Genomic DNA, 72,089 nt, shown 5'->3' on the forward strand with positions numbered 1-72,089 from the left:
CCCTTAAGACATCATAATTGATTGGCTCTTCACTCCTAAGACCTTGAAAAGTCTTTAATGGCTTCATTGAGTCCTTTGGTCTTCCAAATGCACCTGCACCAACTTGAATTCTCCTTCAATGCTTGATTGCCCGTTCACTTGGAATTGAATTGATTTTATAATTAAGAGATCACTTGAATTGTAGGTAAACCCCTTCAAATGATAGGGTAGGCTTCCTTTTATACCTAATATATGTCTTGAAAGTATTTTATCCTGATGGCTTTAAAATAAAGTACTTTCTCTTCTATCTGGTATTGGTGGAGCAGAGGTTGCACTGCATCATCCTAGGATACATATTTCCGCAGATACAACACAAGTTAAATGTATCCCAGGTCGATGCAAAGCAACCTCTACTCTAGAGATCACCAGAAAATAAAGAAAGAACTTTAATTTAATGCCATCAAGATAAAAGTTTTTAATCAAGACAGATAAAATTTGATTTTGATTGTCATCATTTACTTTGCCAAATTCTTCACATGTAACTCCTGAATCAATTTCCTACTAACAAGAATTTTATTATGTCTCCAATATAGGTAAATGGAAGGCTTCAAATAGAAAACTTGTACATGCAACTAAATCCATTGACTAATCAGAAGAACAAAATTAAGAAACAGTTTGATCATCTGAGAGATGTTGTAGACTTGCAACTCACCAGCTACTTAGTTTTTGTGGGTAAGAAATTTTTTTGTTTTGGTTATGGTTGTGGTGTTTATAGGGAGACATTTACAAATTTATATCTATTTTCACTATTTAATGGTTTATGGGTTTGTAATGGTAATTTAATGTTCTTTCATATTTTTGTATATATTCTTTATAATAGCCTATTATATTGATTTGTTCTATTATGCATAATGGTGTGGGTCAAACGGCTTTGTCGTCGGTGCATGAAATCATTGAGTGAGTGCTACTTTTAAAAATTACATGAAACATTTTTAATTTATTTGATTCAGTGTTATTTGGAAAAAACGATTATCAATGATGTTTCCTTTCTCCAAGAATTGTCTAGGATCTTTCCGTCAGATAATATGTAACATCGAATGACTAAATCTTTTCATTACAAGTGCTTATTTTATTTAATTATTATCTGAGCATGAATTAAAATATATATTTGTATGGAAGTAGAACATGCAAGCTGAAGAGTCATGTGCAAGCAAATTTCCTAAAAGAAAGAAAGCGAGCATTATCTTGAATGACATGGAAATAAGCTCATCAGCTGCCTAGAAGAGAGAAATTAGAGAATGGCGGAAAGTGTTTAAGGGTGATAAATAGATAGAGAGTATGCAATACAAACAAACAATGTTTGGAGTGTCTGATGTGACATCTCTAGTTTATGTCTGGAGGGACTAACTAGTTTTGGAGTTCCTGTGAAACCTATTGGGCCACGCTTTGGAGGAAATCAATGTGTTCATGCAAGGATCACCTTTTTTCTATTATGAGAATGATGCTTTTGCACTGAGGGATATTTGGAAGTCAGTATCCAAAAATTTCTATAGTGTGGAACCAGAGTTGGCAAACTCAGAGTAATTTTCAGCTTTCAAAAGACCAAGAGGTTATGTACACAATCTCCCAATAGAAGGGTGATTTCAAGAATTACCTCTCCCCCCCATGACTATTCAGGAAGCACTTCCTTAGACAAAGGACTATTGGCATCCATGGGATCAAAGAAAAAAATTGAAGCATGGACTCTAGACGATGTGGTGGTGTCCTTCATGAAGAACTCTGCACTATAATTGAAAATTCATGAGGGAAACTAGAAGATAGTGAAGAGAAATGCAATCTTGAAAAGTGGGAAGAATGGATCTTGGTCTGGGTGGGGCCAAGTTAGGTGGCTCCTCTAGAGGTTGACAAGATAGAAATCATATTAGGATTTGAAAAAGATCACACTTGTGGAACTTTGTGTGCGAGTGATCAATTGCGGTGTTTGGGTAATGCATTCCAAATAGATACAGTTACATTCCAAATGGGTAATGTCTTGATTAAAGACTTTTATCCTGATGGCATGCAACTATATCTATTTGGAATGCATTACCCAAACACTGCAATCGATCACTCGCACACAAAGTTCCATGAGTGTGATCTTTTTCAAATCCTAATATGATTTCTATCTCGTCAACCTCTAGAGGACCAACCTGACTTGGCCCCACCCAAACCAAGATCCATTCTTCCCACTTTTCAAGATTGTATTTCTCATCACTATCTTGCAGTTTCCCTCATGAATTTTTAATTATAGTGTAGAGTTCTTCACGAAGGATGCCACCACATCGTCTAGAGTCTATGCTTCAATTTTTTTCTTTGATCTCATGGAGGCCAATAGTCCTTTGTTTGAGGAAGTGCTTCCTGAATAGTCATGGGGGGGAGAGGTAATGCTTGAAATCACCCTTCTATTGGGAGATTGTGTACATAACCTCTTGGTCTTCTAAAAGCTGACAATTATACCTCGAGTCCGCCAACTCTGGTTCCACACTATAGAAATTTTTAGATATTGACTTCCAAATATTCTTCGGTGAAAAAGCATCATTCTCATAATAGAAAAAAGTTTCTCCTTGCATGAACACATTGATTTCCTCCAAAGTGTGGCCCAATAGGTTTCGTAGGAACTCCAAAACTAGTTAGTCCCTCCAGATATAAATTAGAGATGTCACATTAGACACTCCAGACATTGTTTGTTTGTATTGCATACTCTCTATCTATTTATCACCCTTTAACACTTTCCTCTGCTTTTCTCCAATTGATCTCTTCTAGGCAGTTGATGAGCTTGTTTCCATGTCATTCAAGATAATGCCTGCTCACTTTCTTTTAGGAAATTTGCTTGCACATAACTCTAACGCTTGTATGTTTTGCTTCCGTATAGATATAAATTTTAATTCATGCTCAGATAATAATTAAATAAAATAAGCATTTGTAAAGAAAAAATTTAGTCATTTGATGTTACATATTATCTGATAGAAAGATCCTAGACAATTCTTGGAGAAAGGAAACATCATTAATAATCATTTTTTGCAAATAACACTGAATCAAATAAATTAAAAATGTTTAATGCAATTTTTAAAAATAAAACTCGTTCAATGCTTTCATTCACTAACAGCAAAGCCGTTTGACCCACTTCATCTCTTGCTATCAGAATTTCGATGACAGCTAATGGAACGTTCGACAAGGATGTTGTATATCTGACATCATTGCCATGTCAGATGGTCATCGAGGAGCAATCATAACATCCATTGGAAATCCACTGGTATAGCCACCATCAGGGGAGTTCATAACAACGTCGGGCGACTAACGCAAATGGCATCATCGAAAAGCCTGATGATGAGTTTTCGATAGTAAAGTTTGTCGGAAGCTCGACATTTGGTTGTCACAAATTTGATAATTATCCATTGGAAATTAGGCCCAAATGTACTACTGAAGATATCTCGTGATTTGTTTCCTTCCCCTAGAGGAAAATGAATAGAATAGGGTCCTATGTTGTATGCCTATATGGCAATTTTGAACATATGTTTTGTATTATGAATATGTGACATTCTATCTCCATATGGCTTTTGGCAAGCTCCTATTTGACTTTATTGGATACCATGTTGTATGCCTATATGGAAAATTTGAACATATGTTTTGTATTACGAATATGTGACATTCTATGTCCATATGGCTTTTGGCAAGCCCCTATTTGACTTTATTAGATATCATGTTGTATGCCTTTATAGCAATTTTGAATATATGTTTTGTTTTATGAATATGTGAAATTCTAAGTCCATTTAGCCTTTGGCAAGCCTATTTGTTTGTATTGGATATATTTGATAGTTTTAACGGTATACAATGTTGCATGGATTTGTAGCTTTTTTATTAATGCAAATTATTTATCATGGTTATCCATAATCATAGTACAAATGATTAAATGAATAATTGCACAAAGTTTATAGTTACTTAAGCTTTGAACCTAAATATGTGTTTGTAATCCAAGACACAAGCTTATGGAGATCAACACAAATTCAATAGTTATAGTCAAAATAAGACTATATAAAGGAAACATGGAAAGAACCAAAATTAGACAATGTAAGACCCCATTGTGCCAATACCCATTCTAAAAAAATTGCATAACCCATAAACTTATATTCATCTAATGCATGCACTTAGGCGATTTCGCTGGTAAGGTGTGGCCCGCAATGATCGGGCAAGTTGGAGAGCAAAAAGAAGGCATTAATAGCGTAAACCTAACCACCCCAATGAGTACGAGCTGATGGTTTGGTGCTGTGACAAGCAGGTTGAAAGATGGGGCATTGTACAACTTTTCATTGAACTCATCTGACGCTTTTTGTCGCAATCAAGAAAGTGTCTCCATGAGCAGGTGGATCCGAGTCTACCGAAACCGAGAGAGGATTTTTTAGAGTGTCATAACATGACCCCGTAGGATCAGATAGCTTGTTCTTATGATAATGGGTGCCAAGAGACGCGATGCCAAATATTGACAACTTTGAGCAACTTGATCACTTAGGTGATTTCGCTGGTAGGGTGTGGCCCGCAATGATCGAGGGAGTTGGAGAGAAAATAGAAGGCATTCCTAGCGTAAACCTGACCACACCGATGCATACAAGATGATGGTTTGATATCACGATGAGCAGATTGAAAGATGGGGCATTGTACAACTTTTCATTGAACTCATCTGATGCTTTTTCTTGCAACTGAGAAACTGTCTCCACGAGCAAGTGGATCTGAGTCTACCAAAATTGAGAGAGGGTTTTTTAGAGTGCCATAATGTGACCCCGTAGGATCAGATGGCTCATTCTTATGATTAATGGGTGCCGAGAAACATGATGCCAAATATTGACAACTTTGAGCAACTTGAGCGCTTAGGCGATTTCACTGGTAGGGTGTGGCCCACAATGATCAGGCGAGTTGGAGAGAAAAAATAAGGTATTCCTAGCATAAAAACAGCCACCCCAATGCGTATGAGCTAGCGATTCAGTGCCGCGACGAGCAGATTGAAAGATGGGGCATTGTGCAACTTTTCATTGAACTCATCTGACGCTTTTTGTTGCAACCAAGAAAGTGTCACCACGAGGAACCTAGATCCAAGTCTAAAAAAATAAGAGAGTCTTTTTTAGAGTGCCATAACACAACCCCGTAGGATCAGATGACTCATTCTTATGATTAATGGGCACCAAGAAACGTGATGCCGAATATTGACAACTTTGAGCAACTTGAGCACTTAGGCAATTCCACTGGTAGCGTGTGGCCCACAATGATCAAGCGAGTTGGAGAGAAAAAAGAAGGAATTCCTAGTGTAAATCTAGCCACCCCGACACGTACGAGCTGACGGTTCAGTGTCGCGATGAGTGGATTGAAAGATGGGGCATTGTGCAACTTTTCATTGAACTCATTTGACGCTTTTTGTTGCAATAGAGAAAGTGTTGCCATGAGAAACTAGATTTGAGTCTACCAAAACTGAGAGAGGATTTTTTAGAATACCATAACATGACCTTGCAAGATTAGATGGCTTGTTCTTATGATTAACGGGCACCGAGAAACACGATGCTGAATATTGACAACTTTGAGCAACTTGAGCACTTAGGTGATTTCGTTGGTAGGGTGTGGCCTGCAACAATCAAGTGAGTTGGAGAGAAAAAAGAAGGCATTCCTAGTGTAAACTTGACCACCATGATGCGTATGAGCTGACGGTTTGGTGTCGTAACGAATGGATTGAAAGATGGGGCATTGTGCAACTTTTTATTGAACTCATCTGACGCTTTTTGTCGCAACTGAGAAAGTGTTGCCATGAGCAACTAGATCCGAGTCTACCAAAATCGAGAGAGGATTTTTTAGAGTGTCATAACATGACCCCACAAGATCAGATGAATCATTCTTATGTTAGTATCATCTACCAACCAAAAAAATCTGCGAACTAAAGACTTACATTGATTACCTAGACCAATTGTACCATTTCACCACTGAACAATTGATTTTACATCTTTCAAGTTTGCATTCCCTTTTTACTTTCACTCTTCTCATGCTAAAGCTCTTTTAATGCATGCTCCAACACCATCATGCTCCCCTTTTCCATGCCCACCCTCAAAGAAACTCCACATATGTTGAATAGCAATCAACTTATGCATCCTACTCAACCAATAAAACATCCAAGAGTTCTTAAATTGCGATTCATAATTATCTGACCATATCATATGTTGACAGTATGATATGCCTCAGCTAGCCAAATCATCATAGAATATCTGAAAACAACCTTGCACAAGCTCTGTAGAGTGTGAGTGGTCATCACTGATGTAAAAATGATATTCCCTCAATATCTTCCTATCCTCTTTCATACTATCATGTGCATGAATGAATGCTATATGCACAAATATAGCAACTTGTGTGGAGTTGTAATATTATGATTGCACCTCATTCTATGGTTGCAGTGTGTAGTTCTATGCAAAGTCAACAATTGAAATGATTGTATGAAGTGGAAATGTGTCCTTGCATAACTTAAATTGTGAGTCCAACCAATGAGCTTGATGGTTATGCCTTGCATACTCATACACTATATTCTCATGAAAGATGCCCATAAACTAATACACCAAAATCTTCTCACTAGCCAATTCACACCTTTTTGCTTCTTTTCCATCTTTTAGCATGTAGGCCATTGTCTTATATTTTCCAAATTCTACTAATTCATTACCAATTTCTTGTCCAATATCCATATGTTGACAAATTTGTAAATGTCACAATCCACGACAATCAACACATGTGCCATCCAGGCAACACTTATTGTAATATACTTGACCATCTACTCTTTCACATAAGATGCTAGATATGAATTCCCTTGAAGATGTTGGTAGACCATTTATGTTGCATTCCTACAAAACATTGTTAGCATGAAAATCTATACATGTGTTGATAAACATCATAATGGTTAGAAAACTCAATATGTACTCTACAACAACAAGTTGTGCATGTGTGATTTATTTTGACATAAAAAGGCTTTACCATTTCAAAGAATATTTGACTAATTTTTATTTGACAATACATACGTTGAAACTTGGCAAAAAATTGTGTTTGAGTCATATCCAAAAAATATTTTGGATGTGGATCACGGATTTTACTACCAATCCTCCTTCTTACAACATCTCTTTGATTTGGAGAGACCCTTGTGTTATTCTTCCAAAAATATTCAATTAGGGATCTCCAGGCTTCAATAATTGCTTTATATTTCCATGGTAATCTACTGGAAAATGCCCATAACTCATTGTTATATGGATCATCCGTTCTTTGTCACCTTCCCATAGATCTCATTAGAGTTTTTCTACTTATCTTCAATTGTTTACTTGTCTTTCTAAGGAGGTGAGCTTTCTTAGTTTGAGTGCTTACAATTGTTGATGTAATGACATGTCATGTGGCATTACTATCTATTGCATGTGAGTTAGAACCAATAGTATCATATGCATTCATCAGATTCTTCACAATAGATTTGTCGCTTGATTCAATTGATGTTCTTAGCCCAAGAATATTCATTATGGGCCTAAATTTTAGATTTCACATCATTTCAACAAATAGTTGACATCTTCCTGTCTCATTTAAAGGCTCAAAAAATATCTTCCATATCCGGTTAGCATGTCTTTGATAAGTACGCTTTGGAATCTTATCAACCATTGGTTTCAAAACATTAGTATCAATATCAATCAAATACTTAGGCTTTCTATGCAAAACTCTAGGAGGTGCTCTCAAACTTTGAGTTACCTCAAGATTAGGAATGTCAACAACATTAGGGATAGGTGGCATACCTTCAACCGGAGATGAAAATGATGACACACCTTGAAATTGAGGTGTACAAGATGGTGTGGCTCCAATACTTGATGTCAGTCATGAAGTACTTGCAATGTCAAATGTCATAGAGGGAGTGCATTCAATATGAGATGTTGTAGACACCAACGGTGTGCCAATAAGCAATGGTGTGCCTTTAACTTGAAATGTAAGAGATGAGGCACCTTCAACTTAAATTGTGGTAGACATGCTCTAAACCTCGGGATTCAATTGTCTCATTGCACGAAGGTTTTGCATCTGTTGCCTTTGTGTGGCCAATTTTATCTCTCTCTTAGATTGGATGGATATTTCATGTTCCTCTTCAATTGGCACCTCTTCTTCTATGGTATTAAATTTCCTTTGTTCACAAAATTTCTTCATTCCTTCTCTTTTTTTTGCATTCTTAGCTTCACGCTCTTCTGGTGTTACATTTTTTGGTCGTTTCCTCGACATGATGATGATTTCTACATGTACATGCACATAAAAGAGAATAAAGTGAAATTATGCATCTATGATTGTCCTAATTATGCATATGTTAAAATGGATATATGAAATTGAAATTATTTCATGTATTCCTTTTTAAAATTATTTCATAAGAGCTTCAAAAGGATGTATGAAATTGCAAATTTTGTTTTAAACCACTAAACAAATAATTTTCTTATGAACTTCCTTCAAATGCATTGTTAAATCTAATGTAAATCTAATAGGATTATAATCAATTTTGACTCACACTTTTATTCTAACATTTAAACAAAATAACACTTAATAAGTATTTGAATTCTAAAAACAAGAAAATATTACCTCAATTATTTATATTTGATAAAAAAAACTATGTTCTTCCTCTTTGACGTTGCCAAATGAAAAAAAAGGTGGTGGAGAGCTAATGGAATGTATAAAATAACCTTGCATAAAATGTCAACACCATGCAAAATAATTTTTTTGTTTGATCATGCGCAGAAAGAAGACAAAATGAGAGAATGTGGGCTTGGATCATGGGTCAAGGGTCTCATATAACTGTTTTTTAGTGCAGCTCATTTGGCTACCACAAAATATGGCGCTAGCCAAATGACTTCCATTGAAATTTTTTAACCTTTGATAAATTTCTACTCTATACCCTATAACTGTTTTTTAGTGCAACTCATTTGGCTAGCGCCAAATATGGTGCTAGCCAAATGACTTCCATTGAAATTTTTTAACCTGTGATAAATTTCTACTCTATACCCTATATTTTGATAGCCACAACCATAAAAATTAAACCATATGACCCTTTAGGATACAATATGGTGTCGTTATGGGTCGTATGGTGTCGTAAGGGGTCATATGGTGTCCTATGACCCCTTAGGACACCATATGACCCCTTAGGACACAATATGGTGTCGTTATGGGTCGTATGGACACCTAAGGCATCATATGGTGTCCTATGGAGCCATAGGACACCATATGACCCCTTAGGTGTCTTTAGGGATCATATTGTGTCTTAACGGGTCATATAGTGTGTTATGACCCCTTAAGACACCATATGACCCCTTAGGACACAATATGGTGTCGTTAGGTGTCGTATGGTGTCGTGAGAGGTCATGTGGTATCCTATGACCCCTTAGGACACCATATGACCCCTTAGGACACAATATGGTGTCTTTATGGGTCGTATGGATACCTAAGGGGTGTGTTGTTAGGGATCATATTGTGTCTTAACAGGTCATATGGTGTGTTATGACCCCTTAAGACACCATATGACCCCTTAGGTCACAATATGGTGTCGTTAGGTGTCATATGGTGTCATAAGGGGTCATATGGTATCCTATGACCCCTTAGGACACAATATGGTGTCTTTATGGGTCACATGGTGTCATAAGGGGTCATATGGTGTCCTATGATCCCTTAGGACACCATATGATCCCTTAGGATACAATACGGTGTCATTATGGGTTGTATGGTGTACTAAGGGGTCATATGGTGTCCTAAGGGGTCATAGGACACCATATAACCCCTTATGACACAACATGACCCCTAACAACACCTAAGGGGTCATATGGTCTCCTATGACCCATTAAGAAACCATATGGTGTTGTTATGGGTTGTATGGTATCCTTAGGGGTCATATGGTGTCGTATGACCACTTAGGAGAAAATATGGTGTCATTATGGTTGCTATGGTAACCTAAGAGGCCATATGGTGTCCTATGACCCCTTAAGACACCATATGACCTCTTAGGACACAATACGATGTTGTTATGGGTCGTATGGTGTCCTAAGGGGGTCAAATGGTGTCTTGTGACCCCTTAGGACACAATATGGTGTCGTTATGGGTCGTATGGTGTCCTAAGGGGTCATATGGTGTCCTATGACCCCTTAGGACACCATATGGTGTTGTTATGGGTCGTATGGACACCTAAGGGGTCATATGGTGTCCTATGGGGCCATAGGACACCATATGAGCCCTTAGGTGTCGTTAGAGATCATATTGTGTCTTAACATGTCATATGGTGTGTTATGACCCCTTAAGATACCATATGACCCCTTAGGACACAATATGGTGTCGTTATGGGTCATATGATGTCGTAAGGGGTCATATGGTATCTTATGACCCCTTAGGACACCATATGACCCCTTAGGACACAATATGACCCCTTAGGACACAATATGGTGTTGTTATGGGTCATATGGATACCTAAGGGTTCATATGGTGTCCTATGACCCCTTAGGACACCATATGACCCCTTAGGTGATGTTAGGGATCATATTGTGTCTTAATGAGTCATATGGTGTGGTATGACCCCTTAAGACACCATATGACCCCTTAGGACACCTTATGTTGTCATTATGGGTCGTATGGTGTCCTAAGGGGTCATATGGTGTCCTAAGGGATCATGACACACCATAAGACCATAATGACCCCATATGGTGTACTAGGGGCTCATATGGTGTCCTAAGGGGTCATAGGACACCATACAAACCATACTGACACCATATGGTGTACTAAGGGGTCAGATGATGTCCTAAGGGGTCATAGGACATCATATAGCCCCTTAGGACACAATATGATCCCTAACAACACCTAAGGGGTCATATGGTTTCCTATGACCCATTAAGACACCATATGGTGTCGCTATGGGTTGTATGGTGTCCTGAAGGGTCATATGGTGTCCTATGACCACTTAGGACAAAATATGGTGTCATTATGGGTCCTATGGTAACCTAAGAGGTAATATGGTGTCCTATGACCCCTTAGGACACCATATGACCCCTTAGGTGTCATTAGGGGTCATATTGTGTCCTAAGGGGTCATATGGTATCCTATGACCCCTTAGGACCTAGAGAGAGGAGGGAGTGAGGAAGAAACTAAGCGAAAGAGGCGAGAGAGGGAATTAGATGGGTGTAAGGATGAAGAGGGAGATAGCTCGAGGGATAGGAGAATAAGGGAATTGTGAGAGCTGGAGAGAGGAGGGACAAAGAAGATTATGTATCTATTCCACATTTGGTGCACGCCAAATAGGGAGAGTTCCAAATGTGTACATAGAAACCCCCATCTCACCTCTCCCTTCTTTATCTCCCTTTCCTCACAGTTCCATTTCTCTCTATGAACTAGATCTCATATTATCTCTCTCCCCTTACCTCTTCTCGGGCTCTTCATTCTTATAGATACATACTCTTCTTTGTCCCTCACCTCCCTAGCTCTCACAATTCCCTTATTCTCCTATCCCTCGAGCTATCTCCCTCTTCATCCTTATTTGGCGCATGCCAAATGTGGAATATGGACCACATTCGGTGCGCACCAAATGGAATATCCATTCATCACATTTGGTGCATGCCAAATAGGGTGAGCGCCATATTTGGCATGCGCCAAATGGCCCGCTTTGGGAAACACCAAACCTATGATTTGGATTTGCCTTGGGCATCCAACCCAAAGGTTTGGACAACCATTTCAAGCTAGAGATGTGTTTTTATTAGAACATTGAAAATTTTGACATATTTTTGGTCATGCTCTCCATCAGGTTTGCACATGTTTCAATGAAGTTTAAAAAAAATACCGTGGTAAACTTGAGCCCCCTCTTAGCTATCCAACAATGTAATTTATTTCAAATTTTGATTTCGTTAAGTCTTTCATCTATAATTTCTTTTGTTAGTGTGTCCATTTTTTGTCAAAAACCAACATGCACTATTTTGGGTATAGATTTTTACACATTCATCAGATTTTGAAAAAAAAATCATTTTTAGAAACACGACTCCATTCTACACATTTTTTTAAAAAAAGTTTTGATTTTTTATTTGTTTTCAATTATTTTAGGGGGGAGCATGCTCAAATTTCTATTTTTTAGGATGTGTCCTTTTCAAAAATTAGTAAAAAATCATATATTCATTAAAAAATTAGCTAAAAATTCTAGCATATAAACTACAAGGTGTTAGCTAATTTCTTACTGAAGTGATTTTAACATTTTAGGGGGGCCACAACAGATGCTATGTTATATTTTTTGCATAAAAACAGGACCACTTTTTGTGCCCCCCCTTTTTGAAGCCATTAATCTCTACCATTTTCAAAAAAAATTAGTAGTTTAGAAAGTAGACTCGAAGCACTCTGACTCCTATTCTTGTTGCATCTTCAAATTTGGAGTGTAACTATCTTCAATTTGTCATTGAAGTTCAGATTTTGCTAAAAAATAAATTAAAAAAATAGTGGCATCTTAAGACCCCCTTTTGGTACCACAACTTGGTGCATATAGCCGACACACTATCAACCATAACACCTCCTTAATCTTGATCTCTGGCTCTAAAACTTGGATGGAATTATCTTCATGTGTAGCCTTCTCTTGCCACAAGCTAAAAAAGATTCCATGATAGAATGTGGTACAAAACGATGTGCCAAAGCTTATATATTGAATGGTGTAACCATAAATGAAAGGGTATGCTTTGTACCAATGTATGAGAGGTTTTATCAAGTGTGCATTTTTTGTAATGCATATATGCCTGGTTGTTTGTAGTAAATTAGGGGAGAACTCTAATTGTAGTAAATTAGGAGAGAATTCTAATTGTAGTTAGGTATTTATATTTGCTACATTTGTTGACATGAATGAATGTTTGGTGCATGTGTGATAGCACCTAATGAATTACAAATGATTTGTAATAATCACTCTTTCAATGCATAACAGTTGTTGTAGTTTTGTTTCATGGATGATTAAGCATGCTCGTTATTGAAATGTAATCTTTGGTTTACAAGTCAAAACTAGTCCAATTAATGTTGTGTTCATTTTTTCATTTTCTCTTTGTTATTATGAATTTGTTACCCAATGAATTAGGCATCAATATTTATTGGTTTAAGATCAAACATATTAATACAAACAATATTTGTATTATGGTTAGCAATGGGTTTAGAGTAGGTTTTGCATGTTGTTTATGGTTTACTAGTATAAACTAGGGAAACATTTTGAGGGAACCAAAATTATATATCATTGGATAACCAAAATATGCATTCCTACACCTTGTCATTTAATAACAAATGACAAATGAAAAATATCTTAAGGTATTATAATTCATTATATTTAGAAGTGCATGTAGAAGGTGTATTATCAATTGTATAGAGGTCCTTTCTTTATTAGTAACATATGAAAAAAATTGGGGTCATATGTACAGTTGATTATGCTTATTTTATTCATTATTATACTTTAATCAATGCAAAAATCATATTGAGATCTTTAGGAACACCTTGTATTGTTTAAGTTGAGCCTAAAGAGTAGGAGAGATTACCCATTCTTTAAGTTGGTCTTTAACCATACCAAGTATGTTGGTGATGCTCTATTTTCCTTTTTGAAGACAAAATCCATGGCCTTTAAGATGGAGAAAAATTATAGGATTTATGTGAGTAATTTGAAGATCTATCAAATCCTTTGTGGGAAAACATTCCACACCCAAGAGATTCAAAGTTTGTGTTAATGCTTTAAAAAGTGTTACACAATACAACATCTCTCATTGAGTTTCATTAACACTTTTTTAAGTATTAACACAAGCTTTGAATTTTTAAGTGGGGATAATTAAGCTTCCCCCACTCAATGCCACCTTGCAAAGAACATTTCAAGTGTTTGGGGATAATATTCAATTAGAAAAAAATGTTTGCCCTCATATGGGATGTCCAAGTTCCCCATCCAATGATGCTCATAATCAAATAAAACAATAATTAACTATTGAAATAAAAAATAAAATATGTAAGCATAGGATTGCAAAATTAGTATTATCATTCCTAACCATTATAGAGAAAAATCAAAATATAGGCATACTTTGTGTCAGTGAAAAAAAAAGAGTGAGCTTTGTTTCACCTCACTCTTGGAATCACATGTTGAATTTCTTTGTCTTTTCACTTTTCATTTGTTGTTGCTCATTTGATTGGATTTGATCTATTCAAGTATTTAAGTTTATTAAAGAGAAGAGTAAAGCGATCCATGACATCATATGCATGTATGATTGTTCTTGTACCCTTTTTCATTTGCATAGATCCTTCTCTTGTTTCAGATTTTGAATTTATTTATTCCCTATCATTTGGAAAACAAAATCTTGTTGCATGTGATATGACCCTCAACTTGAAGGATTAAGAAAATAGTGGATATGTTTCTTCATGCTATAATATTGAGGGGAGGTTTTGTTTTGTTTTAAGACAAAAATGTTGCAATGTCGATTCATATGAAATGTTTATATTTTAGTCAAATACTTCAATCAAATGACAATATTTTGTAAAATTTTGATTTGCAAAATTGTTAAATTTATTAATTCGACATAGAATTTAAATATATGTATTTAAAATATTTATATTAGTTTACTTTGATAACTTTAATCAATAAATGTATTTAAAATATTTATACTAATTTATTTTGATAACTTTAATCAATAAAAGAAAATCTAATCATGTTATCTATAATCATATTTTTAACATTAGGGAAGTTCTTAGATCGTGGTTAATGAAGATCGTGCTTTAAGTAACTATTATAATAGTAGCATCGACTATTATCTAATCTTAAGAAAGATAAATCCTTGCGACATTTTAACTCCAAAACATTAGTATGTTATACTTTGCTATCATCTATCCATCATCTAGAATACACATTTGATTGTATTTATTAATTAATTGAAAATCAGAATACAATAAATTTTCTATTTTGAATTAATTAATAAATGCATCAAATGTACATTAGGAATCAGGATTACATAGCCCTTTCCCTTTCCTTTACTATTAGCTCGTGGAGAGACACATTTTAAAATAAAAAATATATCATTTCTCGTGGCCCGAGGGTTTAGCAGGAAGATGAACAATCGATGGTTCTGGTCATTTCTAAGCTCACACAGCTCTCAGCATTCACAATCCGGCCAACACCCATTGTATACAATTAGGTAGCTTCAGAGTGTAAGAAATCAATACCAACTTTCAACAAATAATAATCAATACAACAACCCTAAGAACCACAAGCTACTTGGGCTCTATGCTGCCGGACACCTGATAAGCTCCACTATATTCAAACGAGTTTTTATGATCCTCTTCCCCTTGCCCAGCCAGAACCATGGAAATGCATTCCTCATCTTCACTATAAAAGTTACCAGGCCCTTTTACGCCAATAGGACCGCTTTGTAGACTGTGTCTAATGGACTGATAGGGGTCTTGAATTTCTACGATGGATTCCAGATCCTTCACCACTTCCCTCATGGTGGGTCTCTCGGTACCCAATTCCTGAAGGCAGTTCAAGGCCAAACCTAAGAACTCCCCAACCCTGTAAGATTGTCCTGTTTTAATACAGGGTCCATTAACTCCTCTTTCAAGCATACTATGCCTCCACTTTCCAAGGCCTCCTTCACCAGTCGAACTATGTATTTCCCTCCTTCAATGGGGAGGCGTGCTGTAATCAACTCTAGTAAAACATTACCAAAACTGTACACATCGCTTTTCTCACTGAGCTGCCGGGTCATGGAGTATTCTGGATCCAAGTATCCCTGCACCAATATAATAACACCATGTATCAGTGATAGCCTTCAAATTGGTTATCTGACTGATGCTATTTTGGATGTTTTGTCCCTCTTGTGTAGATAATTTTTTTCTACTTTTCTGTTTTTGTTGTATGGACCCTAGAGACAGAGTTGAGTGCTTGTCCTGTTTACTTTCATAGCTTTATTGACGAATTTTGGTCATTTGAGAATGTTAATATAATTGATTCTTTGAAGATGATGAAATATGTATTGTCTTTTCACCCTATTGTAATCACATGCCATGCAAGGGAGGCTTTTATTGTTCAGCTTTTCTATTTATATTCTTCTCATCTATTTCAATTTGATCAACTCTATTCATTTGAGGAAACTGCTACATTTCCTTTTCTTTACTGACTGATCAATAGTTAATTCATAATTTGAATACATGCATACCAGTGTTCCTTTGACTTGAGTTGAGACGTGGCTTTTACCTCCAGCATCCACACCTCCATCGGCAACCAACTTGGACAGACCAAAATCTGCAACCTTGGCATTCAGATTCTCATCCAGCAATATGTTACAGGACTTGACATCTCCGTGTATAATTGGTGGATTGGTAAGCTCATGCCGATAGTTCAATCCCTTGGCAGAACCCAGTGCTATTTGTAGCCTTCTTGCCCGATCCAGTTTAGATTCACCTGACATTGAAATAATGGATTTTAACACCGTCTTCAAAAAATTTAGACTAGAAACACAAATCTAAAATACATTTTCCTGTGGACCAGATCCTCATATAACTAAATCTTGATCTAGAAAAGCAACATATAAGTGGTGATCTTGTTCTTTTGTGGCGTGTTGTCATATGTTTTGATCTTCCCTATTTGGGGTGGTGGTTTGTTTTATTGTTTTGCCTCTTGGATGTTCCTTGCTGATCTTGATTGATTTTGGTTGTGTTTTCTTTTGTTAAAGGTTTGACCACTCTGATTGATAACTCTGATCAAAAGTATTTACCATAATCAAAATTATAAAAATTGATTATAAGAGCACACAGAATTATTATGATCCTTGTATAAAACCCTCATAGAATCATGCTCTGATAATCAAGCACACAAGAACTGTCAACTCCTATAGCAGGTTACCTTGACATCCTGTGTATTGAGTCTTGACTATCGAGTGGTGCAGAGCCTTCCATTAGAAAGGTAGATGGAGTTAGAAGTGTGAGCATGCGAATGGGAAATTCAGTTCAGTTTACTTACAATCAATCCACAAAAGGACATTTCATTACAAACTTACAAAGAGAACTGAGTTAACCGACAGCTATTTCAATTGATTACAAAGTTGAAAAGTAAAAACTTAGTTATAGCAGGGAAAATGAAGAGCTACATTGTTTCTATAATTTTGAATGGGGGATGTTTGGAATGGTTGTGGAACTACTGGGTAATAGGAATGGTTGTGGAACTACTGGGTAATAGGATTATATAAATACATACTTGTAAAGCTTGAGAGCAATTTTATAGATTTCTGATTTTCTATAAGAATGTCAACTCAGTCATTGGTTGTATAGATGCTCCGTTGCAAGACTGTTATGAACAATTGATTTTTGTACATGGCTTTCATACTACACTATATACTGCTATTAAAGTAAAACACCCCCTTTCTGATTATAGAGAGGAAGATGAGATTTTACCAATGAGATTTTGTCTAAGAGTTCCATTGGGGATATACTCGTATACTAGCATCTGTTCTTCTTGCTCAGTGCAAAAACCAATCAGTTCCACCAAGTTTTTATGGTGAACCCTGAACAGGAGCTCAATCTCATTTTTGAACTCGGTGCCACCTTGTAATGACCCCTGCTGAGCCCTTTTGATCGCCACCATTTCACCTTCTGGCAACAATGTCTTATATACCTGCAGAAAATGCAGGAATGATGAGGCTTGTATCCAGCAAAATTGTTCAAAATCATGCATCACCAAACCGTGCTCAGAATCTCTTAAAATTTAAACCTATTTCAAATCATAATCGAAACACTCGTTGAAATCGCCCAGATGTTAGAGCTGTGTATCTACAGACCTTTCCATATCCTCCTGACCCAACTCCATTACTTTCACAGAAATTACTTGTCGCTATCTTTATTTCAGCAAAAGAAAACCATCTGGCGCCTTTCAGTTTAGGGATGTTTCCATTATCCATGCTACTCGCTCCCTATGAGGCTGCAACAATTAAAATAAAAGTTGATTATGAAACCAGTTGACCAAACACTTTCTACACTTGGGTATAATCACAAATAATTTTAATCCTTCTTGGCTTCAATTCTCAAATTTGAGAATGAAAGTCAGTAATTCTTTTCTGAATTTGGGTGGAAATGGTTAGGATTCAATCCAAAAGCAAAAGCATTTTAGAAACTCTCCAGTGGGGATTAGAGGTCAATCTAGGACTAATTGCAGGAGTATCCATCTAAACAAAGGGGTGTTTACTGAAGAAGATTAAGAAAAATGGTGGACAATACTATACCGAAGGGTTTGTGCATCTCAATGGCCTTCTCTGCTCTTTTATTTTGCCTCAGTGCATAAAATCCTATGACAATAACTGCAAGAGCCAAAATAACTGCTCCAACAGCTATTCCGGCAATTACAGCTGAACTTAGACCTGTGCTAGATTCTTCAGACCCTGCTATCAATCAACCAAGCAATTTGGTCATTTAACAGTTTACAGTCTTTTGTTATGGTCCACTATAAATAGGACCTAAGAATTTATAACCAGATTACAATTCAATGGTTTTCTTACCAACGCTGTATGGACTTGCTATAAATAAAAAGGGTCTGAATCCGTCTGGACCTACATAAATTTGATTGCTGAGATTGAAAGTAATCCGACTAACCTCTGACCGAGTAAAGAACATACAATCTGCTGGGAAAAACTTCACTGGCACAATCAGATACTCGGTGCCATCAAAATAGAGGCAACAACGATAGATTGCATCTACACCCAAGTCGGACTTAAGATCGTCCTCCAAGTCTTTGAATCTATGTGTATCTGTCAGATCTGAAAATGAGGGAGCCCTAAATATCATTTCACCCTCATAAGGTTGTTGGCAGTTGCATGTCTTGGGATTGTGCTTCAGTTCCCCAGACCATTTTTCGTCCCCACATTCTCCCATAACTGTTTCATAGCTTTTCTCTTGCTCCGTGTTTTGGCATGATTCAGAGCTTAGAAGACTAGATCCTGAGCTACAAACTGGGTTTCCTGCAATCCTGTAAATTTTACATAGAGATAATCAGCATCACAAAACTTTTTGTTTTCATCATTTGAAATCAAGTTAAACTTTTCTCGTCTTCCAATTGAAACAATGAAATGCGAGGATGCTAATCAAAATACTACTCACCATATAGATGTATTGCCCTGGACATCAGCTTGAGTTATACTGTTATTTCTAAGGTCTACCCATTGCACTTCATTTGAACCACTGATGTCAATTTTTACTGTTCCATTCAGCTGGTTGTTTTTCATTCGTACTGTTTCAAGTGCTGGCAGATTAAAAATTGATGAAGAAATTTGTCCAGATAAGCTGCAATTATCCATGACAATGAAACAACCAAGAAATTGTTGGACCATTCATCTAGATTTTCGCTTCTAACTCAAATGAAATTGGAGCTTTGAATGACTTACATGGTGGTCAACTTTTCTATGCTGGTTAGCCAAGAAGGAACTGTGGATGAATTGAAAGAATTGTTGCTCAAGTCTCTGGGAATTCAAATGAATTAGAGATGTTGCAAATAGTACAACTACTTAAACACAAATGTTAACTCATGATACCACGGTGATAGATCATGTTAACTCCCTCTAGTATGTTGACCTTAATACCTCTGCCTGGAAGAAAACGTTTGAGAAATTATGGAAGTCCCCCATCCCCCCTAAAATTAAATGCTTCAGGTGGCAACTAATGTTGGATAGACTGCCTATTAGGAATAACTTTGCTACCTTCGACCTATGCTCTGTATGTAGGAAGCTTGAGACTATGTGGCACATCTTTTTTGATTGCATTTTTGCCAGAGAGGTCTGGCTGATGTTTGGAATCTCCATTACTGAACATGTTTGTACTCTTGATATTATTACTGGATTCATTCATGGCCTCAAGAAGGATGCTAACCTATTCTGGCAAATTCTTTCTTCTTTCATACTTTGGTTTATTTGGAAACTTAGAAATGAGGAAAAATTTCAAGGTACTGATAGGACTCTTACTGGGTTTTTTAAGAAACTCACACGTTATAAAATTGTTGTGTAGGTATGCTTTTTGATGAATGTTGAGAGGGAGAAGCTGTTGCATTTCCTCAGGGATGGCCAGATAACCATGTTCATATATGAGATGAAGGATGGCTTTGAATGGGCTAGAATTGCAGAGAACCAGACTACATTCGATGAGGCTCTAAAGAAGCCGATCAAGGAACTTAGGGACAATAGAGGTCCCTACTTTGATAAGTCTGAGATGTTTACCCAGGTCCTAGAGCAGAAGAAGGTGGTGTGGATGGAAGGCCCACAAGGATGGACAACATGGTTGGAAAACCAGGATGAGATTCTACAATAGGTGTTTAGTAGCTCTTTAGTTGATGTTTATGGATCACTGTATATACTCTTTCTCGTAACTTTGTTTTGGTAGGAGGATGTCTATGTTCAATCGGATAATCTCTTTGGTTGATGGTTGAGGCTCTTCCTCCCATGCTCATTTTTGTATAAACTCTCCTTATTTTGGTCTCTCGATATTTAATATATAAAAAAAAATGTTTGAATTTGTATCAACCACTTACATGTATTGGAGTCTAGTTAGGGTAGATAAATCTGGTATAGCACCATTTATTTTATTATTTGGTAGATTCCTAAAAACACAAAATAGTGATCCATTTTAGTATCTTTTTAATTATTAATACATTAGGACAAGGATCAATCCCCTCTTTTGTTTAACACAAAAAAATTAATGTAAATGAAGAAAACTGAGTAAAACTCTCTTATATGTAAATATAAAGAACTTACAATACAAAAAATTGAGAGGGATGGAAAAATTTGTTATGAATCACATAAACCACATCAAAATTCAGTCACAATCAGTGAAGAGGTATAGGAAAAGTTGCTTACAGTTCTTCAAAGCTTACTAGGTGGCTAATGTTGGAGGGAATTGAACTTGTTATCTGGTTTCTATCAAGCCTCCTTTTTCCCAACAATATCGCCTAAAAAACACAAATTAAACGGGTATCCATACATTTATGTTTTGGTCTGTGAATCAGTTATGAAAACTATAAACAGGGCATAGCAAGAAAACAGAGTTAGAATGTCAACACTCACACGACCAACAAGGTATTTACGAGTCCCAAAGTAGTGGGGATTTCTCCTTCAAGCTCATTACTATCCAATAGTCTGTAGATGATAATAAACACTAATTAACACAATGAATATCTACATCACATATTGAAGATCATCACATATGAGGAAACGATACTTTTCACTCACATATGTTGCAAATTCATATTCTCGCTGAAGAGTTCAGGTGGAATGGTGCCTAAGAGATTGTTTTGATTGAAATGGCTACAAAAACCACAAACAATACTTCAATATTTCTTTCCTATGACATTAAAACTCATATAAAAAAAAATGTTGAATCTTATAATATTACTTACAAGTGTTGTGCATTAACAAGTTTGTCTAATCCAGATTGAGTAGCATTGGGGATTGGAAGAATCCCAATAAGTTGATTGTTTGCAAGGTCAAGCCATTCCAGATTGGTCAACTTACCAAGAGTTGGAGGAATTGGGCCTGTAAACTTATTCGAATTCAAAGCCCTAACAAAAAGAAATATTATTGTAGACACCTAAAAGTAATTTTTAATTACTTTTAATTCCTCACATAATTAATTAATTAATTATGTTAATTCAAATTCTCCTCAATATTAATTAAATATAATTAATATTGTCACTATAGTATGTGACTGATTTATTTAATAAATCAATCATTTTCTTTATTCTTCTAAAAGATTAAATCCTCACAAATCTTCCTCTTAGCTAATTAATTTCAATTAATTAGTTAACCTACACGATTCTTACAAATCATCTTTTTAATTCATCATTAACCTAACAAATTCTTCTAGAAACTCCCTAAACTCACTTAACCTTATTTTTCTAATTTTTAATTCTCTCCACTCATTCTCTCTCCTAGTCAAATCTTCCTACAAATTCTAATCCCACTTAACATTTCCTCTAATCCCCTTCCTAATGAGTTGCTAGTGGCTAATTATCATGATTAGCCACAAAGTCAACCCCTTGTCCCTTCCATCCAACCACCAGCTTTTAATGCTCTTTTCCTAGGTGAATGTGAGATTTTCAAAATCTCACAATCCTCTAGGCATCTCCTCTCCTAAGGAATTTTTAATTCCTTCTTATTCCTCTAATCTCCATGATCATCCCTTTTTGGAGAATTTTTAATTCTTCCTCTCCATTCTTCAAAGAATGTCACATCCCTTGCTCCTCTCAAGGCACATTGGAATGTCTTCCCAATGCACTTTGCTCTTCTTAAGGTACCTTGGGAAGTCTTCCCAATGCACCTTGAGGAGTGTGGAGACAAGAAATGCCTTTAAAACATATCTCTTGGTCTCCACACCCTCTCTTAGACCTTGTGTGAGCTCACAAAAAATCCTAGCCCTTCATCTTGGATCCATCCCAACCATCCATTCTTGCTCTCCTCTTCCTATAAATTGAGGACTCCATCCCTTCATTGATCATCCCCAAGTTCAGTAATCTTATGCTGCCCTTTTGAGCCTAGGAAATCATCTTAGCAATCTTATCATGTCCAAATCATATCTCATCCACACTTAACCACTTTATCCATATCATCCTCCTAAAATCCATTTCATATTGTGCACAACATTGGAGAGTCATCCACATCAAGCAAGCAAGAGGAGCACATCAAGTGGAGCATCATCAAGGGGCGCCTTCACTTCATCAAGCTCCATCCGAAGGAGAAGGTATAAGGTTTGTGAGGTATATGCATTTTTATTCTTGTTTTAAGCATTTTAAATTATGTCTTTCAATTTCATATGATTATATGTTTGATTTGTATGCTTATTAACTAATCCATCTCACAAAGTCTTTTCCCCTCTTCATTTTGGCATGCTCGGTGGGACCCACGTCCCTAAAAACTAACATTTTTTGTGAGTTTTTATGAGTTTTGAGACGCAGGTTCCAGAATAGCGCAAGAGACTGCTAACCAATGCGAGCATCATGGATTCAGCACAATAGAAAAACCTACTTCAGCGCAAGTGCAGGCACATCAATGCAGCTGTTTAGCATATTTTAAATTTTTTCTACTTGGCATATTTTAAATTTTTGTTTTCTCTATTTTTTCACCGTGTGCGCATGCGTTTTAGCGCGTCCGATTTAAATTAGCGTGAGTGTTTTTATGTCATTCTCACCCTATTTATTTAAATATAAATTTTGAAAACTTTACCCACTAACTTTTGTTGATCTCTATTCTCAGTTTGCGCGATCGCAGACATTTCACCAAGAGCGCAGGCATTTCACCGTGAGCGTTTTCAACTAGTGCAAGAGACAAGTATAAAATCCTTTTTGGTTTTGTGGGTTATGTCATTTTTCCTTACTATTTTATTTAGTTCAGCACATATGCAGGTGTTTCAGTGCGGCTGACTACACTTGAGCGCATGCGTTGTCTGTGCAGTGTAGTTAGGACTAATTTCTAGTCTTTTAGTTTTGCAGTTTAATCCGACCGTCCAAGACTCAGATAATCGAAGAAAAATACTAATCTAATTGTTTTGCAGTTTGCCTAAGCAGATTCAACCAAACATTGTGCATTTATTTAGATTAGGCACCTAGATATTAATTAAAATGGAATGAACTTTTGTCTTGCGTGTCTTTTAAGAAAAGCATAAAGGTAGGAGAGTATGCTCTCGTCTAGCCAAATGATCAGAAATCCAGACCCTTCAACCTTTTCTTATTTGATCGTGTGTTTTCCTTTAGCGGGTCTACCCTCCCAACTTTCTCTTTGAGAAGGTAAGAGGGGAATGACTCAAGTGAGTACACCCAGACCTGGAGTTCCCAACTCACTATAATAAATAGGCCATTGACTACGAAAGGGTTAATGGTTGGGGCTATATGAGAGTTCACTCTCACATTGGGTGCTTAGTAGGATCCTAGAGATCTCAATCACACTTGCGAGACTACTAAGTTCTTGATGCTTCGTCGGGCTATAGGCCTCAATTGCGCTTGCACAAATTTGAAGGGTAGCTCCTCACGGGAAGACTTACTAAACACCTTGTTTATAGTGTCCAAAAAACCTTCTAGTCATTGGTGCAGGAGGTCAGACCTCTGAAGCCGCCCATATTTTTATGGCCCTTAGTAGAGACACGAAGTTTGCCATGAGGAGTTTTCATGGGAATTGATACTTGGCTGCCCCAAGAAGTGAGTGCCATGGAGGGGAGCCAGCAGGGTCAAGCATCTAAGTGTCTGCTCTGGGTAGGCATAGTTGGGAAACTGATTGGGATCCAATGACTATTGTCCTTGCCAACCTTAAGAGTGTTGTATATGAGCATGAGTGTCTTTGAATCAAAATGCATTTAATCATTGTGTTTTCTTTGTCTGATACATACTTGCCAGGAGAAGACTAAAAACATGTCAGTGTCCTTAAACACCTTGCAAAACATTTGTCCAAATACAAACAACTATCCAAATTACTACCCACACAAAGTCCAAAATTGTGTCACAACTTCATCCGTCCCATAAGTCCAAATGAGAAACTAAAAGTCCATGCTCTCCATCAAGATTTAGATTCGTCCTTTAAGACACCAACCATCGCCAAAAATCAGGGTGGTCATATCCCTTCATACAACTTGTCATTTGAATCAATCCTTCATTGAGTCATGTTCATGCCAAGGACAACCTAGTCATCAAGTCTCTTCTAAGTCCTCCCTATCATACCTCCTCTATCAATCATCCTCAAATTTCCTAAGGACTTAGCACATCAAATCAATCTACCACCATTATTAAATCAATTATTAAAATCCAAATCCAATCATCCTCTAATCCAATTTAACCTCACGATAAAGTTGTATTCCTTGTGAAGTTTCATTTAGACGTCATCCTTAATCAATTGGCTCTCGTGCTTTAAGAAGAATCCTCTCCAACTACCCTTTTCCTAATCCTTTTTGAGTCAACCAAGACTCTTAACTCACGTCTTTACTTAGCTTAGGGTCATTAATCAACCCTTGGTATAAGAGAGGCTTTTAATCATCAATCCAAGGTCTAAATTCTACCCAACTTGGTCATCACCTTTCTTGTGATTTTATCCACCACCTAAAATCCTCATCCAAGGACTAAGGTGTCAAATCCTAATCAAATCTGGGCTCTAATCCAAGAACCCCCCACCAATCAACAAAATCCCTTGTCATCAAAGACAAAATCCAAAATTTCACAAATATCTTGCTAAGTCCTTTCATCACAAATTTGCTGCTCCAAACTTTTCTAAGGTTATTTGTGTATGGTCACAACTCGATCCCAAAAGAGAAAGATGGAAAAACAACAATATGGCATGCCGAACATTAGTGTCCTATATGAAGATCCCATGCAAGATCTTACACAAAGTGAGCAACCTAGCAATCAAGATCAAAGCCAAAATCCTAACATGGTTAGCCAAGATGAACTCTCTCCAGAAGTGCAAACTTTCCTAGTGGATTCCTATAACCAAGAGATGATGGAAAAGTTTATTCAACACAATCCTATTGCACTTCTGAAAACTCTCCTTGAAAATGGAGCTCAACTTTTGCCTGAATTTAATAGATCCGCTCTTGCCCAACAACCACAAGGAGACCTCGCTCCCACACAAAGTGTTGCACCTATTATTCAAACTCAATCAATTACAACCCCATCAATCATCCAAGCTCAATCAATGCCACCCACAGCACCTCCCACCATGGTCTCCATCCCACCTTCTTCCTCCTTACCATCTATACCACTATTACATCCAATCTCATCTATTCTCCAACACACTTTTATACCACCTCCTTTCATTCAACCACATATTTCTATTCCACAAACTTCCTTTCCTACCAACAATGTCGCAAGTTTTATCCGGGTCATACTCAATCCCATCACAACAGTTTGTGGACCGCAACCAACTATCACACAAATCCCTATGACATCGGTCCTCACATCCTGCATTCCTACCTCCTCATCGTATTAATATATTGGTGGTGGTGCACCTTCTTTGTCTCATCCAATTCTTGGGGCAAATGCAATTCATCATTATCAAAGTCCACAACAAGACCTCATCAAGGAAATTCAAGACATGAAGAATATCATCAAGGACATGAAAGAAAGGACTATTAAAAGGAAAACTTACTTGTTCGAAGAGTTTTGCCCTTGTCCTTATGACCCGTCTATATTAGTTGCACCCTACTCCTTGGGATTTGAGTTCCCCAAATTCACCAAGTATGAAGGCAAAGGAGACCCGCGTGACCATGTTTGAGAATTCCACATCTTATGCCAAGAAATCTCCTATAGTGACCTTTATCTTTGCAGACTCTTTCCCAAGAGTCTCACGGGAGATGCCCCAACATGGTTCTCATCTCTACCACAAGGTTCCATTGTCTCCTTTCTAGACTTGGTGGAAAAATTTGTGGCCCACTATGCTTACAACATGGTTAATGAAGTTTCTATGATGGACCTATGCAATACAAAATAAAGGCCTGGAGAAACCTTTGCCAATTTCCTACAAAGATGGCAACATCTTATCAAGAAATTCTAGTGGGACATGCCAGGACAACATCAAATTGAGCTATTTCAAAAGAACTTGGTGCCTGCACTTTTGAGACCCTTAATATCCCAATGTATCAAATCCTTACAAAAATTGACTGATAAGGGCCTCGCCCTCGAACATGTCTTGTTGGAGGAAGGAACCTTGAAACATTACCAAAATTTGACACAAAGTTCTTCCTCTTATCATAACAACAAGCCAAAATTCTGGTCTAAACACAAAAACGTGGTCAATGATGGTGTAACTGATGCAAAGCAGGTCCAAACCATGGCCGCTCCCCCAAAATCCACCACCAATAATCATCAATTCAATAATCAAAACAATCAAAATCAATCCCAAAAACCTCACAATAATGTTTCAGTCCAGGGACGACCACTCTGACCAAATAACAGGACTCCAAGAGATTTCACTTCTCTTGTTGAGCCTATTGAAATGGTGTTTCAAAAACTTGTCTAGGCAGGTGTAGTGGCTTTTACAACCACTCGCCCGTTTGACCCCAATCAACCTAAACCAAGATGGTATAACGAAAAGGAGTATTGTGAATACCATCGTATCAAGGGGCATGATACACAAAATTGTATGAAACTGAAAATCTACATACAAGATCTCATTGATAGGAGTGAGATTGAAGTAACAAATGCAAAACCTGGTAATAACAATGACAAACTCAAAATGTACCAGGAACCCTTCTCGAAGCATGATAAAGGAAAAGACTCATCATCTAATGCAATGGGTTATGACTACACTAATCACATAACCGGCTTTGATTTTTTAGTAGGTTGCATTGAACCTGCAGACAATCATGTCAATGTCATAACCATCCAAGGAGTTAATCCTCCTTCCCAAAATAGACCAAATCTTGCTAAGATAGTCATTCAAGGCGCCACGTCTTCCACCTCCCATTTCCAGAATGATTGCAATGTAAGTACACGCTGAGGTAAAGTCACCATCCAAGGAGTCCCTCCCCCACCAAATCCACCGCCCATGTCTTTCACCCACCAATATGACCTCCTTGACCAACTTGGGAAGACCCCGCACAGATCTCTATTTTGGAACTTCTTAAAACTTCCCCGGTCCATAAAGAAATTTTGGAACAAGCCCTTCTTGAATCACGCATTCCTAATAACACCAATGCCACCCAATTCCAAGCCCTCATTGGAAACCTTGATGCCCAGCAGCACCTTGTATTTACCTCAAAAGATGCTCCCACAGATGTAGACCATAACAAACCTTTGCACATTGAAGCCCTTATCCAAAAGAACAAGGTCAAATGTATCTTGATAGATGGTGGATCTTGGCTTAATCTATGTACATACAAATTAATAAAATAATTGGGACTTTCTGAGGATCTAGTAGACATATCAGGAAGGATCACAATAAAAGCATATGATGATGCGGAAAGAGTTTCAAAGGGCATGATCACCTTACCTCTTCAAGTGGGCCCCATTACAATTGAAACCCCTTGCCAAGTACTAGATCTTGATCTCCCCTAAAACATTCTCTTTGGGCGGCCCTGGATTCATTCCTTGTAGGTCGTACCCTCCACCTATCACCAATGCATCAAATTCCCCTATAATGGAAGAGAGATCACTATCAAAGGTGATCCCCAACCTTTTCAATATTGCAAACTATTAGAGGGGGAGCATCTATATCATTGTCCACTAAATAGACCCTTGTCAAAGCCTCCATCTAACACATCAAATTTTGCCTCCACTTCATCCCAACCAGATAATCAAATCAAGATCTTGGACAATGGCTCTAGAGAATACAAATTGGAGGATTTCTTATTGATAGACAACCTCCCTCTCTCTCCTAAGTCATTTGGCAAACCAAAAGAGCTCAAAAATGACCCGAAATCAGTCATGCAATGCCAAAATACCACCTTCTAGCAATGGGGCCCACTTCATAAGGAGAACCTTGAAGCAAATGTCTCTTCCTGGTTGTATCAAGAAGAGGATGATGATCCAACAAAAGTATCCAAAAAAATGTACCCAAAAGAATCTGCCATAGTTGAAAAAATGAGTTACAAAGGACACGGCCTATAACCAGAGGAGAAAGGAAGAAAAAAACCCATAAATCCTATCTCCTATAGATACAACAGAGGCTTAGGGTACACCCCAGTGCCTAAGATTACTATCGTCGATGCCCCTTCTAGTCCTTCTTTGGATATAGAAAGTGCTGACGAAAAGGAATTCCATGAAATGTCTTATGAATACGAGAAAGATATCTTTCTTGATGCTTATATCAATACCATCACCCCCTTAACCCCTCCCACTTCACATGAGCTACATCTTGTCCATCCTGAACTCATTGACTAGGGCCAACGAGACAAACCCACTTTAGATATCTGCACTGATGATAATGCTCTCATTGCTCTCCTAACAACACAAGACCTAGAAGATTGTAATAGAATCGAGGGCATCCAACTACACGAAGAGGGATATTTTGGTGATTAGGACAATGCTCTTAGCCACAAAAAAGATAATAAAAAGAAAAAACATGATTCCCTAGGTGAAAATCTCCCTGGGGCACCTTTGGATGAACAAAAAATAAAAACAAAGGGCGTATTCGAAAGTGAAAACTTGGAAAAGGCACTTGACGATGAGGGACTTGACCTCCCTACCATTGGTTACCTTCCACAAGACAAATCAAATTTGCTGATAGAAGAAACAGATAACATCAACATGGGCACCGAAGTCATGCTAAAAAATGTGTTGATGGCCAAGTCCCTCACAGAAAAGGAGAAATAAGATTTCATCAACTTCCTTATAGAGGTAAAAATCAATTTTGCATGGTCCTATGCTGATATGCTAGGGTTGGATCTCGCCTTGGTGGTTCACAATCTCACTATCCGTCCAGATGCAAAACCTATAAAACAAAAATTATGCAAAATGCACCCACATATTGCACATCTAGTCAAAGTGGAACTCCAAAAGATGTTACATGCAGAATTCATCAAACCAATAGATTATGCTAAATGGGTCTCCAACATTGTACCTATTGGCAAACCTATTGGGGGCATTCGCATTTGCATAGATTTCCAAGATCTAAATAGAGCTTGTCCTAAAGACGATTTCTCGCTCCCAAATATAGATATGATTGTGGACCTTACAACAGGGCATGAGATGCTATCACTTATAGATGGATTTTTTTAGGATACAACCAAATCAGGATCGCAGATGAGGATCAACATAAAACTGCATTCACAACACCATGGGGAACTTTCTGTTATTGGGTCATGCCTTTTGGCCTCAAAAATATGAGAGCTACATATCAATGTGCTATGATGACAATTTTTCATGACCTCTTACACAAAATTATGGAGGACTATGTGGATGATCTGCCAGGCAAATCTAAGACAAGGCAAGAACACATTCCCATTCTAAAGAAGATCTTTGAAAGATTAGAAAAATACAAGCTACGCCTAAATCCCCAAAAGAGTATGTATGGAGTAATAGCAGGAAAATTATTAGGATTCATTGTTTCCTGTAGAGGCATCGAGGTCGACTCGACAAAAGTAAAAGATATCATGGAAATGCCTCCACCAAAAACTCTCAGTCAACTACACAGTCTCCAAGGAAAACTCCAAACTGTTAGGTGCTTTATTTCACAACTAGCAGATAAGTGCCATCCATTTGCACATCTCCTATGCAAGGACACGAAGTTCAAATGGGACTACTTATGCCAAAAGGCCTTTGAGAAACTAAAAGAATATCTAGCATCACCTCCAGTGTTGATGCCTCCTACTCTTGGAAAACCCCTTATTTTGTATATATGTGCTACTACAGTGGCATTGGGGGCATTATTGGCATAGACAAATGACCAAGGAAGGGAAAATGCTATTTACTACATCAGTCGAACATTGGTAGGGTATGAACTCAATTATACCCCCATTGAAAGAGCATGCTTAGCATTGGTGTTTAGCACGCAGAAACTCCGACACTATATGCTAAACAATAAAAAAAAGCTAACTGCTAAAATAGATCCACTTAAATATCTCCCATCAAAAGTGGCTCTCACTGGCAGAACCGCTAAATGGGTCACTCTCTTAAGTGTGTTTGACATCGAATACATGGACAAAAAGGCAATCAAGGGACAAGTCATTATAGATCAATTGGCTGAAGCTCCACTTCTAAGTGACCATCTTCTTCTCACAGAATTACTAGATGAGTTCATTATGACCATTACCACACCCTCCACATTGCGATTGTACTTTGATGTCTCTTACACCCATAATGGATTGGGGGTAGGAATATTATTGGTCACACCTCAAGGAGATGGTATCCCCAAATCATACAAAATCTCCTTTGCATGCACCAACAACATAGCAGAATACGAGGCTCTTATCATAGGTTTGCACCTGGCTATCCACTAGAAAATAAAGGAGCTACAAGTCAATGATAAGTACCAGAAAAAAGATGATAAAATCCTTCCCTACTGCACCATGGTTGAGGATCTTAAGCAACATTTCATGATAATTAGATTTGATCAAATCCCACAGACAAGCAATAGGGCTGCAGATGCAATGGCCACCATTGACTCCCTCCTCCAAATGCTGGCCCATAGTCAAAAGTGTGAGTTCTTAGTTGAGAAATTGTTTATACCAGCATATGACCTACCAGAGTCTGAAATGGTGTGTGTTCTCGTTGGTCCCGAATCCCCTTGGTACCAAGAAACCTTCACTTTCCTTAAAGACAACACCATTCCCCCACATCTCACCAAAACCCAGCAACAAACCTTCATTCACTGATGTGCTCGGTACATCATCCTTGCAGACACTCTATTCAGAAGGCATTTTGATGGTTCCCTCCTAAGGTATTTAGATAAACAAGAGGAAGATGTTAGGGTTTCAAGTAGATCTGAAGCAAATATGAACTAACAATTATATGCAGATTTAAATACATAAGATAAAGGAATAAAATAGGACACAAATAACACAGAGATTTAACGTGGTTCACCCAGAATGGGTTACGTCCACCATACACAACCGTCCAATCTTTTTTATTATCCAGCAAAAATAATACATCAACCTTACAATGCCTTAAGCATCCCAGCCACTTATAACATGCATTTTTAGGGCAACAATCAAAGTCGGCCTTTTTAGGGTTTTATTACAATGTCAATTTTCATCAACAAAAAATACCCCCAAAAAAAAATTTCTCGAGGGCTCCCGCCCCCGAACCCTTGCCCGAGGCTCGGCCCGGCCTTGGACCCTAGTGAGGATACATGCTGAGTGTACAATACTTTTCTGATCATTCGCCACATTTCAATAATCTCCCACTTGGAGACTGATCAAGCTCCACACCAAACAATCTCCAACTTGGAGATTGATACTACACGACACCACTGTACATGCAGCATCTACTGGATAAAATACTAGGACTCGACTGGTATAAATTCCACAATTATCAATCAAGAAGACCAATAGAAACTGATGAAGAAATCAGCTTCTCTTGTAGAACTGTCTTTGTGAACATACTGGCAGGATTCTCACTTATGTGAATCTTCTCAAGCCGTAACTGACCCTCCTCCAAAATAGTCTGGATGAAGTGGTACCTGAGCTGAATGTGCTTTGTCCTTGAATGAAAAGCAGAGTTCTTCATAAGATGAATGGCACTTTGGCTATCAGTATACAATAGGCAATCCTCCTATGTCTGACCCAATTCATCTAGAAAACATTGTAACCAAATCATCTCCTTGCTGGCTTCTGTAGCAGCAACATACTCAGTTTTAGTGGTTGAAAGTGCAACAACCTTTTGCAGCCTAGAAACCCAACTGACTGCAGTTCCTCCTATAGTAAAAACATACCCTGTAGTACTCCTCTGTGAATCAATATCACCCGCCAGATCAGAGTCAACAAATCCACTCAGAGCAGCATTAGATCCTTTGAAACATAATGCCTTCGTAGTAGTTCCTTTCAAATACCAAAGAATCCATTTCACAATATTCCAATGTTCCATACCCAGATTACTCATAAACCTGCTCACAACTCCCACTGCATGTGCAATATCTGGCTTTGTGAATACCATTGCATACATCAGACTGCCAACAGCTAATGAATACAGGATGTTAGACATTTTATTAACCTCTTCCTATGCCTTTGGGTACATCTCCTTAGTCAATTTGAAATGACTAGCCAAAGGTGTACTAACTGCTTTTGCATTCTACATGTTAAATCTTTTCAACACCTTCTTTATATATTCACTTTGGGACAAATTCAAGGTTCTATTTTTCCTATCTCATGTAATCCTCATATCGAGAATTTGCCTAGCTGCACCCAAATCCTTCATAGCAAATGACCTGGCTAATTTTTGTTTAAGATCATTTATGTGTTCCATGTTAGAACTAGCAACAAGCATGTCATCAACATAAAGCAATAGGATAATATAACTGCCATTATCCAATCTCTTAAAATATATACAATGATCAGAATGACATCTATGATAACCGTGTCCAGCCATGAAACTATCAAATTTTAAATACCATTGTTAGGGTGCTTGCTTTAGGCCATACAAACTTTTCTTCAACCTGCACACCAAGTTCTCTTTTCCATTGACCTCATATCCCTGTGGTTGCAACATGTAAATTTCTTCCTCCAAATCTCCATGGAGAAAAGCTGTTTTGACATCTAATTGTTCAAGATGTAAATCATCTATAGCCACAATACTAAGTACAATTCTAATTGAAGTCATTTTTATAACTAGAGAAAATATTTCATCATAATCTATACCCTTTTTCTGTGCAAAACCTTTTACCACAAGTCTGGCCTTATATCTTTTCTGACCTCCTTCCTCCTTCTTCAACCGATAAACCTATTTGTTAGGCAAGGCTCTTTTTTCTGTAGGTAAAGGGATTAAGTCCCAAGTCTTATTTTTCATCAAGGAGTCTATCTCCTCTTTCATGCCTAGCTCCCACTGTCGTTTGACATCCACCTGCATTGCTTCTTCATATTCTTCTAGTTCACCAGAATCCATTAATAAAATAGAATACAAAGAAGAAGAAAATCTTTTAGGGGGTCTACTTGTCCTCGTAGAATGTCTAACACTTGCAGGAGTTTGTGGGACATTCTGTTGTTGCTGAGCATCAGGTACCTATGGCATTTCATTTTTAGGAATCTCATCCAACACCGCATATTCTTGTTTATCTTGTTCATGCTTCTTTTCCTGCATCTATTTTTTATACATAACCTTCTCATTGAACATAACATCTCTACTTCTAGTTATTTTCTTATTTTCAAAATCCCATAACCGATAGCCATATTCATCTATCCCATATCCAATGAAGGTACATTTCTGAGATTTAGCATCAAGCTTGGTTCTGTTTTCTTTATCAACATGGATAAAAGCTTCACAACCAAAAGTTTTTAGAAAAGAATAATTTACCTTTTTACCAGTCCATGCCTCCTCTAGAATACCACCATCCAAAGGAGTTGAAGGTCTTCTATTTATCAAATAGACAGCAGTATGTACAACATCTACCCAAAAATGTAAGGGCAATCCAGCATGCAATCTCATGCTCCTCGCGCATTCCATGATATTCCTATTCATTCTCTCTGACACACCATTTTCTTGTGGAGTTCCTAGAACTATCTTTTGCTTTCTAATCCCATTTAAGGAGCAGTAATCCTCAAATGCTTTGCTGCAATACTCACCTCCATTATCCAATTTGAGACACTTCAACTTTTTTCCTATCTCATTCTCAACCAAAGCTTTCTATTTCTTAAAAGTTTCAAAAACATCTAATTTTTGTTATAGGAAATATACCCATGTTTTTCTGGTTAAGTCATCAATAAAAATAACATAATAACAAGAGCCACCAAGAGATGATACCTGAGCCGATCCCCATACATCTGAATGTACAAGCTCTAACTTCTCACTCTTCTTCTCTTTCCCAACCTTGAGAAATCTAACTTTTTTCTGTTTACCATAAACACAGTTTTCACAGAACTCTAAATCAATCTTCTTTAGTCTTGGCACTAGATTTTTGGAGTGAAGGGTTTTCATCCCTTTCTCATTCATGTGCCCAAGCCTATGGTGCCACATTATCGAATCTGTTCTTGCAACATTTATTGTTGTTGTCCCTGCAATAACTTTATCTGTAGCAGCTAGGGTAGAGTAAGTGTTACCTATACACAGATATAATGTGCCTACCTTCGCACCTTTAGCTATTACTAATGATCCTTTAGTGACCTTCCACATACTATCTGAGAGGGTAACAATGCAACCTTCACTACCTAGTTGCCCTGCAGAAATTAAATTTCTTCTTAAATTAGGAACATGTCTTACCTCCTACAGAAACCAGTCATTTCCATTCTGCAACTTGATCTTTATCTTTCCTTTTCCAACAATTTGATAGGGCTCATCATCACCCAAATATATCTGTCCAAAATCACCTTGAACATAATCTAGAAAATATTTTCTATGGGGTGTAGCATGAAATGAAGCTTCAAAATCTATTACCCAGGAATCATTAACATTATCCAAACATAAGATTAAAGCATCTTGTAAAGTATTACTTGCAATATTAGCTTCCTTACTGTCATTTTCAGTTTTTTCTCCTTTTTTGTTTTTTCGAGACCAACAATCTTTCTTGAGATGACCAGGCTTTCTGCGATACCAGCAATTTTTCTTTCCTCTAGATTGAGAGCGTCCTTTCTTTGACTTCCCTCATGACTTCTCATTCCAAGGGTCTTTTCCTCTTTCCTTTGATCTTCCTCTGTTCTCCACATTCAAAACACTACCCGATGATGTTGGAGTCTCACCTGTGCTTTTCCTTCACATTTCCTCGCTTAGGATAACACCAATAATATCATCAAATACCAAAGTATTTTTACCAGAGACAAAGTTACTTACAGCCATAACCAAGCTATTCTAGCTTTCTGACAAAGAACATAAAATCAAGAGAGCCCTAAACTCTTTTGCAAAGTTAATTTTTACCAAAGATAATTGACTGGTAATTGTATTAAATTCATTTAAGTTCTCCGCTACAGATCCTCCCTCACTTATTTTCAAATTAAACAAATGCTTCATAAGAAATACCTTATTTGAAGCCAAGGGTTTCTCATACAACTTAGCCAATGTTGTCATTAAATCTACAACCATTTTTGTTTCTGTTATATTGAATGCTACAGACGGTGCAAGGCACAATCGAATGGATCTCAGTGCCTTTCTATCTAAAATGTCTCACTCTTCATCTGACATTGTGGTCGATTTCTTTGCCTTTCCTTCCAATGGTCGCCATAAATCCTTTTGATACAGATAATCTTCCATCTGCATTTTCCATAACTGATAATTCTGGCCATTAAACTTTTCGACCTTGAATTTGGAATTCTCCATTGCTCCCACTCAAATTTGAGAGTCCTGCCAATTTATAGAATACCTGGCTCTGATACCAATTGTTAGGGTTTCAAGCAGATCCTGAAGCAAATATGAACTAACAATTATATGTAGATTTAAATACAAAAGATAAAGGAATAAAACAAGACACAGATAATATAGAGATTTAACGTGGTTCACCTAGAATGGGTTACATCCACCATACACAGTCATCCAATCTTTCTTATTATCCAACAAAAATAGTACATCAACCTTACAATGCCTTAAGCATCCCAACCACTTATAACATGCATTTTTAGGGCAACAATCAAAGTCGACCTTTTTAGGGTTTTATTACAATGTCAGTTTTCATCAACAAAAAAAATCCCCCAAAATTTTTTTCTCGGGGGCTTCCACCCCTGAACCCCCGCTTTTCTCAGGGGTTGCCGCCCCCGAACCCCTGCCCAGGGCCAGGCCCGGCCCCGAAACCAGACGAGGATATGTGCTGAGTGTATAGTACTTTTCTAATTAGTCGCCACATTTCAACAGAAGAATGGGCATTACGTGAAGTACACAAGGATATCTGTAGAGCACATTCAAGTGGGCTCACATTAGCTAAAAAACTTTTGAGAACAAGATACTATTGGCCTAAAATGGAAGTAGATGCATATAACTACGTGAAGAAATGCATCCCTTGCCAGCAACATGGTGACAAGATTCACACACCATCACAAGAATTGCAACCATTTATTACACCATGGCCTTTTTTGCATTGGGGGATCGATCTCATTGGGAAAATCCACCCTCCATCTTCCAACAGACATAAATTCATTATCACTGTCACTGAGTATTTCACCAAGTGGGTAGAGGCTATCCCTCTCACTTTTACCACTGGTAAGCGGATATCCAAATTCATCCTAAACTATTTGATCTGCCGATATGGCATTCTCAAAGTCATTATCACAGATAATGGGAGACAATTTAAAAACCATCATGTCAAAGAACTCCTCCAAAAATTCAACATCCAACATCGCTTCTCTAGTCTATATTATCCCCAAGGCAATGGCCAAGCTGAGGCTTCTAAAAAAACCCTCATCAAAATCCTTAAAAAGATAGTCAATGAAGCTGGCCATGATTGGCACCTCCAACTCCACTGTACTTTGTGGGCATACCACACCTCCATTCGCACCCCCATAGGTGCCACCCTTTATTCCCTCGTCTTTGGCTCCGAAGTCATCCTTCCTGTTGCAATCAAGATCCCCTCTTTACGAGTATCATTACAAAACATTCTACTAGAGGAAGAATACATAATTGCCTGCTTACAAGAGCTAGAATTGTTAGATGAACGATGCCTCAAGGCCTTGAATCATCTCCGGGTATATCAGAACCACTTGCGTATGAATTATCACAAAAAGGTCAGAACCTGAGAATTCCAAGTTGGTGATCTTGTCCTCATGGAAAATTAGAAAAATCTGCAAGAAAGAGAAAAGAAAGGCAAGTTCAAGCCTAATTAGCTTGGACCATATGTGATCACAACAAATTATGGATCAAGAACTTGTCAGTTGGCTACTCCTGAAGGTGATCCTTTTGATGATCCAATGAATATCATGCACCTCAAAATATTTTATGCCTAATCCTTAGAAAGTCTTAAATTGACACACACAAAAAAAAAACTACAAGAAAAAGAAAGAAAAACAATTCGTCCACCAGTGAAAACCACTTTGTGGTGCTATGGACAAGTACCTTGGTGAAAACCTCCATGTAGGTCCCAAGGTAAATAACCGGATCCACTATCTATCAGGTCGACACTATAAATCACCCACCATCTAGTCCACCCATTCGCAACATTCCTTCTTTTTCGACTCCCAATAAAACATGCATATGATGATGAGTCTTCGACTGAGTCATGAACAAGGAGTATCTCAGCAAATTGAGCTTTTATGCTTCTATGTGAGCTTCAAGAAGTCTTGAGAACAATCCCAAATCTACTAGTCACTCTCCAAAACCATAGAATCACTTGCCTAAAATCTACAAGACCATGTTTCCCTAGGGATGATTCCTTCCCTCTCCTGGCAACCTAATCCTCCATCCTAGTCCTACTCTTGGCAAGAGGTATCAGCTGGTTATATTTGACTTGTTAAATTTTGTTGGATCTTTTCATTTAGACTTGCATCTTTTGCCCTATGACTGTAACTATTTATGACTACTTGTTTTTTCTCCATAGCCATGTATGTTACAATAGGCGCAGACTGGGGCATATTTTCATAGCAGGGCATGTTTTGGATCTCTCTTGTACAAACCGGCGACCTGGTATTAGCGTTCATCAACACTTACCTTCTCGTGTACAAGAGTTATCGATGTTTTTGAAGGTCTCCTTATACATACCCACAACTCTGTATTAGTGTTTCTTAACACTTGCATAGCTATGTGTAAGGAATTCCTGTTTATCTGAGAGTTAGTCCACACCTTAGGTTTCTCGTGGTATCCTAATTTCTATAATTAGCAGTGCAAGTCACCCAGGGCAATATCAAACTAGGTTGGCTCTCCACATTCGTTGTGCGCAAAATCTTACCATCAGTCCATCAAATCCTAAACTCAATAATCCTATAGAGTTCTCAATTTCTCCCACTTCCCATCTATTCCATATTCTTCTAGCTAAGATCATTGTGTCATTATTGGCATGTTCCCTCTTTTTTATTTTATTTACATCATGTAGAGTGCATTTCTTAGATAGTCATATTTTACACAAAACATTTACCACATAAGATTGCATCACATAAATAAAATCCATATAAAATTTCATTTAGACTGCATTATAATTCATTCACACATGAGTATTTATACATAAAGCATAAAAATCACTCAACCTGCATCCAAAAAAAACAATGTCCACAACACATCATAAATATACATATATAAGCATCCACTCTGCATCACAAAATAGGCTAGCATAGCACATCCATGATTACATCCATATATGAAATCATAAGAAAAACAAAAATAATCCATCACAATAAATGCTACACATCATCTGCCACTAATCAAATCATGTATATATATATATAAGGAGAAAAATGTGTCTATCATGATACAATGATCGCCCCGCAGGGTCAAAATATAATACACAAGTAATACAAGGAGCTAGCTCTCCCCTCCTATCTCTCCACCCCCCTCTACTATAGCACCTCCAATCGATCCTCCTGCTCCTCTTGCAGGTGGTCAAAAACCCACTGACCCCCTTGTTTGCTGACTTTGACTCCGTCGCTGACTCTGGGTCCTGTGAGATTGTGCACTCTCAGTATACGAGACTACTCGCTATCCTACAGGAACCACTCTGTGATATAACCCCCTATAATACTATGCCTCTCGAGTTGATCTATCTTCTCTCTCTCGCTGCTACAGACTATCAAAAAATATTTGTGCCAACCTAGCCGAAACTAATGTCTGTTGAGATGCATCCCTCTCTCCCGCAGTCGTGTCACATCTGCCTCTGCCCTCTGCACTCTAGCCTATAATCCCTGTAACTCAGCATCCTGTTGGCAAAGACAATCCTGCAGCTTTGCAATAGCTGTACCTATTTGAGCCTCCTCCAGCATCCTCTCTGCCTCCTCCCCCTCCACCCTGAAGGCATCCACCTCTATCCTGGTAGTATGCAAACTCTCTATCAGATTAGATATCTCCTGAGTCAACTATGCCACCTCTGCCTCTAGGCTCTCCCCTTGAGCCCTCTCTACCTGCAGCTCATCCTCAACAGAGTGAAGCCTCATTTGATAGTCATCCTGCTCTTGTTGTAATCGATCAAAATCAGCTTGTGACGGTCCTCCCCTCTCCCTACCTGTGTCTTAGGAATATCCATGGGCACACCCTCTCCCTCTCCAACTGTAGCCTCCCCTCTCTCGCCTACTGCGGCCTCTGCAACCTCTCCCATTGAGGCATCCTCTCCATCCCCTCCCTCCTCCTCTGGACCCCTCTGCCACACAACTCAGACTCTCCTCTGCTCTCTGCCCACACCGCATCTTGCCCAAACTACAACTCTCTCTCCTTGGCCATCATCCTCCCCACCCACCACCTGATCCACCCCCGACTCTAACTCCTCATCATCCAAAACTCCTGAAATAGTAAGCCACATTCGCAAGTGCCCCTCCCATCAGCTCCAGTAACCACCTGTCATGCCTGGGTCCTCCCTTGCTCCCATCCGCTCATCCCAAACTATGTGAAAATCTCTTTGGAAGCTCATCCGCCCATCCAAGGGACTCGCTGTAGGTCCCCAATACCTCGCCTCCCATGTAATCTAGGGATACACTAGAATATCTCCCACAATGTCCTACACCTGCCCAACCTGTCGGGCCACCCTGAATGGAGCATAATACTCCATGATGTAGACTAACCTCCCAAAAATCTACATCTCAACCCCTTCCCAGTGAAGCTACCAATCATCCCTCCACCACTCACACCCCAAAAATGGCCTCCATGTGAACTATGCTAGCTCATCTAGAATCCTCCTCCAAAACCACATGGATGCCATCTGTGTGTAGTGCATCGGTCCTCTGTACCTATCCACAAATGGCTACCGTGGCCACCTGTCCTGAGCATCTAGTGGTCGAGTCACTACAAAATGCTCTCATGCCCATATGTGTAGGAGTGTCATCCCAACAAATAGACTAGCATACTCTCTGTAAGTCACCAGGTGCATGTCATGATAGAGCTAGGCTAGCATCATTGAGCCCCAAGCATACTGAACACCATCATGAATCATGAAATACATGCATCTACTCCACCCTAGAGGAAATTCATGTCCACCCAAACATGGAAGGATCCACCTACTCAAGAAGCCGCAAATCACCAAAAATAGTCGAGGAATCTACCGGATGGCCATCGCTTGGCCCAAGTGCATCTTGCTCCTATCTAGCATCGGTGGTGTCTCATACTTGCACACCTCCCTCAAATAAAAATTAGCTGCATCCAACTGATACTCGGGGATCACGCCATGAATGGGGATCTTCAAGATCCTCCAAACATCCAGCAAGGTCACTATCGCCTCTCCAGTCGGCAAATGAAAGGTGTTATACCGACTAACCCACCTCTCCACTAGCCCAGTCATCATAGCAGTATGCGCCCGAATCCTCGGCCATCTGCCTACATAATGCAACCCCAGCGAATGTAGAAACTCTGACTCATCACGGTCTAGCTCATGGTACAAGCTCATCGCGGCAGGCCAATACTCTCTCAAAGCTAGTGGTCCCCTCTCCACCTGCATCAAATCATTAATTTCATGTCTCAATGTCCCCTCTTGATCTACGGAACCAACCATACCCCTTTCACCCATTCCAAAATTCTAAACCAAAAAATTCCCCCCTCCCAGGCACACATGCTAATTCACGTAACGCTTGTGCCAAAACCGTGATGCATGCACCATTGTGTAGGCGCTCGCACCAACAAAGCCCCTTCCTCTCTTTCTTTCAGCTCCCAAACCCATCAACACGAGCGCCTTCGTAATCCCTTGGGCAGTCGCACTTTAGCGCAAGCACCTGTGTAATCCCTTGGGCGCCCGCGTCAAAGCGTGAGTGACCACGTTGATTCCTAGTTCCCCTACCTAAATCCTATTCTACTTGACCCCTCGGTGAGTGCCCGTGCTGATCACGAGTGCTAGCCTAGGGGTGCACACACTAAAACAACAATCAATGCAAGTGCCTCACCTTATCCCTATACCTATTTCTAGCCCTAAAACTTACTCAAAATTAAAATTTCCAAAAGAGGGATAGTCCTACTCAGTGGTGGTCCATAGCTCGTCGGTCAGTCGAATCGTCAGATCCTCTCAGCATGATGATCACGAGCTAGAATGTGGTCCATCTCTCCTTCTCCTCTTCTTCACTCTGAATAACTCTAAGGCTTGTGTGTAACAATGACCCCTCATTGGGTCCGTTGTGGCTTATATGGGCCCTCGTGAGGGCCCATTTTCCTCCATGGTCTTGCACCTCCTATTCTTCTTTCCAAATTCTTCATGATTGCTTCATATTTCTTCCTCATTTATCCCTTCTACCTCTTTCCTTTTCGAGAATTTTTCATCCTTTTTTCTGAAAAAAATCTCGAGGGGGCATAGACCTCCCATGCTTTATGTTGGGGCATCCTCTTCTTCTTCTATCTTCCACACACTGCTAAAATGTAGATGCTTAAAATAATTATTTTAGTTAATTTTAATTCCTCACATAATTAGTTCTGATTCCGATCATGTCTTATACATGATGAATCCTTCCTGAAACTAGACACTCTGATCATGTCTTATATAGGATGAATCCTTCCTGAAACTGGATGTTGTGATCAATCATGTCTTATATAGGTTGAATCCTTCCTGAAACCAAACACTCTGATCATATCTTATATATGATGAATCCTTCCTGAAACCAGACGTTGTGATCAATCATGTCTTATATAGGATGAATCCTTCCTGAAACCAGATGCTCTGATCATGGCTTATACAGGATGAATCCTTCCTAAAACCAAATGTTGTGAGCAATCATATCTTATACAAGATGAATCCTTCCTGAAACCAGGCGCTCTGATCATGTCTTATATAGGATGAATCCTTCCTAAAACCAGATGTTGTGATCAATTATGTCTTATACAGAATGACTCCTTCTTGAAACCACATGCTTTGATCATCTTTGTACTATACAGAATGACTCCTTCTTGAACCAGACTGAATCTAGAACTTATCAATCGAATCAAACAAGATTATTCTTTGAATCAACGCGTCATTACACCTCACTTCAAAGAGGGGCAAAATGTAGACACCTAAAAATAATTACTTTTAATTCCTCACATAATTATTTAATTAATTATGTTAATTCAAATTCTCCTCAATATTAATTAAATATAATTAATATTGTCACTATAGTATGTGACTGACTTATTTAATAAATCAATCCCTTTCTTTATTCTTCTAAAAGATTAAATCCTCACAAATCTTCCTCTTGGCTAATTAATTTCAATTAATTAGTTAACCTACATGATTCCTACAAATCATCTTCTTAATTCATCATTAACCTAATAAATTCTTCTAGAAACTCTCTAAACTCACTTAACCTTATGTAAAGCGGAAAAATCGCGGTCGAACCCTAGTTGGTCTCCCCTCTTCCAACTCCGAGGAGAGAGAAGGGAGGTTCGCTAGGATTCGATGGTTTTTCACTTAGGGGGGAGACTTTACATTCAAAAGAGGGGTTGAAACTCATAAGATCCAATCCCACACAATGTAAGATTGGATGCTAGATGAATTTCAAGGGTTCGGAAAGCAAGGCTACCCTCTTTTGTAAAGAATGTTGTTAGGGAAATTAAGCTAGGAATGCATAGAAAGTCATAAAGATTCGCTTATAAACTGAGTTTGGGTTATAGGATGAAGCTGCGGACCTGGAATTAGTATTAGAATGTCGATACAGCGTTGTCCTGCAAATTTGAGCAAAAGTTGTTGGGACGATGGCGCCCGACGCCACGGTCCTCCGAAAAATCCGCGAAATGAAGTGGGATCTGTTCATCTCTGCCCAAGGATTCCAGATCTTCAATCTCAGCCGCGTACCTGCAACCTACACACAGAAAAGCGAAGACGATTGGGGGGTTAGGGATTAGGGGTTTGCCTTTAGGTCAAACCCCGGTTTTGGAATTAACCAAGAAATGAGCAAGTGCTGTAAATGTAAATGACTGTAATGTAAAACAAGTACTAATACCTTGTCCTAAGGATGTTTGTATCCTTATGTGCGAAGGTTTAGATGTTGTATGTTGTTGTATGTTGTAGCATGAAGTAAGTGATCTCCTCTTCAATGGTTGAATCCTTGACTTGAATGCAACACTTAGCCTTGAATGGAGACTTGGAATGATCAATTGCTTGAATGCTTGAATGCTTGAGTATAGTTTCCACGTCATATCATCTTATCATCATCTCCTCCCAAATGAGAGAGAAAAATGTAGTTTATATACTTGTCAATTAGGGTTGATAGACTGATTTTTCCGACCTTAGGCCGACCAGGAAAGTATATTTCCAAATTGCAAACAAAAAGACCCGATACCACTTAGGAGACCGGGCCCAAAATAGGACCCAGGGACCAGGGCGCTGGGCACCATGGTCCTGGAGGACCAGGGCGCTGGGCGCTCTGGTCCCACCTCCCGGGGCAGCAGGGTGCAAGGAGGTTCAGGCCAGGGTGCATGAAAAATGCAGTTTTTGGTGTCGAAAACAGGTTTTGGGGTCTCCATTCAGGTTGCGTGTTGCGTCGCCATCGTGAAGACCGAAATGCAGTCGAAATTGCAAGTGTCGCAATTTTAGGACGCTACACCTTATTCTTCTAATTTTTAATTCCCTCCACTCATTGTCTCTCCTAATCAAATCCTCCTACAAATTCTAATCCCACCTATCATTTCCTCTAATCCCCCTGCTAATGAGTTGCTAGTGGCTAATCATCATGATTAGCCACAAAGTCAACCCCTTGTCCCTTCCATCCAACCACCAGCTTTTAATACTCTTTTCCTAGGTGAATGTGAGATTTTCAAAATCTCACAATCCTCTAGGCATCTCCTCTCCCAAGGAATTTTTAATTCCTTCTTATTCCTCTAGTCCCCATGATCATCCCTTTTTAGAGAATTTTTAATTCCTCTTCTCCATTCTTCAAGGAATGTTACATCCCTTGCTCCTCTCAAGGCACATTGGGATGTCTTCCCAATGCACCTTGCTCTTCTCAAGGTACCTTGGGAAGTCTTCCCAATACACCTTGAGGAGTGTGGAGGCGAGAAATGTCTTTAAGACATATCTTTTGGTCTCCACACCCTCTCTTGGACCTTGTGTGAGCTCACAAGCAATCCTAGCCCTTCATCTTGGATCCATCCCAACCATCCATTCTTCCTCTCCTCTTCCTATAAATTGAGGACTCCAAGTTCAGTAATCTTATGCTGCCCTTTTGAGCCTAGGAAATCATCTTAGCAACCTTATCATTTCCAAATCATATCTCATCCACATTTAACCATTTTATACATATCATCCTCCTAAAATCCATTTCATCTTGTGCACAACATTGGAGAGCCATCCACATCAAGCAAGCAAGAGGAGCACATCAAGTGGAGCATCATCAAGGGGTGCCTTCACTTCATCAAGCTCCATCCGAAGGAGAAGGTATAAGGTTTGTGAGGTATATGCATTTTTATTCTTGTTTTAAGCATTTTAAATTATATCTTTCAATTTCATATGATTATATGTTTGATTTGCATGCTTATTAACTAATCCACCTCACAAAGTCTTTTCCCCTATTCAATTATATTAGTAAACTTTCATATTTTTGTATATGACCCCTAGATTCGTTTGCCAAAGTATCTCTTAATGGCACAAATGGAAAAGTTATGTATAATCTTACAAAAAGCTAAGATTAGTTAGGTTCCCCAATTCACTTGGTATTTGTCCAAAGAAATTGCACTCGATCACCATCTTGTGGGTCATAGCAATTTACTAGTCATAAAAAAAGAGAACTCTGCAATTGAATGTTAGTGAGAAAAAATAAAATAAGAAATGTAAATATACTTTGAACTTTGTAGGTGTTATGCCGCTTGATTTTAAAGAAAAACTTACAGAATTTTCAAGGAGACCAAATTTCCTATACTATCTAGAAGCCTTCTGGTCAATTCCGTGTTGTAGGACAAATCCCTAAAATATTCATATAAACAAAAGGTAAAAAACAATAAAAATATAGATTCCTGTTTTGATATCTATAATTCTTTAATGTCTTCAAATTTCTATAATTCGTGTGATTATCTTTGTTGTTTCTAGATTTGATGGTTTATCACTTTTTATCAATGTTTTGGATCACACAGTGTGTGATCCATCTTTGCATTGAAAAAGAGTTACAAAAAATGTAAAATATAAATTTTCTGGATAAAATAGTCTTAATTATTTAACAATTTTATGTTTTGGATCATATTATATAACCTATCATCAATATAATCATCAAATTTTCACCATAGATTATGTATTATGTAGCATGATTTGAAACATTGAATTTTAAAATAATTCAAAAAATTATATAAAAAATTATTCTACAATATAGAAATATCATTGTTCTGTACAACTGGTATTTACAGTATTCATTCTATTTAGTATAGCATATGGTACTTACAAAGTTTGAAGTGCAGTCAGAGAACCAATTTCTTTTGAGAGAGATCCCTTCAGCCCCACACTTGATAATATTTTGTACAAGAACGAATTCATTCATAATAAAAGAAAGTTTTATGGGATTTCCCCCATTGAAAGCAAAAAACAAATAATAATTTTATAGAGTTCTTATGTAAAAGAGTAATGAAGATCTTATAGTGAGGTTATGCGGCCATTTGTGCAGGTCACCCCATCTCACTGGGAGTCACAGGGATCTGTGCCACTCTTCCAGCTTGTTGGCTCTGTATTTTCCCACAGCAATCGCATGACATTCAAGGGAGAAGCTGTATGTAAAACACAATACCCAAATTATAAGTCTGTGCAACTTTTATCAGAAGATAAAAAAACATGATGATCTTTTAGAGAGCTGACCATCGATGCTGTTTGTCACCCCTGTAACTCCAAAGCAGAGGGAAGCCATCCAAAGAAGAATCAAACATAACCCCCCAAGATATCTAGTCCTCATATCTTCTTTGAACTTAAGGTATGCCAGAAATAGTTACAGTTCAAATAGTATTACTGATTAATATTGAAGAAACAGAACACCCTGCAACTTCTGAGGCTTGCACCAGCAAAAAATATGCCTTATAGTCTCTAGTAAGTCTGGACGTTTAGTAGCTGCAATCTAAACCATTAAAAATTACTGAGCATGATAATAAACTATTTTATTTAGCATTTTAGATAGAAATTTCATTGAGATTAATATTTTTTAATTATTTTAGTTATTCAGTTAGTATCATTTGTTTTTAGTAAAATTTGATTGAATGAAATATAAGGTCAATAGAATAAAAAAAACAAATTAAATTGTAACAAAACTTTAAATAATTGGCATTATATTTTCTAATCAAGATTCGTATATCTTGACTTCGAAAATAACTGAAGTTTGAAGATAAATGTGGTTGACTTAGGGTTCACCTACCTACGAGGACTTTCATTCAATTGCTCTGAATTTATGGCTTGCCTTTGTGAATGATTCTAAAGTGAAGAATATTAGGATATAGGGGAAGAGCACCAATAGATAACATAGTTCCAATAACCGCCACTTTATTGTCATGTTGACCCCCCAATAGCCCTCATAGTGAAAACACCATTAATAAATTTGTTTTGTACCAATAGCCGATCATTTTTTATAATTTTTTGTTCATAATTGGCCCATTTGTGCACCACTATTGGGACATTTGTCAACAAGTACTAGTGATTTTGAGTTGACGGTTACTGGAATATCTTTAATTAGGTATCAGGCGACACTTTGAAATGTATACTTTTTGACCTTTGTGCGCATAACTTATTCCACAATGTGCATGATTACTACCTAGAAGCCAAATAAATAGCTATAAGCAATTAAGTCGCATTTGAAGACAACTAAAAAAAAATTTAAAAAAATTGATGTACCATTTGCTAGGGGTCAATAACACATGTTAGTTTGTAGTTGGGCTAGGTGTTTATGTTTATGTTTATGTCTATGTTTATGTTTGAGTCGCCGAGAGGTTCCCGTGGGGAAGTTGGTAGTTAGTGATGGTTGGCAACTTGGCCAACTGTTGAGTCTATATATGATTCAGATGGAACCTTGGCAAGGATGGTATTGTACTAGCATATTCTTGAGAATTCAATAAAGATATCATTCTTCTGGTATAGTTGTTTGTTGTTGTTACTTATGCTTTGATATATGAATGTTCAATTACATGAATAGTTGGTATGTGTGGGAAATCGTTGTTTTACTTGTGAGTTTATCACCTCACATTAAGGGCTAAACATTTTGGCATCATTGCCTGAATGAACCTGGAGATAACTATGGTGGTAGGTGGAAGGAATTAATGTGTCGGTCATTCAACCAGCAATTAGTTGTCATGGACAATGACACACACAAAGAAAGTACCACGGAAGAAGCACGAGAGGATCAATTGACGACAGACTTGGTAGAGTTGTGGGACGTGTCGGTCACGTAGTACGTGCAGAGGGAGGCTCAAGAGTGAGCCATCTTTGAAGGCATGGTATGTGGTGAACTCACTGTTAGCACTTTCATCTTTGACCTGCTCGGAAGTATTCCAAGGTTACTCGCCAGAAATATGATTGCACTTCAAGACCTAAGGGAGGAAACTGCACGGGAACTCTGTCGGCAACAAGTACTCCAATGGTACAAAGAGTGCAACCGTAGGGAGGAAGAGGAGAGGGAGACAAGCCAACACCATACCTTTGGCACTTAATGCCCCTACGGCCAAACAAAGACAAACGTACCACTACCACTGAAAGAGTAGATGAGGGAACTGTAGGAAGATCTCTCTGTATAAAAGAATAGGCCAAGCGGAGATGACGGCTAAGGGAGGTTGCTGACTCGAAGAGCCTTGAGAAATGTAGCAGAAGTTAGAGTGTGAGTCAGAGTCATAGGTGGGAGAGACAAAGGTCGTGTACCTTGAAGGAGTTGGCAGAGGTCACCAGAAACTTGCCACTTCCAAACATAATGGAGGAAGATCTCGTCGACCATGCCCCACACTCGACATCGAGTGAAGAAGACTTTGGAACCGAGTCACAGAGCAACTCGTCGGAGTATTCTGAACAAGGAGAGGAGGCGGTATGGGACCTACACGAAGAGGTCGCCAATATTTTTGAAGCAACATTATCTGACATTAGGAATTTGTCCTTATCAGAGGAAACCAAAATAAGAGGGTCAGATCTAGAAACCACGGGAAGGAGGGACTATAGGAGTGAGGGTGACCAAAGCCTTGCGGACAGGGGTCCAACCAGGTCAAGAGCGTACGATACCTTCCACACACATAATACCTTCCGGGCATATAGTAACTTCCAAGCACTACATAAAATCTTCCAGACAAAAACAATGGTACACACCTCAGAGAAATAAAAGCTTCCAAAATTCATGGGCGACGGTTTGAAGGATCTCGTATGACATTGTAAGACATACGTGACCATTTGGGAGGCAAATGGCAGAGACGACTAGGATTACTGGTTGAAGGCATTTCCAACCACTCTACGAGGAATAGCAGTTAATTGGTATACAAACCTAGATGCCTAGTATAAAACATCTTGGAATAATCTGAAGAAGGCTTTCCAAGAGGAGTTCAAACTCCGATGGGATGACAATGAAATTGTGGCCAAGATTTACAATACCAAGCAGGGAAAAAGTGAAAGTGTGCGGGCATATAATACAAGGCTGAGGGAATTGCTCAAGAAGATGGAGAACCAGCCGGTTGATAGCCTCAAGAAGAGATGGTTTGTTGAAGGACTAGTACCATCTCTTAGGCAGAAGATGAAGGTGGTCCCTCTGCCCTCGTATGACGAAGCATACAACCGTGTGATGGATATTGAAAGTGAAAATAAGACATCCTGAGGGAAGCACCGGGTGAGCGATGGTGACAGTACGGATGAAGACAACGATAGGGAGTCCAAAACCGTGTAAGCACTTCGAAGGGATATGATGAGGATGATGAAAGAACTAAAGGTTGACAAAGAAAGTGGCAAGGAAGGAAAGGAACTATGGTGCACTGACTGCAAGACAAAAGGGCACACTAAGGGGAGTTGCCCTTGAAAATCCTTCTATGACATCTGCCAAGTAATGGGACATTCCATTAAGGAATGCCCCTACAAATTGAAAGCACAGAGCACACAAGTGCTCTACACCCAGCCCGACCAAGTCACACCACCAGTGACACCTTCGAAGCCGGTAGAAAACTCTGACGCCTCTCCTGGAGGGTACCAAAACAACTAGTGGGGTAACAACAGGACCAATAATAACACATTGAGGAGTAGAATTCAATAAGACACAAAAGGACGACCCATGATCCAATGCCAGAAATGCAATGAATGGGGTCACTTTGCGTGGGAATGTCAAAATGGAGATGATGCGAGAAATTTGTTGTGCAAACGGTGTGGTCGAGGGAATTATGAGGACACAGAGTGTCCAAAGCAAAAAGGGGTGAATATGTTAGAGGTAGAAGAACCAGAGGAAGGTGTACTGGCAATCACAAGATTACAAAACAAGAAAGCCATGTATCATGACTCTCGCATGGAGAAGGAAAGACTCCAGAAAGCCATGGCAGATATTGAGTGGGTGATGGTAGAAGAACAAAGGGCCTCGCACCCGACTGCCAGTACCCCACTCTGATCAGGACCGAAGAAAACTATCACTAAGCAGATGTTACAAACCACCATACCCATATGGGTATTTGACCTTCTACAGACCATGTCACAATTGAGGATGGTCGTGCCAAATGCAGCCGATGACATCACCGTCGGCCAGGAACACCAGACAGTGACAGAACCACCTAGTGCGACTTCGGTGAAGGAACCTGGTATGGATTCCATGGACCCTATGCTGCTCACGGTAAGCATTGGACAGAAACTTGCCATGGTGGAGATGGATATAATGGGATGAAAGCTCACAAACACCATTGTGGATGGCGGGTCTGGAGTCAACATGCTACCAGAAGAAACTTGGATAGGTCTTGGCAAACCTACTCTCTAGCCACCAACATTCCATTTGGTCGGTATGGATCAACATGACATCAAACCCCTTGAGACTCTCCTGGCACAAAAGGTGGTGATTGGGACATAACAATTCCTTCTGGACTTCGTAGTCATACCACTAGAAAGAAAAACATATGACGCCCTCCTGGGAAGGGGATCACTAATCATGTCTAGAGCCAATCATAATTGGAAGAAGAATACACTCTCAATCAAGAGTGAAGGTCATAAGTATGTGACTGACCTAAGGAATCAGTCAGTCAGTAAAGAGCTCGCGTTGTCAGACTCTGATTCAGATGAATTAAGTAGATGGGAGTGAGGTTCCGAAGGAGATAGAGGAGGGAAGGAACCCAACGAAGAAGGAGTGTGGGAACTAGATGGATGCTCTAAAGACGGAACTAGTTCGTTGGATGGACTTTTCCATTGGCTGATGGAGGATTATGAGATCTTCCACCCGAAGTGCCACATTCTGCAAATATGCGAGATTAGGGAATCAAGTAACAATATGGAAGAGCAGTCATTTCCCCCAGAGTACGGTAGGTACCAAAAGGGAATGGCATGGGTGGATGACACACCAACCCACTAGTTTGAATGAGACAAACCGATCAAGTACGAGGAAAGGGATGTGAAAAAAATCAATCTAGGAAAGGATGAGGACCCGCAAGTGATACTCGTAGGGGATGACTGGAACCCCGTACTAAAGGCAACGACTTTCAGGATATTTCTGGAATACAAGGACGTCTTTTCTTGGACCTATAAGGAGTTGAAGGGGGTACCACCAGAATTATGCATACATCGCCTATCCCTCATACAAGGAGCCCAACCTATACGGAAGAGACGGTACAGGATGAACAAGAACTATGCGACCAAGGTGAATGAGGAAATCAACAAAATATTGGAGGTTGGGATCATATTCAAAGTGAAAACATTTAAAAAGTGTTGTCAAATAAAATTAAAACAATTGATAAGTGACGGGATATTAAAAATAAGAAGAAAAGAGCATATGGATGAGATAGAAAGGCGAGTATTAAAAAATTAAAGTGCAAGGCAAAAGTAAGGGAAATAAGTAAGGAAAAAATACAATTAATAAAGAGGCAATTGTTTTATAAAAAATTAATGAAATATTTAAGCCTAACCCTAACCCTGAAAATAGCAAATGATTATTTAAAGCCCACAGAGCTTATTTGTACATAGCACATAGGCAGAATCGGGATAGAGAAATAGCCTGTCGAAGAAAAAATTATAGAGAAAAAAGCAGGTGCCAAGGAGGGTCGTATAGGTCCATACACATCACGCCAGTACAAGTACAAACCGTACGGATGATGAAGGCAGAAGGAATTCACAAGCCATACAACATACGACTTGAGGAAGGAAGAGTGAGGAGTCCGTACGACAGTGATAGACCGTACGGTGTATGGCTAGGCAAGACATGGAAAAGGCACTACAGCGTACGCCCTGCAGACAGGGGGTATGTTGATCACCCGTAGAACATACGATAGTTGACGGAGTGTCTAAGTTATCTGTACAACGTATGGTTGACAAAGAAGGAAGTCTGGCATAGCTCATACGATGTACAACTAGTGAGGGGAGGAATTTGTATGCGGAAGAGAGGGATACCATACGGTGAAACATTCCACCCACATGAAACGAAGTCATACGATCTTGTACGACTACCAATTGATAAAGAAGAAAGACTCTACGGTCAGAAAATGGACATATTGTACATGTAGGATCTGTGTAATCCCCTCCTTCGCAACATTCGTACACGCAGGGAGAAGTTGTATAGAAAGTTTGAGGGTATCTATTGAGAGATTCGTGCCACCCATGTGGAGCTGAGTGAAGAGTTGGCATAGGTTGAAGAGGCCTTATGACTAGGGAACGAAAGTGCACGAGTTAATCTGTACGATGTAGAGACAATAGTTGGTCCAATGGTCTGTACCAATTGGCAGGTCACACTTGCAGACCATTATAATAATGGTCAAGGACGAGACAACGATAGGACAACAGGGAAAAATAGTTGTAGTGCAACCATGATAGCTACAGATCCAGCCAACGGCAACAAGAAGGCCAAAATCAGGCCAAAAGTGCAAAAGGATCCAGAGGGAATCACGATGGAGAATGTAGCCTTTGAGAGTGTGACTAGCAGCGAATGTCGTACTTGGTGGGAGGAAACTTCCCCCAACCATGTGATAAAGGACTCCCTAAAAAAATCTCAGGTAGACCATGCCATCCAAATGCCGACATTCAACATTAAGGATTTTGAGTCAGTTCTATGGACTATGGTATCAAGATACAACCACTAGGAAAGGGCTTCCATCATTTAGTTCCAAGGCTGCATGGTACGAGTTTCATTCAAACTGGAAGATTTTAGGAGGGTATTAGGTATACCCGAGAAGGGAGCATCTACAACGAAACAAACCAAGAAGCTCACCAAGGAAAAGAAGCAGTGGTTGTTGGATTTGGTATCCAGAGATGACCTCACAGAAGAGCAATGGAAAAGCACCTAGTCTAACAGTAAGGGGTTGAAGCGTGCGTTTATCACACTAGGAGAATGGAGAATGTTGATGGACTTAGTAAATAGTCACCTCACAGGAGCCAGTCGAGCATCCGACATCGCCGTTTGGATGATACGGTTAATGAATGGGATTAAGTGTGTCAAAGTGTACAACTAGTGGCAACTTTTGGCGAAAAGAATTCATGATTTTCTCAAGCTGGAACACAAGACATTTTGCATGTACGACCATGTCATCAGCCTATTCCTAGATGTCGTATGTTTGCAAGTACTGCTAGAAATGTGGGGGATTTTCGAACCACACGGAAGGGTGAACCTAATAAGATAACCATGTACTATTATGCCCATCTAGACACACTTGGCGACACCGCGCAACCAACGCAGAGGAGGAGGAAGCTGGACATATCTCTAGAGGTTGAAGATAACAGTAGTACCGAAGATTCTGAGGAAGAGGTCGAAGAGACTGAGGAGCAGGAGAGTGGCAATGAGGGGTTCCGTATGGCACCACACACAATAGTAGAGGAGGAAGAGGAAGAGCAACATGGAGGGCTATGGGCACAGTGGAAGAGTACGCGAGTGAACTTTACATCCTCAAAATTATCCTCTTCAGCACACTTGGTACCAGAAGAAGCACTTACAATAGCCAGTCTGATTGGAGACATACAACTAGTAGGGGTGTCCCTGTAGTGGTGGAAGAAGCACTTATAGTAGCTAGTCTGATTGGAGCAAAAATACAAAAAACTGTTGGAGGCTGCACACATGGTGAAGAAGGCATGGGAACAACAGTTGATGGCAATGAAGACCTTCAAACTCCACACAAGGCAACAACTTTCTTCTTCGACCACTACAGGGACACCTCATCCCCCTTCTTGGTCCTAGTCCTTTGTTTTGTATTCCATCTCCTATTGTCTTAGTCGTTTGGAAGACAACTACTTTTTTGGGGGGGGCTAATGTTAGGGGTCAATAACACATTTTAGTTTGTAGTTGGGTTGGGTGTTTATGTTTATGTTTATGTTTGTGTCATGGAGAGGTTACTGCGGGGTAGTTGGTAGTTAGTTACAGTTGGCAACTTGGCCAACCATCGAGTCTATATATGATTCAGATGGACCTCAGCAAGGATGGTATTTTACTGGCATATTTTTGAGAATTCAATAAATATATCATTCTTCTGGTATAGCCGTTTGTTGTTGTTACTTATTCTTTGATATATAAATGTTTTGTTACATGAATAGTTGGTACGTGTGGGAAATCCTTGTTTTACCCATGAGTTTACCAACCTCACATTAAGGGCTAAACATTTTGGCATCATTTCCTGAACGAACTTGGAGATAAGTATGGTGTTAGGCGGGAGGAATTAATGGGTCGGCCATTCAACCAGCAATTATTTGTCATGGACAACGACACACACAAAGAAAGTATCACGGAAGAAGCACATTAGTTGTCGTGGATAGGGACATTTGTCAACAAGTACTAGTGAATTTGAGTTGACGGTTATGGGAACATCTTTTGTTAGGTATCAGGTCACACTTTGAAATGTATACTTTTTGACCTTTGTGCACATAACTGATTCCATAGTGTGCATCATTACTACCTAGAAGCCAAATCAATAGCTATAAACAGTTAAGTTGCATGTGAAGACAACTAAAAAAAAATTCAAAATCTGATGTATTGTTTAGGATTTGTGAGTGCGCGAAGTTATCTATGACTGCTACTGGTGCTCTTCCCCTATAGATATGTTGACAAATAGTATAGTTTTATTTGAAGTATGTATCATTCATATATATTTTCATATATTTATTATTTATCTCTCAATTTTCACAATCAAAAAATTATTACTTGTTTATCTTGCTTTTCTAATAGTAAAATATTTAACTATTTTAAATCATTTTTTATTTCTTTAAAATATGCTTTCTTTTTGTGAGAATATGTTATTTATTTGTTGGCTACAATGTTATATATGATATAACTATCTTTTCAAATACTTATTATGGTGTGTACATTTCAAAAATCTTGTAACTCAATGAGAAAAGTTGGGTCAAATAAAAGTTAAATTAAAATTTAATTATGTCACATAACCTAGGAACGTAGATGCTCATTAAAGTTTATTGATCAATCAATTATGTTTATGTTTATGGAAGCACAATAATAACCCCAATTTGAGTTTCGCTAACCTTAGGTAGAGAATAACAATAAGTAATGTGAAATAGAACAAGATAGCGGTAAAAATAAGATAATGCAAGTGAACTTTATTAATTAACATAAAATAAAAACTAAAATGTAGTCCCCATCGACCCTTAGAGAAGTATGAAAGGAAAAGAAGTGAGGATAAAATATAGGTGAAATAGAGAGGCGTGCAACTACTACAACTTGGTAGGATGGTTTGACCAAGAATTAATGGTAACCATCTCTAGTAGGGCACTCAAGAGAGGCAATCCCTCACCATTAGTACCTGAGATATTAATTTATTGGTTGCTTGTGCGGAGATTAAGGATGATTTTTGTGGGTAGAAAAGTGTGGTTTTTTTTGTTTTAAGAAAGGGGTGAAGAGATGACTTGCCATCTAGTTTTAAATGTGCAATAATTAGTTGGATGTCATTAATCAAGGCATTATTCTTACCTTGAGCTTGTTTTCTCTATTATTATTATAGAGTTTAGGCTTGAATATTATGCTCAACTAGTGAAACACATTCTTCTAATTGTTGCAACCTATGTTATGTTTTTTTCTTGCTACATGATTAAAAATAAGATGCCTTTTTATCTTAACTTGTCCCTCTAGTTGCTAATTTAACATACCCATGAGTTATTGGAGTTTGTTGGTTGCATTTATATTTGAATAATACATTTGATTCTATCAACACTATTGGATGGCTACACAAAATTTTCATTCTTTTCTTTTATTTCCTTTACCTTAATTTACTTAGTGTACCTAGTAAGGTTGAGCTCAACTTGACTTTTTGTAATCGAATGTCTTATACTCTCAATAGATTATCAAAAGTAAATCCATTGATATCCCATTTATCTTTCAAGGAAATCCAACATATAGGAAAAAAGAACAAAAACTTAGAGAATAGATTTCAGTGTTTTGATAATGTAATGATATCATAAATAATATTTTATGAAATAATATTATTGATATTAAGCTCATGTATTTTGTGGATAAATGTATTAATAAATTATTCAATCCTTATATATGTTATTACAATGATTTGGAGTTGAATAATGAGCATGGTTGAGGAGAGAAACATAGTGAAGGAACTTAAGTAAAATCTATAATCAAACTAGTTAATTGGGACAAGCATGTCTTATAAGTAATTAAATTATAAAACACTCAATTTCATACAAGACACTAGAATGAATTTTAGCCAATAATGTACTCACTTAGTCTAGTTGCAAGTTGATTAACTTTAACCGTTCTTCCAAAGGCTTGTACATTGGATACATTTTTGCAGACCAAGTAATAGTTTGAAAGGATGACTTTGGAATTTATAGATTGCCATGTTCCTCTCATCATACCAATGCTGAAAAATTGTAGGATGTCATTGATGATGCATATCCTAGGTCTTTGGGTTTGACTTATTTCAAATTAGGATCCTCTTTTCCAAGTTATAAAGAGTCCTATTACATGAGCTAACTTCAAAGGAAACTTAAGATAGAAGTAAAGGGGTCTATGAGGGTGCATATGGAGGGTTATTTACCCTCTAAGATAGCCTTTTCCTCTCTTTTTGAGGTGATCATCGATTGAAAAATCTTGTGACTCACATAAAATAAGCTTAAGTATCAATGCTCCATCTTGATGATAATTAGAGAATGTGATATTTTTGTAGAATATTTTGGTAGTACCCTAGAGTTAACAAGCTTCTACTAAGAAAATGCAAGTAATTGATCATGATAGGTGTTACTCTTGAGGCTGGGATGGTTATTCCTAGTAGCATGCAAGCTATAGAGTTAGTGGCATGCAAGTAGTGGATGCCATTTTCTATCACTTAGCCATCCCAAGGACTATAGGGAAAAGGAATTTCTAAAGAATAATTGATAATTAAAAGATTAGAATTAATATTTATGGATAAATTTATGATATCCTTCCTTGGGAAGTGGTAACCCAAATTTCAAAGATAAGAAACCTTAATATGGGTCGAAGGTTATTAGTTACTACCTTTGTGCTTACATTTTTTTTTAATTGACATCTCTTAGCAAGTAAAAAAATTCACTTAAATGAATGGAGTGGATAAGAACTTATATCTACTTGGTTGCTAGGATTACATTGCACCTTAGTCTAAACCATTGGCAAGCAAAATTGAGGAATTGACTTAGCTATATAGCTGTAACAATTGAAGTAAGTATTATTTATTAATGGAATTTGTTTTCAACAAATGAATATACTCATGAAAATTGATATGATGTATCATTGTCTGATGTAAAAAAAAATTCATGTCACAAGAATAGCTAAATTTGTATTGATGTACTAAAATGAGGACACATTAGGAAAATACTTGAATTTATTCATTCATCATCTTGGTGTTTATCTGGGTGCAATAATCTTATGACTATTCATCTATGGTGTTTAGTGTCTTCCCTTTATTGATACTTAGATAGTAATGTCACATGATGTGTATATTTTGTAGTAATCTAGGAGAGTATTACAAACTAGCATGTACTTATCTTAAATACATCTATGCAAATGGCTCATTCTTAGACAATTGTGATATATTAAATTAAAAGTTACTTTATAATTAATTTTAGTTTTTTTGATAATTATCATAAAAAAATTAGAAATAAATTTTACATAAACAAAGATTGAGTGATGAAAACTCATTCTTCAACTCCAACTTGCTTTCAAATATTTCAAACATAATATAAAAGTTTCATGATAAAGTTTAATATTTTTAAAATTACCATAATTTTACCTAAAAGAAGAGTTGCATTGAATCCAAAAGTCTCCATAGCTAATTTGCAAGAAATTATCAATTTAAATCTTGTGTAGTAAAACAATTAGAGGTTATGTATTTGTTGATCATGTACTTGGTAAATATTTTTGAAATTTTTATAGGTTTGACAACTACTACTATCAAATGGCAATGGAATAAACAATTCAACCTTAAATACATATTAACAATATTAAGATTTATTTTTATTATAAAAATGGTTTAGTAATTTTAGTGGAGCAAAAAAAAATTGTCATACAAACTTTTATCAAATAAACTTACCAATTTAAAAGTTAACTAGTTGCTCATTGTTGTATATATTACACCACAATATTTATATAAAACGTAAAAATTTGGATAATTTTTTTATATAAATAGATATGACCAAAAGTTTGTAGAAATCATTGATATTTTTGGTTGTTAATCAAATTAATATTGTCATAAGGGTTTGTCGGTTGACCATTAACAACCTATAGTGGGCAGAACTATGACTCATAATTAGTTTAAAAATAATTTTTAATTTTAAACAAATTATGCAATTCATAACCAAATTACTTTCTTTTCTACAATTTCTTTTATTTTGAAGAATCATTCATTTTATTCACTAGATGGGGATACCAATAAAAACATCTTGAATGTTATTATTGTATTCATAGTGTGAAGTTGACTCTCATTATTTCTGTTACTCTTTTTGTTAAATAAAGTTACATTTTTATGACAAATAAAATGTTGTATCAGTTGTGCTAAGAGTGGTCATAATTCTAAAAAAGAGTACATAGCATGTAAATTGAGAAACTCACAATAATTTTTTTACCTTGACATAATAATTGAAGCTTGTATAAATTCTTTATGTGATAAAGGCAAGTGCAAATTATTTGACAATTTTCTTTTTTCTTTTTAAGCATACATAATATGAGTTTGGGTATGAGTACATTAATGAATAACTCACCATGCATGGCATTGAGAAATTAAAAAATAATTCTATATAATTTTGTAATGGCTAATTACTACCTTGAAATTTTGGAGTTTTATTTACGTTCCACATATTTGCTCCCCAATTTTATTATAATTAGGTTACTTGGTTAACATAACTAGGATCTTTTAGACCAGAAACAAACGAAAGAGAAAGGATGAGAAAGTGAAGGAGCTGGAGGAACAAAAGTAGAAAAAGATTTTGAAAGCTGACCATAACTTGGAGGAGGTGACCACTAGGGAAGTACATAGGGTAGAAGATAAAGCCACTGTTGGTGACACCCCAAATAAGGAACATGACAACTCTGGTAAGATAGATCCCTCCTCAAACCCTCCTTCTGAGGGTATGAAAGGTTTTATGGACACCATGGAATGGTTAATCACCAGTTACAAGAAAGTTTAGGAGGACAACAAGAAGCTCAGCCACATAATCCAGATTCTGGAAACTATCAACACTGGCGAAGGGAAGACTATGGAATATTATATGGAGGATTTGACCAAAACTATTGCTAAAGTTGAAAATATAAGAGACTCCTTCAACCCCAAATTTGAGAAAATTGAGAAAGACCTGATTGAGAGGAAAGAAAATGCTAATGCTATGGATCAAACAATGTCGGAAACTATCAGTAAAGTCAGCAAAATTGAGGAATGTCTCAAAAGTATCGCAGAGAAAAGCTTAAACATTCTGAAGGTCTCTGCTGGAAATACCAAAATCCTCATCAACAAATTGGATGAGGAGAAGGACACCCTGGGAATTGACCCTGACACTGAAGGCACGAGAGATGTTTAAGGACCCAGAACAAGATCTAGAGGTAAAAAGAAGGAGAAGAAGCCAAATAAGGGCCTGGATGAACTCAAAGTTGTTGCGGCCAACTACGACCAACTGGTGATTAAGGCAGAGAACCTCCTGAAGACTCTATAACTATGCAGTGTTTTCCTGGTTTCTGTTGTTTTGTTGTTTCTATCTTTTGTTATCCTTTATGTTTACTAGCTTTATTTCCAGTCATTTTATAACCATTTTTATATGGTCTGGATACTCTATGATGATCTTTTTTAATCTCCTATGTTAAAGGTTTCGGGTCCTGAAAACCTATTTTTCTTATTAATCAAAACATAACTAGGATGTTTCTTGTACAACCCCTAAACAATGGTAGAGTGTAACAAAAACTTTGCATTATGGATATTATTTCCAACACCTTTGATTATTTCAAGTTTATAGTGCAGTTCATATTGTATTAGCCTAAAAAATTTCTCTTATGTTTCTCACTTTTAACTCTTTCCTTTAAATGTGTTTCATGAATTTCCTTTAAATTTCTTTCATGTATCACGAGACATGCTAACATTATTATGTATGGATAAAATTCCAATAATTATGATAATGTATAAGATGGAAGTTAATACTTAAATAGGAGTGGTGTGGATAGTAAAATGATCTAAAATTACATTGGAAGGAGAGCTATTCTTAGAAAAAATAACTAAAGAAAAGTTTGGCATGAAATATGTCATAAGCAACTACCTGATAGGTTTTGTTTAAACATAGATCTATCATTTCTCAAAATTATATACCTTGTTAGGTAATTTGAACAACATTGATAGCTCTAAAATAATATTTATTTAGCCTAAACTAGATGGGGTAAAATTGAAGTTACATAATTTACAATTAGAAAACAAAAGATTAGAATATAAATAAATGTACTCTCTCATGAAAACTATGTGTCTTGCCATTGAAGTTTGTTGTATACAAATTTTCTTCAATAACATATATAATCTCTTTAAATTAATCCATTGACATTTGCTTATAAATATAGTTGGGAATAGTGTCTATGGGAATTCACAGATTAAGAACTCAAGGTAAAGCTCTAAAAGAATTTTATTACATGTACCTGTTATCGGATTTTCACCTACATGCTCAATTAGGTAGAGCCACTAATTTTTTGAGCAAATGGTATATCTCATAGCCTTTCTATCTTGCATTCAAGTACAAATGAAATAACCTCAAAAGATTGTAAAAATAAAAGATTGCAAAATAAAATCATTTCATTGATATAAATGTACTGAGCATGGAAAGATTAGGCAAGTCTTTCTGAAAGGATGCGATCTTTATTTAAAATGATAGAATGCATGTCTCACACAATAAGCCATGAGACTAACCTTGTTCATTCAATATGCATGATGCACATGAAAGATAAATTATACATGAATGAGTAAATGCTAAAGTCTAGAGGGTGACCAATCATTGCTTGAATGACTAATGCTTGTTGGTTGATTCGTAAATTTGCTAGTGTTGTCTTGCTCCTCCTAGCTTTGGTCATCAATGCTATTTTTTCTTGCATTAAACGATAGGCAATGAGTTAGAACTGTGTTCTAAGCAACGAAAGGTCATACACTATACATGAACATTCACTTATACATGTATAAGTCAGTCTTAATGTGCATTACAAAAGAGATGCATATTTTAGGTGTCCAAGAGAATCAAGAAAATCATCATACATAGATATATTATTTGTAACATGTTTGCTTCATGTGCAGCTACAAATTTGATCATCTTCATTTTTAGCATGTGGGGTTAAATGGGCTCCCATGAGGGTTGAGCCTAGCATGCCTATAATCGTATCAATGAGACAATCATCATTCATGATAGTGAATTGATTCTTACACTATTAAAAAATAGTAGTATCTATTCAATGTAACTACATTGAATAAAAGCAGTGATGAGTACTTTCAAGAAAACCATGTATCAATCCATATTGAAGGCACATAGAGGCTAATGCATTCGAGCAGGTTTGAAGTAAAATATAGAAGATATCATGCATTAGATAATAATTGTGCTTTCTTTGAAGATAACATATGAAGGATAAGAGATGTTGGAACAAATCTATTAGACCCTATCCTAGGCTAGAGGTCTAAGTCAATGTATCTCAGGCCCAAAGATCAAGTAACATGGAGAATAGTCTATTCATCTTGTTTGCAGTGAAAGATGTAAATACAAGCCACAAAGAATAGAATTTTTATGTCTTTATAGTACATGAAGGATAATCTTTGGAAGGATCAGCTAGATAGGGAGTATTCAGTGTCTTTTCAAGAACATAGAGATCTAGAAGAGTGAAATCTTGAGGCCCTCAGAAGGAGAGAATGGTTAGTTTTTTAGATAAAGAAACCATTAGTGGATAGGTAACAACATTTACAAGCAAAAGGAACAAAGAGAACAGATCAAAGCATGATGACTATCTCACAAAGAAAATACATAATCCATTCACATCATAGTCAACCAAAAGTGCAAAGATTCCAGACAATGAGCTTATTGAAAGTACAGAGCCATGAACATTAGTACATTGACCGATAAGTAGGGATACTACCTATCTTACTTCAAACAGTCATATTATTCACAAGAGACAAGTTTGACAGTGTAAATTTTTAAGGGCAGTCACCATGATAGTGACTAATTCAAGAGTTTATAGCATACAAAGGCTTGGAACAAACACAATCATCAGACTTATTATAGTATAGCAGCCATAAGCAAGATTATAGTAGTATAAAATGTGCATGGTGAGCTTTCTGAAATCTTCAAAAAGAAGCAACATACAACAACATTGTAACGGTCATAAATTAGAAAACAGTGAAAGGCATCTATAAGATAGTGATAATACTCTACTACAAATCAAATACAGCTATAACATAGTTGTCAAGAATATAAATGATTATTATGATGACAGTGTGTTGTAGCAACAATCACTATAATAGTAAGCATGTAACAAATACACGCCCTGCCATAGTTTCAACACATAATGCAAGGAGAAAATGCCTTACAACAATGCCATCTCATCCATAGTATTTTCCCAAGCAAAATGCATCAAAAATATGTATCTAAAGCGACCCATAGATGGTAGAAAGATTAGTAGCATGGTGGCCAAAAAGGGGTAGCGCCCAGCTCACAGAAAATCATGCCCAACACACACAAAATCGACTTCAAATCGCAATAGTGGAAGTCAATTTCTCAACATTTAATAGAAAGTGCAGCCTCCTCTCTTTTTACACAAAAAGAATCCCTACGACAGCACCCAAAATCAATGAATTTGCAGCTCCAAAGCCTAGCATGGCGTGAAGAGCAATTTCTTGCAGAGAAGAAAAAGTATATTGAATGCCAAAGAAATGAAGATGAAATGAGCTTTTTAGGGTTACTTTCACCCTATATCCTCATTGATAACTTAAGGCATTTTGGCCTTTGATTATTTTTATTTTTATCCTCAAGCTTCAAATGCCTAAGGGGTTTAATTTCTTTTGCATTCCCCTTTTCCATATTTATTAAGTGATTTATTAATATCACTTAATAAGTGATTTTCAATGTAAAATATTTATTAAGTGATATTAATAAATCACTTAATAAATATGTCTTTTATGAAGATTTTAGGCATGGAAGTTTTAAATAAAATAATAATACATATTAATTAAAGTAACTTGAAATTAATCACTAAAACAAACGTTTGATTAATTTTTTTTTTACACTTAAAATCAAAATACTAACAAATGGAGTAATAAAAATGTTTATTAAAGTGATAATTTTAAGTCACTTTATTAAATATGTTTTCTCATTACATTTATAGTATTTTGACTTTAAATGTAAACATAAAATAAAATAAATGTTTAACTAAATGATAAATTTCAAATCACTTTATTAGATATTTATTTTTATTTAATTATAAAGTAAAGGATATTTTTTGCATTAGTGAGGCTTGTAGGCCTATCTGGGGATATTTTAGGGGTCATAAATGCATAATTAAGAGCATTTATGGTAAGGGTTGATGAGGCTTGACTTTTGTCTCAAGCCCATTCCCTTCTAGACATGTTTAGACCCCTTAAAAATAGGCTTTTGAGCTTGCTTGACCCACAAAAGAGGAGGTGGGGTCCTTTTGACTACCTTTTGTAAAAAACGTATATACTGCAGGACTTCATTTTTTTCAGGGGTTCTTACTTTTTTCTTCTTGCATATTGTAATTTTCCGAGTTCCTTTGTAGAAGGAAGGAGTTTGTAGCTCATTTTCAGAGAGTTTTGACAACCTTGTAACACCTTTCTGATAGTAATACAATATTTGGCCTTCTCAAATTTCTTGTTTTTGTGTGCTTAGTGTTAATGTAGTTTCAAGTGATGGTTTTTATCCTTGTGATTGTGTTGTTGTTAGCACCTTTATGCAGGAATTTCTAATTATTTGTAGGTCATAGGTTGTGCCGGTTATAAGAGTAACCTCAGGTTGTGAGAAAACATCTTTTTACCTGCTGAGATTTTTATTTTTTAGCCTTCTTATGAAGTGTTAATGTAGAGGTTATGAGTTTTCTGAGTTGTGCAAGAGTTCCTTTTATTAGTGGTTATTTTATGTGTTAATCAGTTTGTCCAAATTTTCAAATATTTATTTTGGTGTATCACCTATTAGATAGTCGTTTCAGTTTATGTTTTCCTTCTTCTCTTTTCTCAACCAAGCCATTAGGGTAGATTAATTAGGTGATAACCAGCTAAGAACCAGCTTTCTCTGGAGGCTCACTCCAAGTTTTTGGCAACCCACTGGCCTAGGAGTGTTCCCATGTGTAACAAGTCTGCTGAGTTGATAGCTTAGAAAATAGGGGTGCAGGTTCTAGTGATAACAATACCTTAAATGAAGAAAATAGAGTCAATCTAAGAGAACATTATTCATAAATATAACCCTAGATCAGAGTTTACTTTAGTGGCAAATATTTGCCAATGACAAATTTTTCATGTTAGCAACCTGGGAAATGGTGAATATATTGTACCGACTGGGGGTGGCCATGTCACCAGAACATTATCAATTTCTATCAAATTCATGGCACAATCACAATATGTTTTATGTAATTAATTATTTCTATGCGATGATTTCGCCAATACAACATATGGTGGACACACAGTAAAGTTAATTTTTTCGCCTACATTCTCCAAGATTGCCTTACTAGATGACCATAATTCACCTATAGGCATATGAAGATTTGTTGGCCAGGAGGACCTAATTGTTAGGGTTCCCACAGATACTAAGAGGGGGGGGTGAATCAGTATCTGACCAGTAATGAAATTTTCTTAAAACTGAATATGCAGAATATAAAGTAACAGTATACCGGTATGCAAGAATTAATGCAAATAATAGAATCAAAAGCATCCACATGAAAAGAACACCATAACACAAGATGTTTAATGAGGAAACCCGGTGTGGGAAAAACCTCGGTGGGATTTGTGACCCACAATATTCACTTACTGGCCAATAAGAGAATATTACTTACAATAGGGGCCTGCACATGCAAGAAGGCCGACTGCCTAGAGCTCACTGCTCAATAAGAAGTCACACTGACTTACAATGAGGATTTACGCAAATCCAATATTCTGTACTGCTTTACAATAGCATCTTCAATGCCAGATTCACACCGGTTCTTGCTCTGTTCTTTACATATACCCTTGACCTACAATTCGCACATTAGGTCTGCCTTATAATTTATTTATTTTGCTTTCTATCCATATATTACAAATGCCTACAATGATCTCTTTTATATACAAGAGTCATTTTACAATTTGCCAAGTCAGCTTACAATGATAAACAAAATATTACATATCAAAAATCCTGTCAGCCTCTGTGCTGGTATACATATTTCCTTCTGTGCCGGTGTACATCTTCTGTGCCGGTGCCGGTGTAGATTGATTTTGTTGATGCCGGAGCACTGTTTTGTTTGAGTAATGCTTTACCAGTATAATGTCTTGCCGGTGCCATAGGATTGCAAGGTTGCCATCAATGACAAAACCTTCAATCACACACAATGTCTCATTGGAGTGTCCATATGCCAACACTAATTCACCCAATATTTTTAGACACGTGTCTCCATTCACCCCAATTTTCACCAACTTTATTGTATTTGCCAATTAATTGGACGACCCATAATCACCTCAAAAATTACATAACTCATGTTATAGTTAAGCGAGATTCACCAAATATTTTTATACCATATATGATTCCTGTGGAATTTGCCATATAAGGATTGGTATAAATACATTCCAATATAGGATCTATCTCTACATAATCTAGTGGGTTCTAGGCTCTGAATTCGGATCAATAGAAAAGTTTCAAACCAAGGAAAATCATTGTTGTTGACTGCATTGGCGCCTGCTAGTGACCTAAAGGTGAATGATCATATTTTTGAAGTGTTACAATATTATTTTGAATTTATCTATATATGTTTGCATTGCTGAGTTCATTCTTATTCAGTTGGGACCCGTCAGTGCCAAGTGATCAGCCCATACAAACTCTGGTCCTCTGCAAACATGCTTCTCAAGTGGATAGGAGTGTCCATCTTGAGAAATTAGAATACCAAATTATATAGCCTGAGCCTATATACCTAAACCAGAGGCAAAATTTAACTACCGTGAGCTCCAACGATTTATCTACCAAAGGCTAATTGAAGATGAAAGAAGTAGAGATCATCTATAAATAGCTGAAGCTTTTGATTGTAATAATTCCTTCTCTAACCATATTAATTCCTTTAAATTTTTTAAATCTTTCGTATATCTCTACAAATATTTCCCATAATTGCACTAGTGTGCAAAATTGGAAACAACTCTAAATCAGTACCAAATACCATATTGAAAGTCGTGTTGAAGTCGTGGGGCCAGAGTGGATTGCAGTTAGTGACAAAAGATATGTTAAATGACCAGCATTATTGACCATGACTTTTGATACGTGTCTATTGAATCTAATTCTATTCCAGGCACTTTTTGGAGAAATACATTCTCTTCAAAAATTTGGGCCGAAATAAAACTTCAGTCATTGATGTATGATCATCAAACAGTTTAAAATCATTGATGGATTTTAGGTATGTGTGACGTGTCAATGAGGTCACGCTTATCGATACATTGTGTAGAGTTTGGACTCAATGTGATGTGATGTGATGTGCCTTGTCTATTAATGGCAATGAAGTCATGAAATCGCCAATAAAATATATATTTTTTCATAAATAACAAAATATTAGCCAAACATTGTTTCTGTAGTCAGGCATATTATTTCTGTTGGAATGCCATTGTTTTACCAAAAGAAGGTTCTTTTGCGTGGCTAACATTAAACAAAAGAATCTCAACAATAGATAGATTAGTAAAACTAGGCATTGCACAAGATTTTAACTGTGCATTTTGTGACTTAGAGGAAGAAACAGTTGATCATTTATTTCTACACTTTTCTTTCACCTCCCAATGTTGGTTCTTCATCATGAATAAACTCCAAGTCATGTTGCCATTTTCAAAATCACTGTGGGATATGTTTAACTCCTGGCCTCTTTTATTTTCTACATCAACCTTCTCAGGTATTTGGAAATGTGCTCCTACTCACATCATTTGGGCAATCTGGTGGGAGAGGAACAAAAGGATCTTTAGGAAAACACCCTCCTCTCTGGATCAAGTTTTGATTAAATTGGAAAATTCAATTTTAAAAATGATTAACTCTTCGCTTACTAATTCCAAGGGCATCCAGTCATTTACCTAGTGGGATAAGGCAATTGCAAAATCTTGGCATGGTATTATTTTACCAATAGGGATTCCCCTGAACTGGTCTTCAGTCCATGTAAAAGAACGGTCATCTGTCAAATGGATGCCCCCAACTCCAATTTTTTTTAAGATCAACTTTGATGGCTCTTGTCATGGAAATCCAGGGAAATCAGGAATTGGAGTTTGCATTCCCCATAATCACCTCAAAATGCATGCTTTCCAAGCTTCACCAATCCCTCTGAGAACGAATAACTTGGTGGAAGCAAATGCCTTACTAGTTGGTCTGGTGTTAGCAAGGAAGTGTGGCCTCTCCAATATACACATAGAAGAGGATTCTTTAGTAATTATCAACTCAATTACTTAGAAAAGATCTAAGACATGGAAACTATCTTATGTTCTAAAGCACACCTTGGATCTTCTCGACACTTTCTCAAACTACTCTGTCAATCACACACTAAGAGAGGGCAACTCCGTTGCTGACATGTTAGCAAATATGGGCTGTGATGGCATCTCCATGGAGTCAATCGCAATTCCTACTAAATTTTCTTCTTTTCCCAAATTGTTCAAATTAGTACAAAAGGAAAGTACAACACTCTTATCACAAGCTTCCTATTAAATACTCGCATATAAGCACATAATCAATGCCGGTGATCAAGAAGGCTGACAGGACACTTGCATTTATGCTCTTAAATGCATTTTGCAAATGGTATGTATGGAAATTTAGTGCGAAGTACTTGGGGATTCTCAATATGTCACTTCACATGGGGCAAAACAGACTTAGGCCTCTCACACATCCCCTTGACTATAATATGTACATAAAATTAATGCAAGAATCACAAACATGATCCTAAAATCTGATCATTTATTGCACTTTGAGATGGTAATTTTTGTTTATAAATGGAACTAGCCTACTCTTACACACACAGTTCTCAATCAAAATTTTCAAAAATTTAAATTTTTGAAGTATTACAGTGCTCTGTAATATGGAAAATGGTTCTTGCGAAGGATGCAGACAAATTAATTGGGAGTATATGCCATGGAACAATTGGGTCCCAGTGCAAATTCTAGAATCCTTGGTGGCTTTTCGCAGACACATCATTGACAAGGACCTCAACCATCTTTTTCTGTTACACAATCCACAATTGAGAAGGGTTGTCAAAGACTTTAGCGGTGAGGAGATGCTATCCCCACAAGCTAAAAGGATTTTGTATCCCTATCAATTTCTCAGTTCCTTTCTATCAATTGCTTTGGATCTCCTGCAATCTATTCCTTTGCTGGAATTAGTAGTCTTCAAGCTGGTAAGACAAGATGTGCTCCCCTCGGCCTCATTCCATGAAGCTTTGGCAAAATATAATCTATGGTAGGGGTCGGCTCTCCTTGGGGGCCTCTTTCCACGTCACTTCATTCAATCTAGCCATGCTTACATGGTACTTTATGACCGAATTAAGCATGGCCTTGAACGACAAAATTTTCACCATGTGAAGAATGACCTGCATCAATTCGACAGACAATTGGACGACCACATTGTACATAGGGTCAAAAATAAAGTTGGGGCTCTAATGGAAATCCTAGAAATAGAAAATGTTGACCCCTATCTACAAATATCGCAACCTGTCGAAAGGGGTCGGACCACAGATAGGGTTCCTGACCTCAACGTACCCACTCAGGATGAAGCCACGGGATGGACTTCCTCCTCCATGCCCGTCGTTGATGCCACCGAAAATCAGACCCAGGAAGATGCCTCCATGGAAGAGTAAAGTCATTTTGACTTTGACATTGTTTTTGCTATCCAGAAATTACTTATTTTTGATGGATGGAAAATCTAATGATAACTGGTATGACACTATGTTCTGTCTACCCCTAGCCTTCTGGTGATTGGATTTTGCTTTTATTTCCACTAGTATTTCAGAACCGGTAGAGGAACCTTTTTTGCTTGACGATTAACACTGGTATTGGAGGATTTTCTTTTTATGAATTGGTCATTAGGACTTCATACGGTATCAAAGCACTGGTATAGAAAAATCGACAACCAGTTGTCGCAGCTCTTTAGTGCTCTGACATTTAGAGCCACACTTCCCAGTCGCCACGGTAACCGATTAAGAGGGTCGGTTATTTTTTATTTCCTCTGGTCTCACCCCGATTGTTTATTCTAATTTTGGCCCCTAAGCGACTCACTCTATGAGTAGTCCCTATCTATCTCTCCAGATTGGGTGGCTTCTCCTCTTTGCCTTTTTTCCTCTTTATCATTGTATCTGAGCAAGGATATAGGGTTTTCTTCCTGGTTCTTTCCCTATTGAGTTCTTGAATCAGTTTTCTTTTTATTAATATATATATATATATATCAGTGGCTTGCCACTTTTGCCCAAAAAAAAAAAAAAAAAAAAAATATTAGCCAAACAAATTAAATCATTTTCAAATGGTAGATAAAAATCGCTAATACACTTAAATAATTTTTCCTTTGGAGTAAAAATTTCGCCCATACACTTATATATTTGTTCCTTTAAATGAAAAACATTCGCCTCCTACAATATATATTTTCCCCACAGACAAGATATTATTTGCCAGAATTTAATGGAATTTTCGTACCCTAGAAAAAAAATTGCCAATACAAATTAATTATTTTTCCTACTTTGAAAAAATATTTCGCCATCAATATGAAAAATTTCCCCCCAAAATAATGCCTGATTCACTAGGGTTTTACACTTTTGCCCGGGGGGTCCTTTCTTAAAGTTATCCCTGCCCTAGATTTGGAATGAATAGCAAGAAACATATGAAAGTCTCATATCCATTTCCAAACCTAAGAATACTCTAGATATATTATGAAGAAGGCATGAACAATAGCAAATACTTAATGAAAATGAAATATGTTTACCTTCTTGTTGAATGGATATACTCCTTTATGTGTTTTCTTAAGAGGTGTGCAAGAGTCATTCCAATAGCATGTGCCTACAATTTCTCATGTATATAATTTGATTAAGAATGGGAATTGATTAAGAGATCAATGGATGATGGGGTAAAGGGCTACTATTTTATTGGAAATGGCAGTTAGGATTGAACATGAGATAAATTAGTAAAATATTAGAATAAAAGGATGGATGATTGAGATTGAAGATGAATGAATTATTAAGATGCAAGCATTGACTTTTGATAGGAATGTGCAAATTCAATGAATGTAGATAACTTTTGTGGGTTAGTGGATGAGGCAGATTTTATTCAATTTTAATTGAATAGGACATGATTTGTCTTATTTGTGAGGGTTAGAGTAGGACTTAGGATTTTAGTCTAACTAATCAAATAATAATATTATTTAAGTAATTAGTGGATAGGAATATAAGAAATTAGTTTGATTAGATAAATAAAATTTCATGAATTGTTGATGATAGAGGGAATGTTGAGGGGTTGATTCTTACTAGATTGACTAAATCCATGTTTACTTTCATCCCCTTATTTCCTATTTCCTATTTGTCTTATTTATTTTCCACTCCCAACTCTATGTGATAGTTAATATTGAACTAGATGGATATATTCTTTTGTAGTCAATAGTTTTTCTCATACTAGAAAGGAAATATTTCATCAAACACACATTAAAATACTCTTCTATTTTCTTCCATTCCTACACCTTCATCGACCTTACCTTTTCCTCCATCACTTATTCCCCTCGACACATCTATCTCATCTCTATTATACTCTTCCACTTATGCTCCTCTTATTCATTAGGCATCTAACAAATTTCTTCCTTTCATTTCTACATCTTCCTTCTTTGCTTCGCATGTGAATAGTCTTTGATAAGCTTGCTACCTATATCCAATTGCTAAATTTAGACATAATACTTTATACTCCAGCATCTTTCATTACCACTGGTTGTACCTAATACCCCAATTGATCCAACACAATTCTAGTTACCCTTCACCATATAACTTAGATGATAATTCTCCCAACATTGCGATATACATCCCTTTGAGATCTTGCTCACACTTCTATAATTATTAATACCTTTTATAATTTTATTGATCAAATCTATTTCTACTTTGATATATACTTCTAGTGCAAATTTATAATATCTTTGCACCTCTTAACTTAATATGGCATTGCCTTTATATACAAGCTTCTATCTCCTTATATGATTTATAAAGGCATTCATCTCTTTATTTAATTTCTAGAAAATATTCAAATAACCCCCAATTCTTAAAATAAATAAATATATACATTAGGGGTTTCTTATAAAAGGAAGGCACATATGTGACATAGTCATTCTCCCCATTACTATTGGGCTGATTTGCCTCAATAAGTTATTCCTTGTGATGTTAGAAGAATTATCATACAACATTCAAATGCATAGACCATGGATTTGTGATAAGTCGTCCCTTATAATTTACTCTATAATAAAAGTTCACTTATTAAGATAGGGTTTAATGTATCTTTGTCGATCCTCATCCATTTTGGCATTATTCCATGCCATCAACCCTTTTAAAATTTAGTAATCAAGTCAACCCTCCACCTTTTCATTCTCATTTCTTACTCATTATTTCTCCCCTTCAACGCTTGTACAACTTTCTTACCTACTCCATCTATATATTCATCTTTTCCTAGCCTACACCTTATGATTCTTGCTATGCTCCTATCT

The 72,089-nt window shown here is 37.4% G+C and overlaps 1 pseudogene; it reads right to left on the bottom strand.

The window, feature by feature from the left end:
• Nucleotides 1-14,991: 14,991 nt before the first annotated feature.
• LOC131047215 (leucine-rich repeat receptor protein kinase HPCA1-like) lies at nucleotides 14,992-46,121 on the bottom strand (annotated as a pseudogene).
• Nucleotides 46,122-72,089: the final 25,968 nt, after the last annotated feature.

The sequence above is a fragment of the Cryptomeria japonica genome, chromosome 7 (assembly GCF_030272615.1).
Source record: "Cryptomeria japonica chromosome 7, Sugi_1.0, whole genome shotgun sequence".
In the NCBI taxonomy this organism is placed as follows: Eukaryota; Viridiplantae; Streptophyta; class Pinopsida; order Cupressales; family Cupressaceae; genus Cryptomeria; species Cryptomeria japonica.